The 72,089-nt window shown below is 48.5% G+C and overlaps 1 protein-coding gene and 2 pseudogenes across 1 annotated transcript; 2 read left to right on the forward strand and 1 right to left on the reverse strand.

Moving 5' to 3' along the window:
* Positions 1-23,012: 23,012 nt before the first annotated feature.
* LOC149343613 (uncharacterized) lies at positions 23,013-23,426 on the forward strand. The gene has a single exon (XM_089547034.1). It carries the CDS (start codon positions 23,013-23,015, stop codon positions 23,424-23,426), a length of 414 nt encoding a protein of 137 aa, XP_089403160.1.
* A 6,947-nt stretch (positions 23,427-30,373) lies between these two features.
* Positions 30,374-32,293, reverse strand: LOC149343614 (uncharacterized; annotated as a pseudogene).
* A 213-nt stretch (positions 32,294-32,506) lies between these two features.
* Positions 32,507-34,978, forward strand: LOC149343615 (uncharacterized; annotated as a pseudogene).
* The last annotated feature ends 37,111 nt before the right edge of the window (positions 34,979-72,089 follow it).

The raw sequence follows: 72,089 nt of genomic DNA on the forward strand, positions 1-72,089 counted from the left end.
TTGTACTTGCCATTTTTACATGGAACATGGCGTCCTTTATTTCTTGTTTTGTTATTATTAAGCGGCCTGTATAATCCCAAGCGGAATTGAGCTCATATCGTTTTGTTTCATTGGGGCAGCGCATTGCCGTCAAAGTCTCCTGTGCTGCGTTAATCTGCGCTCTGAGAGGAAGGTCGAGGTTCTGATGGTCTCTGCTGATGACTTTTGTTCCTATTATGAGAAGTCGGCCAAGAGCCAGTGATTTTCTTTTTTTTTTTTTTTTTTGGGGGGGGGGGGGGGGGGACACTGTAGCGCGAGCGGTGGCGTATGCATTTCACTTGAGCTCCGCAGCTTTCTTGGCATAACCCCTGACAGCGCGATTCTGGCGTACTGTCATGGATATCTCTGGATTCCTAACGCCGGTAGAATCCTAAAGAGATACTATTTCAAAGTACGTACAACGAATTTAATCATCTACGCTTGATTTTCCCCGCGACTACGCCGTATGCTCTACTAAGCCTACCGCGTCGCGCCATGGACCTTGGAGCTGCGCTGCCAGCTGCTTCGAACACCGAACAAGTCCGCGCGCTGCCAACCACCATGAAGGTCACCGTTGAGGGCGTACAGCTTAAACCCGATGATTTTTCAACCTGTGGATGACTTAATAAGGTGAATAAGCTCCTGGAAGCTGGAATAGCGAGCGAAGGGGGCACCCGTACCCGAAGTTCCCTGCTATCAGGGTGGAACGGCAGTGCTCCAAACAACCCCCGAGGCTCCGTCCGATCGTAGAAAGGCCTGCGCATGCGCTCTTACGCCACGCCAACGTGGGCGCCAACTCTATAGGAGCTCGGTAGCTCCCAAGCGGCTCCGCCTGCCTGGCAACACGCTCAAGTTCATCGTCTACCCCGGAGGGGGATTACTACTCTCCAAGACATGTACGTTTCAACGGTGTGCACCGCAATCAAGTTCACCCGCGACTCCATTCGCTATGAACACCTTATCCAAGCCAGCCACCTGCAGGACACTTTCGCTAGCCATGCGCCAGCCATCGTACGCGCTGAGCGCGTCCTATGTTTTAAAGAGCTCGTCATCGACAAACAGTCTTTCCAAACATCAGAGTACTGCCCACCAGACGACAGTTCAGGAAGAGGAGTAATCATAGGGGTTGATCTCTGCCTTAATCGAGCAATTATTTAAGCAGAACTCCAGGACAACCGAAATCCTCTCATCGAGGATTTCAGGAGAATCGGCAACACCAGTGCCATGCTGATCACCTTCGCCCAACTCCAGGTACCTGAGTGGATCTATTTTTGCACTGTTGTAACCTCTTCAAAAAAATAAGAAGTAATATACCACTGCACCGAACTCGGCCACCGAACCGATGTATGCACGAGCACAGTGTCCATAAGCCGAGGCTGTGGGCTTCCCAACCCGCCCAACAATCACTCCTGTGCGCCGTACTGGCGTCTCTAAGAGAAAGAACAACTCACAGGCGACAGCCGATGCAAAGAAGTATTTCGTACTCCCTGCGTCGTCATGCGCCGTCGGTGGGAAAATCTCAAATGAAGCTGGTATGCAACAAGAATGAGGACCCTCACGCCGAGTGACTTTACAACACGTCAGCCACTGGGACCGTCAGCGTTCTGGCAGCAGTCAACGCAGTTCTAGGGACCGATCGGATTCCTTCCCACCCCTCAGGTCCAAACCCCTCTCTGACGCTCTCCAGAACGCGGCGAGGCGCGCCTGCAATCGTCCCGCAGCGGCAGCCGCCTGCTACTCTAGGACAGCCCCAAGGCCCGGCACCGCAAAGAACTCCACCGTCGCAACCCCAGGCGGTGAGTATGCTAGGAGGGACTCCTTTACGCGCTCGAACAAGCCATTACAGACCTCACAGTCCCGTATTTCGCCTTCACCGAACCCGGGGTCGCAGCTACCTGTTGTAATACCCTAAGTGACAACGTACACGACCGGCCAAAGTGGTCAACTGGGACCATTTCCTAGCCACGCGCAGAGCAAGGCTCTTCAGAAGCTATCACAGACGTGGCGACTTGGTTAGCCCACATCCTCAAACAAGTTGCCGATGTCGCTGCTGAAGTAGCTGCAGAGGCCTCCGTGCCAAACTGCGACAGATATTCTGCCCAACTGTGGGATTGGAAGCGCAGGCTGGACGCCCTGATGCAAACTCGCAAGTGGGAACGGGGTCTTCGGTGATGGCTCGCCCGACTCCAGACTAACGTCGAGAGGTATGGCATAGAGCTTACACGCCAGAACTTACACAATGTATGTGACCATATGAATAAGATGTGTGACAGCAAAATCACCTGGCAACTACTCCGTCACCTCCTCGACCCGGAGGGGGGGCCAAGTGTCAATCTCGCCAGCAGCTCCAGTGTATCTTCTACCAATTTTTCGGCTCCTCAGACTCCCTAGAACAAGAGCTAGTAGACACCTATATCCGCCCGGGACCAGTGGAATCGCTCCCTTTTTATCAGGAGGAGGGAAATGTCCAATTAGATGCTCCTCTCACCTTACCAAAGGTACGAGCCGAGCTCAATCGCCTCAAGTAAAACAGCTGCAGGGCCAGACCGAGTATCTAACAGTATGCTTCGGGGCCTCCACGACGCCTGGGTTCGTGTACTCATAGACTTTCTGCAAGGATGCTGGGAGCGGAGAGTCATCCCGCAAGGGTGCAAATCTGCCAGCCTCGTTCTTATCCCCGAGCTGGGCAAACCACCCGCTCTCGGTAGCCTCTGGCCCAGTTCTCTCACGTCTTGGGTGGGTAAAATATTGGAACCTGTAACACAGACCTGTCTTTGATGCCTAGAAAAACGCCACCTACTACCAGACAAGATATTTAGTTGTCGACTGTACCTTCCGGCCCCGGGTATGCTCTTTCTCAAGCACCGGGCTCGGACACGCAACACTGTCAGCAATAAATTCATAGTAGGTATATACGTCACCAAGGCCTTTGATAACGTACAGCACGAAGCCATTCTGTAGAACCTCCAGACCCTAGAGATAGGACAACGAACGTATGCATACATGCGCGACTTTATCATGAAGCGCACGGTGTAACTATACACCGGTTGCGGAGACGCTTCCTCCATTCCTCCCGGAAGCCTGAGTATGCCATAAGGTTCGGTGCTTTCACCACTGCTGCTCAGTATTGCGCTACTTCGCCTACCCGAGCTCTTTGCAGATATCTCTAACCTCCACCACAGTCTCTAAGCCGATGACCTCACTCTGTGGATGACACAAGGCACTGACGGTCAGATCGAGGAGACTCTGTAGACAGCCATCGATAATGCTGGTTCCTACCTGACCTCGGTCGGCCTTTCCTGCTGAAGCATCAAGCCCGAATTCATCATTTCCCCGACACGTGGGTCGACGCACCAAACCAGCTACGGCATCCTTCTTTCTGCAAGTACAGGGTACCGCCATACCCCGTGCCGATCGAATCCGCATCCGGGGCCTTCATATACAAGATAATGGAGGAAAGACCTCTACTCTCCACCCAAAAGATCAATCTGTAATCCAGATGAGCCGCACGCTCAAGAGAGTCAAAAGGGCATGCGCGAATCCAACCTTTTGCGCCTTGTACATGCTTTCGTTTGTACACGCACTACCTACGTCGCCCCTTACCTTCGCCCCACGCCAGCAGATCGTGAGCAACCTGATGTATTACTACGCAAGGCATACAAGACGGCATCTTGTCTGCCCACGTCCACTTCCACCACCAAACTGATTGCTCTTGGGATTTTTGAAACACAATAGACGAGCTCATTGAAGCGACGCTAACTGCCATGTATGAGCGCCTCTCGCTGACACATGCGGGCCTCGAAGTGCTTCGCCAGGTCGGGATCCTACTTATATGAACCTCACTCCTGAATAGAGACTCAGTATTCGTGTACCGCCACTTCAAAAATGCATACATCCGGATCATCATACACAGTTGGTGTGGCGGACTGCTAGAAACGAGCAACTGCGTCACTGTCTTAAGCATGCTATTTTAGGTATTACGGTTTGCAAGACACAGTGAAGAAAGCTGCACTTACCTTCGGTAAGATTAAATGCGATTCCTTTATGAAGCGCTGTGAACTCGAGTAACCTCGTGCATGTGGCATCAGAAGATTCCTGCGAGAAAAAGTACACTGGTACACACGCTGTCTGACGCAGCACTGCGGTGCACGCACAAAGCCAAGCAGCTGCTCTAAGGGCCTCTATTTCCATTCCGGTTCGCGTGAGAAATAGTGTGGCCGAGTCGGTGCCGGAAAACTTACTATTCTTGTGAACGCGACCAATGTTTGTTTTGGTTTCCTTTGTTGGGTTTAACATCCGAAAGCAACTAAGGCTATGAGAGACGCCGTAGTGAAGGGCTCTGGAAATTTCCAACACCAGGGGTTGTTTAACGTGCACTGACATCGCAAATGCGAAAAAGCGCTCCTAGCAGAGAGGAGAGGAGGGCAAAGGAAAAGTGAAAAGAAAGACAAATAAACATTGAATTGGTCCTTGGGGAAAGGAAATGTCGTAGTAATTGTCCGACATCTCGGTGGACACCTGAACTGCGCCGTTAAGGGAAGGGAGGAAGGTGGTATTGAAAGAAGAAAGAGAGAAAGTGCCGTAGCGAAGGGCTCCGTAATAAGTTCGACCACCAGGGGACTTTTAACAAGCACTGACATCTCACAGCACACGGGGGCCTTTGTGTTTCGCCTGCACCGAAACGCGGCCGCCGGGGTCGCGTTGGAACCCGGGAACTGTGGGCTCAGTAGCCGGGCTCCCTAACCACTCAGCCACCGCGGCGGGTGTTAGGAAAGCGTTGATTGTTGTTTTTGTTAACATTGTTCGCGGAAGAAATTAAATCGACCAATTGCTTCAGGCGTGAATTAAAATTAAAAAATACGTGGAAAAAAATTTGCCTCTAGTTAACTCGGCTAAACCTAGTTAGTTGGTTTGGTTTGGTTTATGGGGTTTAACGTCCCAAAGCGACTAAGGCTATGAGAGACGCCGTAGTGGAGGGCTCCGGAAATTTCGACCACCTGGGGTTCTTTAACGTGCACTGACATCGCACAGTAAACGGGCCTCTAGAATTTCTCCTCCAAAGAAATTCCAGCCGCCGCGGCCGGGATCGAACCCGCGTCTTTCGGGTCAGCAGCCGAGCACCATAGCCACTGAGCCACCGCGGCGGCTCCTAGTTATTTGGACTAGGACGGTTTTAACAACTGTAACTTACACGTTCATCATTAAATTCTTCATGAACGCTGCAGTAAATAATCCTGAGATACGTTTCTAAGACATCTGTGCTTTCACTAGACGCGTGCCATGTGTTGGACCATCGGTGTACCTAGCGTGTTTGGTTTTCAGTGGGTGCAGCATAACGGCGCTACGAATACGCTTTGCTCGAAGGAAATTCATCGGAAACTTACTTCTATACTCGCTTAATTGGTATATTCCTAATTTACAGGCTCATAATTAAATCATTCATGCACGCCTCAGTACATACCTCTAAGACATGTTTTGTGCATTCACTAGACGCGCCTTCATTCACTTCTAAGGCTCGAACATTGGTGGAGACAGCGCCGCAGCCTCAGTTGGCACACGGTGCGCGACGATAGATCTGGGATGTTGCGAAATAACAAAAAAAAACTGTTCACCAGCTGCGTTAAGTAAAGGTGCCTTACTCCCAGGCCCCCATCTTTTACCCGCCGGAGCAGGTTCGTTCTGCTGCAACGTTCCCATTTGGAACCCCATAAGAAGATCGCAAAAATCTTTTGTAGCTCTGAATGTTTACCCGAGAGAAATTACATGCCTGCATTACATTACCAGAGAGCGCTGATAAAAAAAGGGCTGCAAACTGTAGCTCTGGCGGAAATTAAGAGGGTCGTACCTTTCTATTTCTCAGCTCTGTTACGTATGTCTTTAATTTGCTCTATCGAATACTGCTCGCTTTCGCGATAAGCATCGAATGGAACCCCCAAATACTTGCCCAGGGCCGCCGCCCACGGTACATTAGCGAAATGGTCCCGGTGGGGATGGCCGCCATCGATGCCAGAGTCAAATACTCTTTGACCAGTTAACCCCTCTACAGGTGACTGCTGAAATATCGTACACAACTGACAACCTCGCTTATGATCCAATGATTGAAAACTTTTATCCACAGAACAGTTTTCGGGTCGGATTTTCGGTTACTACAAAAAGATATTTGGAAATATTAGGTTTCTTTCTGCACGTTGTTCCAGTCGTTATTTTTACAAAACTAAACGAAAAAAGCTGCACCGTTATCTTTGTGATATTCTTTTCCCTGAGACCATGTACAGGATATTGCACAGTGGAGTGCCGGGCAGTGATGTTTTAAAGAGGGGAAAGAAAATGCAGGTGCCGCCAGCAGTAAAGACCTTTTTATGAAAAATTACACACCGGGATGCTACTAGTCAAATAGTTTTTCGAGGAAAGGGATTTCTTTTCATCGCTGGGGAAGGAACTGCTTATTTTGTCAACATACAGAGACAATAGACGATCTGTTTTTCATTGCTGGGAAGGAGTTGATTTTCGGAATGTTCTACAAATGACAATAAAGAAAGAGCAAGCAGTTCACGCGCAGGGAATTCGTTATTTGAGCACTGACAATGAGGATGCGATAGCGTTTGATTTCATAATTGTCTTGATCCTCCGCTGTATACAGCGCTCGGGAATGGCAGGATATCATGGTGACAAAGACTCCAGACCTCCTAGGATTTTTTTCAAGAGTATGGATTTCTTTGTCGCTATGCAAAAATCGGGCGCGGAACCTCCTGAGTGGCTCTCAAAAGAAGAGCTGCTTGTGGCGTTGCGTGAATTTTAATTGGACGAAGCCAGTCTTTGATTAGTTAATTGTGAAGGTACAGTGTGTGCATTGCGTATTAAATGCATATGATGTGCTTCATCTTATTGTGATCGCGGTTTTGGTGCAATTTTTGTCAAAGTCAGGCAATAAGAAAAAGAACAAAAAAGAAACAGTCGTGGTGAAGTAGAAGCGTCCCCTCCTCGCATGCCCCGGGGGCATGGGATCGATTCCTACCTACAACGCAATTTTCTTCGTGTTTATGTTTAATTGAGGCCACTACAAAATTTTATCTGCGCCATAACATGACCTTCAAGGTTTGTACGCGTGGAGTGGAGGTCTCGCTCCAAAAAGAGAAGCCGCGCGCTAGAACCTGTCTCACCTCGTCCGCACAGCGTGTGTAATGCCCTACCAACTAGCCTACAAAGCGGTTTTCTCGCGTTTTATTAACGAGTTAGCGTTAGAATACTCTGTGCAAGCGCAAATAGCGACCGCAGTATCCAGTGGAAAGGTTACGAATAAACGTAGTATACTTGTACACCCGAGCTCCCTTCACTTATAAGGGACATGTCGGTCAGGCTAATGGCACTGGTAATATCAGTTGGTTGCTTTATGAGAAACGCCGTAGTGGAGGGCTCCGGAAATGTCGACCACCTGGGGTTCTTTAACGTGCACTGACATCGCACAGTACACGGGCCTCTAGAATTTCCCCTCCACAGAAATTCAACCGCCGCGGCCGGAATCGAACACGCGTCTTTCGGGTCAGCAGCCGAGCACCATAACACTTGAGCCACCGCGGCGGCGCATTGGTAAGTTCGTAGTAAGTGGACTTCTTTCAATACCACCATCACAAAAATCAAGCCCCACAAAAGTTGCGTTATTTTCTTCTAAAGTCTACATCTTCAACGCAGAACCTATCGCGGTGCTTTTCAGGAACTCCAGAGCGGTTGATTATATACTCGTCTAGACCATTGCTGCCGACAGTCTGCTTTAGGGAGAGAACAAGCTCTCATCCATTCATAATTCAAACCTTTACGATAGCTGGGGCTTGATCGGGGAGAGCTCGCACTTCGCGTGCATTTTATTCGTCAGAGCACTGCACTGTAATGTTTGCGTCAACAAAGTCATCGTTCGCGACATCCGGATTGCTGGGCGTCAGTGACTGCCGACTTGTTTTCTATTACCGAAATGTGCAGCCACAGTGTCTCGTGGCATCTTACATGCATGGCCGTAACCCTAAAGATGCGTGAAATATAAATATTAATGAAATAAGGCAACGTCATCACGTTTCCTCGCGGCTGACACTTCTACCACGGACCTTACTCCACTCGGCACTTGCGGCTTAAAAGAATTTGACTGTTAAGCTACAGCTGAAATAACATAAATCACAAGTACCTGCACCGCCAGCAAGAACGCAGGAGTAAACTGTGGCGCACGCAAGGCGCGCAGAACAACATTGTAAGAAGATAGCACGGAAGTCTTAAACAACATTTAGGACATCTATTGCGCCCGTATCACACCAACCATAAAGTTACTAACGGTGCATAACGGTAGGAGTGAAGTTATGGTTGCATTTTTTGCGGCTAAACTTTACAGGGCCTATCGGAACAGCACCTATAAAAGGAACAGTAGGATGCGCCTTCTAGCTGAACGTACTACGATTGGCATACATACATGCTTCGTCGCGCAGTCTAACACAGTGGCGAACGCAGCGGCGTTCGAATTAAGTGGCAATATATAAAGAATGAAAGCAAAGAGAATGCAGGGGAGCTTCTTTGATTACAACTTGTCTCGACCTCAAGAGCTTGAGGGTTGACTAGCAGCTCGTCGTCGTGATACCTATCCAATTGCCTTGAAACATTTGTCGCGTCCTATCTGTTACCGCCGCTGTGACTACAGGCGAAAGCGTCAAACAAAGGTGAATTACCAAAGTTTCTGAACTCCAATGTGATGTAACCAGAAAAGCGTGAAAGCTGGGACAGCTACAGATTAGTCTCAGCGACGGGTTGTGTTATAGAAGGCAATTAAAGTAATAGTGTTGCGATCGACGTGATTTTATCCCTGATTTAAGAGCCACGCAACGTGGTCATGACATGTAACCTCAGGAACACTTAGTAGACGAGAGGAACTGAACGCAAACAAAACCATTTGTCCCGGAAATTAGGTAGGCCTTCAGCTCGCACATTTCCTACCAGATGGTGCCATTGTATTCTGTATCACCCTGTATGCCCTGAAGCCATCCTCTGAAAAAAGGTGGCGTCAAGATTTCAAATGCGAGAATAACCCAGAGACTGTGCTTGGCTTGCTCTTGGGAATATGCTCCACACAACGGCATTTCGCAAGCGCTTTGCAAGTTGTTCAACCCAAGTGACTCTCCCCATTCTCTCATCCCAGCAGCACTCTCTGTGTTGCTGTTCTCCTATAAAAAGGGAATTTGCCTTAGAAATATACCACGTGAAAGCGTTAATTAGTCAGCATTAGTCTCTTCTAGTCAGCAAAGAATTAAATCGATCAGACGAGGTTACCTGGCGGCGCCGCGATTTTTCATTCACTTTCGTATAATTTTCTCTCTATCAGCGCCGTGTTCTTAAAAATAATGTAGGCGATTTTGGGGCGAAACGCTCTCAACCTGATGACACGTCTTTTTGAGTTTCTGTTTTAAAAAGCTCAATATTATGATGCTATGTCGCTTAGCGCTACTAAAAATTAATTTTAGATAGCAAATGTAGCAAGGCATGTTTTCAAGATGTGTGTATTTAATGCAATGTAAAGAGGGGCCTTCCGTAAACTACTATTTCCTAAAAAAACCTCGTATTCTTGTCGAGGTGATTGGCTAGCAGCCCAAATGCTAAGAAATTTAAAGAAAAACACAATTGTGCGCCGATCATGGTTTTGCAAGTCGTTACAACCTGCAGTGTGACACCGAGGGCCGCGGCATAGGCGGTCGAGCAATGCTCCTTCGGCTCGATCAGGGTTCGGAGCAGGTGCCAGGCGACGACCTTGCGCATGGCGGGCCGCTTGTTCGGGCGCTGTACTGCTTCCACCACCAGCATGGCATGGGCGATGGTCATCATGTTCACGGATGCGTCGACTACGAAGCGGGCATTCTTGCGGAGGGCCGCCAACCACACGTCTGCAAAATGGCAATTGTGGTTTCTAGACGGCAGAAACATTTCTTTTGCTGCATCCGCTTTGGGTAAAAGACACAATAATGCAAGGCAGCTCGTCAATCTTCAAGCCGTTGTTGTGTGTGTAAAGCGCAAGTCAAATATTGTAACTCCAGATTTCAGGGAATGCCACAGCTATGTTGCTGAATGCAACATCCTGAATGCGACGGTGACACTGGACATTACTTAATTTTATGGCTTCCCACAGCCGGTTCAGCACATGAATTAAGAAATATGAGTGGCGGATGCAGAGTGTCGCCCTGCTTTGCTGACTCTGAAGCAAGCCGGATGTTTCGAAAGTATCTACTGGTTGGTTTATGGTTGGTTTATGGGGTTTAACGTCCCAAAGCGACTTAGGCTATGAGAGACGCCGTAGTGGAGGGTTCCGGAAATTTCGACCACCTGGGGTTCTTTAACGTGCACTGACATCGCACAGTGCAGGAGCCTCTAGAATTTCTCCTCCAAAGAAATTCAACCGCCGCGGCCGGGATCGAACCCGCGTCTTTCGGGTCAGCAGCCGAGTACCATAACCACTGAGCCACCGCGGCGGCTCTCGAAAGTATCTGCTGTCTTCTGTACTTTTCTGACGGGCATCGGTTAACAGAGGAAATTCGACTTCGACGTACACGCATCGCTTTACAATTCACAGATTGAGACCCGTTTACCTTGTGCGGCACACAGACGAAATGCGGTTTATATTGGAGCACAGCGCATTCATGCAATGAACCAGTTCAAAAGTGTTAAATTGGCTTAACCCCAATGCAGCATTGGCCACAAAACAGAGGATCAGCTAATTTTAAAACAGAATACTATTGGCGTAGGTCGTAGCGTCTAATGTACAGGAGTATGCTCCCGTGGCTCTCATGACAACACTACGGGCACCTGTGAAAGTAACGTCTATTAACTTTTTAATTTTTTTGTCCATTAACTGATGGCCAGTGGCGCCATAATTGGATCAACGTGCAACATTAGGAACCCAACCAGACGATTTATGAACGGGATCCATTGCGAAGGCTTCGTTTACGAAAACGTATTGATTTACTTTCGTCAGAGTTAGTTCACGAAACAACCTTTGTAACCGCAGCCATTGTTTCAAGTAACAGCTGGCAATGCGTTAAGGACGGCGCCTTCAAGTACGCCAAAAAAAACGCGTTGCAGAAGTGAGCGCATTTTTTAAAAAGCTCAGTAATCGAGTGTAGAAAACAAGCGCTGTCTTTCGGACAGTAATCAAGCTGCTTGGTTTGCTTCTGTATATTGTAGTGGATGATTTATCTCGACACTCAAGCTCTAAAACTCCGAAAGTTAAGCAGAGCTGTTGTCCTTACCTTTCAACACCTTTTAATCTTCATTACTGCTGTAAAGGAAACACAATACGCGGACACCGCAATATTGCCGCCAGGCGTCCCCGGGCGGCGCCTAGAGGACGAAGAAGTGACAGACTCGCGTGCTCTTGGAGCTGAGACTCTGCTTCTCTGCTTGCGGCCTGTGCCTAGCCCTTCTGTTTGCAGTTCTATTTGTGACATTTGTGGTTTAGTGCACTGCGTAAATCGCCCTGGAATATGTCGCACATCCCTCCTAACATCGAGGACCCCAGACCTCCCCCTGTCGACACGCCAGTGCATCGGGTCAGTAGCTGAAATCTAGGACTGTCCCATGAGCATGGGCTATTGGAGATTACCTGGTCGCCTGACCGGCTGACTCCTCAGGCCATTTGACTCTGCCTCGGCGCCTACCCCTGGACCAGTCATGCAAGGCGCCGCGTACTACACCGTCCAGAACCCACAGCTACCTAAGTCATTTCACGGGACTCAGCTGGAGGACGTGGAAGACTGGCTCCTCCAGTTTGAACGTGTCGCCACATTTAACCAGCGGGATGACGCCGCCAAGCTGAGGAACGTTTTCTTCAGCTTGGAGGACGGTGCTCGTACGAGGTACGAGAACCGTGAGCACACTCTTTTATCATGGCATGAGTTCCGACGTCAACTTCTCGCCGCGTACATTAGCGCTGATCGCCGGGAGTTAGCTGAACGCGCCCTGCAGTCCCGCATGCAAATGCCGAAAGAAACTGTTACGATGCACGTCGAAGACATGACGCGTCTCTTCCGAAGGGCTGACTCAGCCATGTCGGAAGCCAAAAAGCTGCGCCACCTAATGCGTGGTGTTAAAGAACAGCTTTTCGCCGGCCTCATGCGCAGCCCCCCCCCGACGTTCATAATGAGCTGCCTGGTGCTCCGCGACTGTTCTCGTGGCCTGATTTTGGGCATAGATTTTCTCCGTGAGAATGGTGCCATTATCGACCTGCGGAACGTTACGTTTTCTACAGCGAAAGCCGACGACACCTCCAACGTTCGTCAACGCAGCTCCACCCTTCGTATTTCCACTGAGTGTTTTGAGCCCGCCGCGCGCCAGGGTTCTTGCAAACGTTGAATGCGATGATAGGCTACGTGATGGACCTGCAGTCGCCGAGCGCAACCTTTCCTTGCTACTGACACACGGCATTTCCTCGGCCCGAAGCCTTGTCCACCTCCATAACGGTCGGTCGCCCCATACGACATGATGCTCGCCCCATACGACAGCAGCTGTAACGCATTTTTCGAAGGAACGCGACGCCATCCAAACGCAGGTAAAGGAGATGCTTACAGACGGCATTATTCAGCCATCTAAGAGTCCGCAGTCGCCGCCTGTTGTTCTGGTAAAGAAGGAGGATGGGAAATACTGGTTGTGGGGCTAGCTGGTGCATGTTTCCAGAAAATGGTTGTAGCGCCGAAACAGACAACACACAGAAAGCTAGACGGGACAGGCGCAACTTCCGACTTTTTTCACTGCAGGCTTTACAGTGATGGGGCAGGTGTGAGCCTGTGCCATTTTTTAAATCCCGATTGTGCTCTGCTAATCGGTCGTTAATACAGCGGCCAGTTTGGCCGATGTACTTCTTTGCGCACGTCAGAAGAATCTGGTAGACGACTCCTACAGCAAATTTAACAAACGGAGCTGCATATCTTTTCTTACATTCGATTTTCTTTGCCTTGTTGGGATCACTTTTAACGCACAGGGCAGCCAGTTTCTTGGGGGCGGAAAAAACCACAGGTACCTTGTGTTTTGTTGCCACATGCTTCAAATTGTGTGCCACCTTATCGGTGTACGGGATGACAACCGGTCACTTTTGGTTTTGGTGACCTCATGTTCATTGCCTTCTTTACTACATTCTTTCTTTAGTTTACTCAACAAAGTTTCTGCTGCTGTAATTACAATCGACGTTGGAAAGCCTCCTTGTTCCAACTTCCGAACCTGGGTTTGGAAGCTTTCGCTCGCTTATGGCAACATGATTTCTTCAGCGATGCTTCCAGGGACATCTGGGCAATGGTGCGCTTTACAGTCTTTGAATGGGCGGAATCATAGGGAATTCATTTCGTGCGCGAGGGCAATACATCCAGCAAAAGCTTTCGTCTTTAAAGGTTATGTTAATGTCTAAAAACTGCAACCTATTGCCTTGGACAAGCTCATGGGTGAAGTCCAAACCTTTTCCAAGTAATTTAAAAGCAGATAAAACTTCTTCCCATGTTTGTGACTAAAAAGAGGGAAGCTGTTTTTTTTAAATAATTAAAAAATCTTCAACATATCTAAAAGTTTTCAGCATTTTGGCTTCGTCAAGAGTAACTACCAATCAACTGTCCGGCTCCGCTAGAAACATGTTACACAGCACAGGAGCGACGCAGGAGCCAATACAAATTCCCCTTTTTTTAAACAAACAGCTGGTCTGCAAATGAAACCACAGTGCAAGACAGGTAAAACTCTACCATTGCCATGAAATTCTCAACAGAAACACGTGCAGCATTTTGGAAGAAAAACCGCACCATTCTTTTCAATGCATGACTGTACAGCAGCTAACAACTCAGACTGAGTGACCGTTTGACCGCTGATGTGACCGTTTGTTCGCTTGCTTACATCCTCCCGTTCGCTCAAAGTGCGCCCACGTTTTTGCTTTCTTTTTTTTTGGGGGGGGGGGGGGGGGGAATTGTGCTGGCAGGTGTCTCCGGGCGGCGCCTACACGACGAAGAGGTGAGGACTCGCGTGCTCGCGGAGCTGGGACTCTGCTTCTCTCCTTACGGCCTGTGCCTAGCCCTTCTGTTTCCGGTTCTATTTGTGACAATAGGAAGGAAACCATGCAGCCTGGTTACTATTGGCAAAAACTGCACAATTACAGCGCACCAATGTGACTAATTTATTTCACCAACGTCGCCAAATAAACCTCCATTATGTTTGGTGGATGTTCGGTTTGCCGTCCCCGTACGCCCTGGAACCGCGCAGCCGCACGCTACCGACCCCCAGTATGGCCGAAGACGCCATCCATCAAGCCGCGCAGGTTGGCCCGGCAGCCCTATCTTCCAGTTGCCTCCGCTAGCGAGACGTCGCCCTCTTCAGCGGGACTGGCAACCACAAAGCAGAAGACCAACTTACAACCTACGAGCGAGTGAGCACGTATAGCAAGTGGGACGACGCTGCAAAATTGAACAACGTCATCTTCTGTTTAACCGGTGTTGCGAACCTGTGGTATTGCAACCACGAAGGCGACCTCTCCACGTGGGCCACATTCAAGAAGACTCCGTCAGAAGTATTCCGTCGTCCTGCTGTCCGAAAGCTGCGTGCCGAGCAACGCTTGCGCTAAGATAGGCATTAGCCCAGCCGCTTTGCGATCGCTCCGAGCGAGACCTTGCTCAGCCTTACCGACGGCGGAGCACCACTGCTTCACCGCTGCTTCCGTCAGAAGCCCTACTTTTATTTGCGTTTCTTTTCTTGAGAACAGCGGGCAGCGCAAAATACAGCGAGTCTAACCGACGGGATCTCGTGCAGCGCGGCGGCTATTCGTCGTTTTCAGTCATCTTACTAGGCGGCATCAGGCGCTGCCGTCATAGTCCACCAGTTGCCAGCGGAACGAAGAGGAGCCACCCTGGCGACCTATGGCGAGGCCAAGAGGAGGGCGTCGTAGTAGGTTTTCAAACGGCTGACGCGGACAGTTTCTTTGGCGCTATGGCGCAAGCCTGACGAGGGATAAGTGGCTCTACGATGTAATTGACAGGCGTCGCTTGCTGGACACCGCGATAAGGCCCGTGCTGGTCTGTGCGAAATTTTGATGCCAATCCCGGTGATGTGACTGGAACCCAAACCCAAACTAGTGATCCAGCCGGGAAAACCTGTTACCTCTGATTTTTATCGTGTCGTGGTGATCCTTTTTGGTGGCCTGCGATTGCGAGGCACAAGAATGCGCCAACTGACGGCATTCCTGTGCATGTTTTCCAACGTCTGGTTGGGGCGTCCACTCGGAGGTGTCAGGAGTATAAGTTAAGACGCTGTCCATCGTCGACGGCGGCTCCCATTCATACAACAGGAAGGAAGGGGTAAAGTCGGTGTTTGACTGCGTGGTGGTGCTGTACGCGTATCTCACGAAAGGAAGGACGGCGCACCAGCTGAGTGATCTGCTGCGACGTACATCGTGAGCACGTCTCCGAGAGTACGGTTGAAGCGCTCGGTCAGCCCGTTAGTCCGATGTACAATACGACATTCGGTAAGCGGAGCTTCTACGACGTGGGAATGGAAGACGCGGCTTCTATCAGCAGCTCATGCGGCGCGTCGTGGCGAAGAACAAAATGATTCAGCAAGAACACACGAACTTCGCGGGCAGTAACGGAAGAAAGGACGGCTGTCTCGGCATATTGAGTGCGGTAGTCGACTCCGACGATAATCCAACGGTTCCCAGAGATTGTACAGGGAAGCGGGCCGTAAAATTCAACGCCAACACGGTCAAAAGGTCGTTCAGGGGAAGGGAGTGGTTGTAAGGCGCCGGTAACACGGAGAGCGGATCTCTCCGGAGGTGTCGGGCGACGGAAGATCGCATGTTTTTTTGAACACAGGCGTACATGCCGCGGCAATAGTAACGCTGAGAAATCCTTTGAATCTTTTCACCACATTAGTATGCACACACTGAGGGTAGTCGTGGTAAGAGGCGCAAATTTCAGATCGTAAGTGGCATGGAATCGCGAGAAGCCACCGGTGACCATCAGGAATGTAGTTGCGAATGTAGAAGAGGCAGTCCCGGAGGGCAAAGTGCGGTGCTTGACGGCGTAAAGTTCGAGAAGGCGCAACGTTATGAGATGTAGACACGGCGCGTGTGAGGGTGAGGGACGCAAGCCACGGGTCTTTTCGCTGCTCCGCAGGTATATCAGCGATGGTAAGAGACGAGGGTACGGGATCTGCCAGGAAGGAGCTGACAGCTTCGCTGGGAAGGGCGGTTTGGTGAGCATGGGACTCGCATATGTAATTACGTATTCTTCAAAATCATCTTTTTGCTGAGCCAGGACATCTGCGAGACCAACGCCAATCACATCTCTATGCACCTCGGTTGGGGCTGTTGGATCACAGTGTCGGAGTACTGGCGGCGAAGTCAGAAAATGGCGCAGGGTGGTGAACGCTTCATCGCACTTAGTCGAACAGCCAGACAGGTTACTGTTTCCTCCAAGTACTTTCGTCAGAGGCGCACACATCGACGTGAAATTGCATACGAGGCCCCGGAAATAGGAACACAGACCTATGAAGCTTTGAAGTTCCTTGAGCGATACCGGTTCAGGAAACTGCACCTCTGGCGGGCTCAGGGAGAACGTCTTCCTTGGAGACGATGAGCACCAAGATGGTCACATTCCGGGCTATCCAGTGGCACTTCTTGAGACTCAGCTGCAGGCCAGCGTCAGTCAGGCATGTATAAACCAGCTGTAAGCGTGCGAAGTGGGTAGCGAGATTGACGGAAAAGACAACAATGTCATCCAAGTATCCGAGACAGGTCTGCCACTTCAACTTCCGCAAGATGATATACATCATCCTTTCAAATGTGGTGGGCGCTTTGCACACACCGAAAGGCATCATGTTGAACTCGTAGAGCCCGTAGGGGGTTAGAGATGCTGTCTTCTCTCTGTAGGGGGCAGCCATCGGTACTTGCGAGTAGTCGCAACGTAGGTCAAGGGACGACAAGTACTTAGCGCCTTAGAGGCAATCAAGGGCTTCGACGATGCGGGGAAGGGGGTATTTGTCCTTGTGGGTAATTCTGTTTGTTGAGGTGGCGGGAATCAACACAAAATTGGAGTGAACCGTCTTCTTTACAAGAACCACAGGCGAACACCAAGGGCTGTGAGACGGACGGACGCCACCAGGTTGGAGCATATCCTTGACTTGTTCACTGATCGCGCAGCGCTCCGCCGCTGACATACGATATGGCCGCTGTAAAAAAGGCGGGTGAGCACCAGTCTCAATGCGATGAGCGACGGTGAAGTACGGCCTAGTTGAATATGGGCGACGTCTGAAGCGGAGCGAAACGTGCGTAAAGGGCTGAGAGCTGCGCCCGATGGGCGAAAGGAAGAGCGTCTTCGATGGAGACCCGGAAGAAGGCGTCGGGCAGCGGATCAGGTGCCGAATCGAAATGAAATGTTTGGATGGAGGAACTGTCGGAGGCCTCGGGAGCATTCAGGTCAGGTGGGCAGGGTGAATTGAACCAGGAGAATGACCACGCAAGCAAGTACGGGGACGGATTGTAGATGAGCATCTTCGTGAGGGCTCAGTAAACATCGAGCACAGAGGATGGCTGGGGGAGGTGTTTGCGTGGACGAAGGAAGATGTCACAAAGTCGAGCCCGCCTTGTACGTATTTTACTTTTGCAGCAGAGGTAGGCAAGGTGCGTGTGTTTTTCAGAAACATGTCGCAGTGCGGTGGCCACGATATCCCCTCCCGCGTGGACAGCTGACCACTCGCGACGCTGTAGGGTCAAGGCTAATCCGCTCCCTCCTAGGATTATCGCCGGGTGTCGAGCGCTTGCACGTTGTGGGAACAGGGAGGTGTCGGTTGAATGCCCCGGCACCCTTTCCGACCTTCGCAAGTTACCATCGCTCCTCGTTAGGACCGTGGCTTTCTCTCGGTTTCCTTCTCAGTTTCGTCGTGTCCCTTCCCCCTCCCCCTGTTTACAACCTGCAAGTCGTTGACGCGCTGTTCGTTGAGTTTTTGTTTGTTTGGCTGCCACGAGAACACGGCGGCGGGAAAACCACGAGCCGGGAAGTTAGCTTGGAGATTTCGGTGCATGCGGACGTGTGTGATGTCTTCCAGGGAAGTGGTCGGCAAGCGAGCCTAAGCAAGTGAGCCGACGGTCCCTGCGACCGGACCTTGCCACCTCGCAGCTAATCCACATTTTTGCCCATTCGCTTGACTTTTTTCTTTGTCATGTTGCTGCTTCTGGTCCTAAGCTTTTTTACAGTATTCCTTTGTTCTTGTGTTGTTCTTGTATAGTCTCGTCCTGGTGTTTTCCTCTTCATGTTAATAGTTTGAGTCCTCATTTTGTCCTTGTTATTTGCGTTGCGCCTATATATTGACGCTAATTTGCTTGGGTTTGTTTTGAAACCTATTTTAGTTCTTTGCCCAATTAAAGGTGTTTGTTAAGGAACTTGTCTACGCCTCATGCTTCAAGTCAACGGCGATCAGGCGTGGCCCATATCGCCGGTCAGCAGTGGAATCTCATCTGTTGCACGCGGGGTGGAGAGGTTTGTCGCACCTCTCCCTCTAAGCTTACTGGGAGTGCAGTGGTGAACAGGTTTGTGCGATCAATTATAATTTCGGCGCCAACCAACCATCAAGAAGCCCACAATATCATGACAGAAAAAGACGGCGGAAATAAAACGGTGATGGTGGGCGTGGCATGACACGAGAGGGGCACAAGCGCTGTAGCCTCCGGTGCGACGTCGACGTCTTCATTGACACTGAGCTTCTGCCGATACACGAAATGAGGGTCGTCGGCCAGTTTATTACAGAATGGAGAAAATCGACCTCAGCGTGCCGAGATGAGAGCGGCGGGCCAGATGTCCGGGGAAACCACGCGAAAAGCATAAAGGGCGATTGTACAGTGCGCCCAGGGTAGTAATGTGGTGAAGAGGAAGTATGAAGGGAATGTGCCGGTGGAATCGGTGCGGGGCGGACGACACCCTCACTGAGTAGAAGCGCCAGTGGCCGATGCCGTGCAGCCACTGCGGCGTACGTCAAGGGCGCCATCATAGGAGTGGATTGGTGATAATGTAGCGCGGCTCCGGCGTACGTCAAAGGAGGAACGGAAGGGTCTTCTGGGTGGGGAGGAAAAGCTTCGGCGACTTTCTCTCGAATGACGCGCGGCAGCGAAGGCAGAATAGGAGAGGCAACTTCAGGACTGGGGAGGAGGAGAGAGAGCTGGCGTGCATCTTTCTCCCAAAAACCTGCTTGAACTGGGGCAGCAGTGGCGGCTGTTCCGTGTCGGAAGCCGCCAGAGGCTCCGGGTGTGAGAGTGGAGAGCGAGTGAAGACATGACACTTGCGCAGTTCGTCGTAGCTCTGGCATTCAGCAATGATGTCGAAAACAGCTGCTGGATTTTCGGCCAGATGCATCTGGAACGCGCCGTCGTCAGTGCCATTCAGAATGGGGTCGATGTTGACGCGCACGTGCATCGAAGCATCAACAAGCTTGCACAGGTCCACAACATCTTCGGTATAAATAGAGAAATTCTCTCCAGGCAGCTGTGCCCGAGCACGCAGGTGTTGTTCAGTGCGCAGCTTGCGCATCGCATGCCGGCCGATGTCAGCCTCGTGGTTCCGGAACCATAGATGGCAACGTCCGTAAAATAGAAGAAAATGTTGTTTAGTTTGAGAGCATCACCCCATTGGTTATGGGTACTGACACGCTCGTATGAGGCCAAGCAGTCCTCGACGTCATGGTCTACGGTAGAGCTGAATACAGCAGGATCTCGTTGGCGCAAAGCTCCCGCGCAGACGACGGTCGGCGGCGTGCGGCAGGACTAGGGCCAGACTCCTCAGGCATGGTGGCGATGGGGAGCGTACCGCTTCGAAGCTCCAGGGCGTCAGCAAATCCGCACCTCCACCAAGTGAAAGGAGGCCTGTGCACAAATAAAACCGGGGACTGAATTCACCGCGGGCGACGCAAAACACAGCCAGTCCAATCGAAGTGATCTCGTGCAGCGTGGCGGCGCTTCCCCCTCCATCTTCCTAAGCAGCGTAAGGCGCAGCTGCCTTGGTTCGCTACAAGACACACACACACGCACGCACACGCACGCACACGCACACACACACGCACACACACGCACGCACACGCACGCACGCACGCGCGCACGCGCGCACGCACGCACGCGCGCACACACACAAGATAAAGTCACCAGAAATTTAAAAACATAACAGGATTTTATTCACGACGTTTCAGCTGGCAGACCAGCGTTTCTCGAATGTTCTACAGCATTCCATAGACGCAGCTTTTAAAGCACGAGCGAGGTACAGGAATAGCGCAAAGCACTAGTGCACACAATACGGGGAAAGGGGGGGGGGGGGTGAAAATGACGAGAAAGGAAAAAGAGAATCGTTTATAACTTGACAAGACGATCCCCTGAAACGGATGCAGGTGTTCGGAAGCAGCACCCGACAAAAAAAAACACAAAAGGAGGGAAGAGAACTTCTTTCCCCTCGGCTTTCTTGGAAATACAGGGGAGTGACCCTCGAGGTGCCGCTCAGTACCCGCATTTTGCTGACAAGTAAGCAGCGCTTCGCCCCTGCGCAACGAGGAGGCAACATTTCATGAGTAGAAGGGTTGAAATGCGGGCCAGTTGGTACATTGTAAACGGAGAGTGTAACTTCATGAGTAACTTGTAGGGATGGGGGTGAGCACGAATGCCAAGGAGACATCTAAAAAAAAATAAAGAAAGTACACTGTTGCACAAGGCCTTGAAAAACGCCTCTCAGCGAAAGCTGTTCACAGCATGACATAATACTATATAGAACAGGAAAAAATCACAGGAGCAATCCCTACACACATACACAAGAAAGGAAAAAAAGAGGAAAAAAAAGAGACAAGGCTAACAACAAATTCAACACTAGACAGAAACTGCAGAGAGTAACAACTGCAATTTACCTTAAAGAAATGGAACTGCAGGACTATTCAGGTTTAAAGAAATGTAATGGTCCACTGCTCGTGAGCACGTGGCAGAGCAGCGTGGCAGTTCATCAATGTATGAAGAGAAGAGGAACATAACAGCAGAAAACGAAAACGAATAGGGGGCAAAAAATGCGTGACAATACAATACAATGCACGACGATACAATATAAAAAGGGGGAAAACAACACTAACAGTAAATGCGTGACAGTACGAGTGCATGAAAACAAGAAGTAACAACCTCGGAAGGAATGCTTGCTATGCCTTCTACCGCCCGTACTTTCAGGCTCTGCTCCCAACATGTCGGGAATTATTTGCTATTCTATTAAGGGTAAAAGCAAGATAGCCGGCCTACTGTTTCGTTGATACAGCTTGATACTGTGGTATATTTGTGAATCAGGCATGATTCGCAGCTCTCGCGGCCATGATATGCTTTGAACCCCGATGGGAGTACAATACCTTTAAAATTTTCGAATGAATTCCCAAGGTTGTGTATGTGTTTTGAAAGTGAGAGATGCGAATTCTGAACGGTGCAACTGTTTGTCCCACCTACTGAGCTTTACAGGTGCAACATTCCAGGAGGTAGACAACATTAGTGCTGTCGCATGAGAAGTTACCTTTTATCTGAAATGAGAAGGATGGCGCTGTTCGTTTGGCAGCATTAGTTATTTCCATCATCAGACAGAATTTACAGCTAGGTTTACTGCATGGCGCATATCCTCTGAAGCTACAGTTGCCGATTGTAGATGATCTTATCATATCACGGGTGGTCCTTCACGCCCATAAAGAACGCGTGGGGAGCAGTGATGACTCGTTCCCTCCTTTCCCCTTGTAGGAGGATGTTCTGGTATGTGTTAAGAATAGCATTAACATTGGGGATTGATGCCGAATGTGTAAGGACGAGATTGACTTGAGTGTCCGGGCGTTGCTGCTTTTTGCGGTTTATGAGTCAGTTTGCACCGATCATGCTTTGAATCTTTGCTGACAATCACCGATGGCTTGCAAGGGGTGTTTCGGTTGTGTTAGGTGTGACTGGAGTTGCTCGCAGTTAAATTCAGTTAAATTCTTTAGAGCACATCCTGTGGAAACGTGGGGATTATTGTAAGCGATGGTGTGACATTATTCATCACTGGAGGGCGTCACCTCCTCGGTAAATAAAAAGGCACGCATGACTGGGCCAGTCAGTGCGTGGCATGCCCTCGACTGGCGTGTTGTTCTTCGCTCCTGGCCGGGAAATTTTCCCGGCCCGGCTTATCACAACTGGCGACGAGCGATAAACCACGGTCACGTCTGCGCTATCCGCCCCCCTGTATCGGCCATGTCTGTTGTCGGGAAGGTGGAACCGTTCGACGCGGGTACGTCGGATTGGACCGAGTATCGCGAACGGGTGGAATTGTTCTTCTGAGCGAACGACATCGCTGAGACCAAGAAAACTGCTGTTTCTGACGTATTGTGGATCAGAAACGTACTCGCTGCTGCGGAGCCTGCTAGCTCCTACGAAGCTTGCCGACACCACCTTGACTGCAATTTTCGACGCTCTGAACAAGCACTACTCGCCAAAGGTATCGGAGGTTGTGGCCAGTTTCAAGTTTTTTTGTCGACACCGTCGGGACGGAGAGTCAGCGACTTCATCGCATGATTAAAGAAGCTTGCCGATGACTGCAAGTTCGCATCGTTTCGTGAGCGGATGCTGCGGGACCATATCGTGAGCGGGATCAACGACGTTTCAATGCTGACTCGGCTGCTGGATACGGCAGATGTGGAGGTTAAGACCGCAAAGAATATCGTCATTGCCATGGAGGCTGCACGGAAAGATTCCCGTGTATTATGCACTCAGCTACCCCACGCGACGCCAGTGCAATCCGAGGAGTCTGCGAATGTTGTGAAAACCAAGCAGCAGGCAAGTGTATCTTGTTTCCGCTGTGGGGGGAATCATCGGCCACCCCTATGCCGTCACGTGAGCAGCGTTTACTTCAAGTGTGAGCAGAGAGGACATCTGGCCAGAGTATGCCGGTCAAGCACGTCACAGACTGCTTCAAGCGGCCGGGACAGAGCCAATGCATGTGGAAGTTTCCATCAATGGAGTGACTTTGAACATGGAGCTTGATACCGGCGCCAGCGTGTCAACCATCAGCGAGAGGATGTTTACGCAGCTGTTTCCCTCGGCAATACTGGAGACATCGGAGGTTCAGCTTCGAGGATTCTTCGGTGACACGAAGCCGGTGGTAGGCAAGTTTGTGGCAACCGTGAAGCTCGGCGAGGGCGAATGTGTGCCGCCTTTGTCCGTCGTGAACGGCCCGTGCCCAACGTTGTTCGGAAGAAGTTGGATTAAAGAATTTCAGCTCGGAATTGGCAAGCCAGAAACAGTCAATGCGGTGACGTCCATGGAAGTGGTGAGTCAATTCCATGAAGTATTCTCGGAGGAACTGGACACCCTTAACGGCGTGACCGCCCAGATTACCGTGCAATAGGGTGCTAAGCCAAGATTTTTTAAGCCGCGGGTCGTCCCATTCGCGCTGCGAGACAGAGTTGTCGAGGAGTTGCAGAGGATGGAGCGTGAGGGAGTCATCCGCCCTGTAAAGACGTCCGAATGGGCCGCGCCCATCGTTCCCGTGGTAAAGCGGAATAGCCGCGTTCGCCTGTGCGGCGACTTCAAGATGACAGTCAACCCCGTGACGGTGCTGAAGTCGTACCCAATCCCTCGCATCGAGGAGCTGTTTGCAAGGCTAACGGGGGGCGCTAAGTTTGCAAAGCTCGACCTGAGAGATGCGTACCAGCAGGTTAAGCTGCACGAAGACTCAAGAATTTGTCACCATTAACACCCCGAAGGGCTTCTACCAATTCGCCCGACATCCGTTTGGGGTGTCGTCAGCCCGGGCTTTATTTCAACGTGAGATGGAGAACCTCCTGCACAATCTTGACCATGTCACGGTATACTTTGACGATATACTGGTGACCGGCACCAACGAAAGCGACCATTGTGCTAATGTGTGCCGAGTCATGGAACGACTGAGGAAAGCTGGGCTGCGGCTGAAGCTTTCTAAATGCGAGTTCCTGCTACCTAGGGCGGAATATCTGGGGCACGTCATCAGTGCAGCCGGTCTCCAACCGAACCCAACCAAGACTGAAACCGTGCTGGCAGCGCCAGTGCCTCGGAATCTGAAGGAGCTACAGAGCTACTTGGGCCTGATCAACTTTTATAGACGGTTCATGCCAAACCTCTGTAGTGTGTTGCACCCCCTGAACCGCTTGTTAGGGGCAGGGGCCCTGTGGTGCTGGACGTCTGAGGAGGAGCAAGCTTTCCGGAAAAGCAAAGAGCTGCTTACGTCCGCTAGAGTTTTAGCACATTTTGACCCTGCAAAGCCGACTGGGCTGATCACAGATGCCTCACCTTACGGGTTCGGGGCAGTCTTGGCACAGCGCGAGACGTCGGGGGAGGAGCTTCCCATTTCCTTTGCGTCTTGAAGTTTGGCGGCTGCAGGAAGAAACTACAGCCAGTTGGACAAGGAAGCGTTAGCGCTCGTGTTTGGGGTCAGAAAGTTCAGACAGTACTTGTGGGGTCGACCGTTCGAAGCCTTCACTGACCACAAGCCACTGCTAGGTTTGCTCGCAGCAGACAGACCTGTCCCAGAATCCTGCTCTCCCAGGGGGCTACGATGGGCCGTGCTGTTGTCTGGGTACCGCTATACACTAAGCTACAGGTCTGGTAGCCACATAGCACATGCAGACGGACTGAGTCGCCTGCCACTTCCCACAACAGAGTTTCCCGTGGACTGCCCTGCTGACGTCTTCATGCTGGCGGGAGTATACCCGCGAACACAGTCATCAGCTGCTGTTGCTGACGCAACTGCCCGGGATCCAGTGGTTTCGCGAGTGAGGAAAGCCTTGTGGACTGGCCGCCAGCTGGACATGGGATCTGAGGGGAAACCCTATGAAACACGTTTCTCTGATATGAGTGCGCATGGGAACTGCGTGCTCTGGGGCAAAGTGTGTTGGTACCTGCGTCACTCCAGGGCGACGTCTTGAGGCTGCTTCACGAGGGCCATCCAGGGATATCCAAGATGAAAGCTACAGCGCGGAGCCACGTATGGTGTCCTGCAATGGATGACGATATCGTTGCTGCCGTCTAGGGGTGTCCCACGTGCCAGGAGTAGCAACGAGCGTCACGGCCAATACCCGTCATGCTCTGGCCGTTCCCGGACAGACCCTGGTCAAGGCTTCATGTGGACTATGCTGGACCATACCGGAACACTAATTTTGTTATTGCAGTGGATGCATTTTCTAAATGGATTGAGGTGTTCTCAGTTTCTTCGCTATTTGCAAAAGCCAACATTGTGTTTGAGAGGCATGTTCGCGAACCAGAGGTTGCCCGACATGGTGGTGTCCAACAATGGTCCAGCGTCGGGCCGGGAACATTTCCCGGCCAAGAGCGAAGAACAACACGCCAGTCGAGGGCATGCCACGCAATGACAGGCCCAGTCATGCGTGCCTTTTTATTTACTGATGCGGTGGCGCCCTCCAGTGATCAATAACGTCACATCCCTCCCATCCTAAGTTGAAAAAAACAATCAAACAATTATAAGGTGGTTACGTGTAACAATAGCAGCACTTGAGTTATGGGCAGTAGCGCTGTACAGGACGACGAACCCTGGTGCCCCGTCGGGGAGGCGTGGTGGCAGATGTTTGACGAGGGGACGCTGTACCTTCTGAAGCCCTTGGTTGCCTTGGTTCCTCAGTTGAGCCCCTGGAGAAGAGATTTCAGAACTCTGATCTGACAAGTCAGGTGCCCCAACCTGCGCGCCGGCTTGGATACGTCAGGACGGGGCCCAGGGACGTCAGGGTCCGTGACTGTGCTGGACGGTTGGTTATGCTCAGCCTGGGGTAGCGGGTTTGCCTGCCGGAGATGATCATGATGCCGCGTACAATGTCGTCCGTGTGCCAGTTGAAGGTCCGATGAAAACGCTCCCTGAGCTGTGACTACAGCTGGCACCCAAGCAGGCCCTGGCCGAAAGTTTCTGGCAAATACCTGATCCCCAGACAGTCCCTGAATCCGAGGTTTCGTTCGCTGGTGGCTTCTGATTTTCTGCTTGAGCTGTTTTTGCTGTACGGTGGTCCTTAGATCCGGTCGGAGCAGGTCCATTGCAGCCTTCATTTTTCGTCCCAGCAGTAGCTCTACGGGGCTGCACCCTGTGACTTCATGTGGTGTCGATCGATAAGTTAGCAAGAAGCGATAAGTCAGAAGTCAGCAATTTGTGCCCGAAGGTCCCCAGGACCAGCCTTCTGCAACTTGCGCTTTACGGTCTGAACGGCACGTTCTGCAGCGCCATTAGACGCTGGATGGTACGGCGGTACCAGCATCCGTCTCACCCCATTCTTCTTCAAGAATGTTGCATACTCGTCACTAATAAACGCTGGACCATTGTCGGACACCACAGATGGATTTTTTATAATGTGGGGTGTGCCTTTTCTGGAAGTGTAAGTACTGGTGTCGGTCTGTGGGTTTTTTGTAAACTGTTCTCTCAACTTTGGTTTCCGTGATGGTAGCTTCGGCATCAAGAAAATTTATTCTCGAGGCTTAATGTGAAGAGGAAAATGAGATGTTACTGTGAGCGCTGGTGTAGTCGGATATAAATTTTGGTCAGTTTTTCCTCACCCTGTGCCGAGACCATAAATATGTAATCGATAAATCTTCCGTAAAATATTGGTTTATATGGAGGTTCAAGTTTCATATCATAATGAAGTCAAGTTTCATATCATAATGATCATGGCATAAAACGCAAGAAGTGCTTTGCCTGCCATGTTACAGAAATGTTTACCTAAACAGGCCCTACAGGCATGGTGGGGGAGTAATGCAGTTGATATCAGAATAAGTGCCATGTGTAGTTCTTCCCGACTTCACAGCTATAACTCTAGATTACGAGACACTGACACTCATACGCAAACAATCAATACTTGCCGTTATATATCGGCCGCCTGATGAGTGCACTGATAAACTTTTGCCTACTTAACAAGCTCCTGAATTTTGTGTATTTGAATGAGCTGCACATTATCATCGGCGGCAACTGCAACATCAGCATGATTCAGACTACTTTACATTCGCAAAATGTGTGTTTACTTCTGGACAGATTTCCTTGTTCAAACGTGATAACAGAACCCACATGCATCAACTGTCACTATGAGAATCTTCTCGACATATTCATCACAAATAACCCTTGCGACTGCATCAAAGCTGGCGTTATAACAGCAGCTGTGGGTAATTATTTGCCTATTTTTATGCTTTTCAAGCCCCGTGAGCTATGTAAAGATTTTGGAAAGCCTTGTGAATCATATATAGTTCAAGATATCAATAAAAAAACGATTGAACATTTTTGAACTTTAGTTGAGGATATCGTTTTTACATCTGTGTTTGAGTGCACTACTTCTGATATTGCCTATGACGCCTTGTTGAGTGTGTTTAAACGTGCCTAAAAAGATATTTTTAGGTGCAAACCTAACAAAAAGCGTCAAAAATATCGTAAACGTTGGCTCACTTGAGAACGCATCAGAATGATTAGTAAAAAAAAAATACTACGTATTTTCTGAAAACAGAAGACCCCTATTATTTCTTAAGCAAACAAGGGAAGGGTAATGAGGGGCTCGTTATAAATATGACAGAAGCCAACAGCCACAGAAACCAAGGGGCACAGAAGATTTTTTTTTTTAATTAATTTTATTTATTTTGTGGTGTTGATCAATTTATAATATTACTGAATATGTTATCGCTTAAAGACAATTGATTAGAAAAGCAGAAGAAAAAACAACCACATGCCGCCGGTGGGATCCGAACCCACGACCTCCGAATTACGCGACCTCCGAATTACACGTAATTCGGAGGTCGTGGGTTCGGATCCCACCGGCGGCATGTGGTTGTTTTTTCTTCTGCTTTTCTAATCAATTGTCTTTAAGCGATAACATATTCAGTAATATTATAAATTGATCAACACCACAAAATAAATAAAATTAATTAAAAAAAATCTTCTGTGCCCCTTGGTTTCTGTGGCTGTTGGCTTCTGTCCTATTATTTCTTGGCATTTAAGAAATACAGAAACAATGTAACAAAGGTTTTACACAATTCTAAACACACTTATTTGAAAATATTTTTGGTCGCGTTTTTCTTCAACGAGTTTTTCTTCAACCAGTGGACGTCAGTAAACTATCACCCATAGGTGACATCACATTTAGCAAACTGTTAGAATGGGGCAAAGTTTATTCATTGGAAATAAATACGAGAAAAACCAAGGCAACCTCGACCTGCGCAAAATATTCTGGATTACAGCATTAGTTTAAAAAGTAGGCAGTGAAAAAAATAGATACTGTGCCAGAGGGGAAAACATTAGGTGTAGTGCTTAACGAACATTTAAATTGGAATGCACATGTAGCACACGTGCTTCACAACTTGGTGAAGGCTTGTGGCATTCTGTGTAGACTTCGTTATTCTGTTCCACCTAGGATTGAACTAAAAATATAATGCTTTGTTCACTCCACATACAAATTACTGTAGCCTTGTTTGGGCAACGACTTGAAAGGTGAACATACAGCGTCTGCATTTACTGAAACAAAGCAATCCGTCCCATTGGAGGCCTACATTATGGTGGCCGCACAGGAAACCTGTTTTCAAGATTTATTATACTCCCTGCCCTACATATGTAGAGTTCAACGTCAGTATGAAGTATAAAAACTCGCTGACAAAATAAAATACGTGCTTTCTCTTGCTGTACCATCTCATAGAATTTCTAGAAGTTCCTTAGAGCATGAGACAAAAATACTCTAGTCCGCTTTTCGCGTACAAATAATGGTTTCAGTAGATTAGAACATCGCTTGCCAGTATTATTTAACTGATTGGAAGCCATTCACACAGTCATAAAAACAACGTCAACAAACGCACTCGCTAAATACTTTTGAAAATTCACAGTATGAATTATTAGCTTAGAGATGGGCATTCCATAATTTGAAAAAAATCTACAAATGGATTTCTTTCTTTCTAGTTTTATTTGTGAAGTATGTGCATGCTGCACACACTTTCGGTATATTGTGTATACATTTTTTATATGTATGTGTGCACTGAGTGCGTACAATGCTTTAGTGTGTATGTGTAGAAGTATGATTTGCCTATATTTTTGAACTGTAGTGGGGCAATTTAAGCAGAAAATAATGTGAATATTTATGATCTATCAATAGGAGTTAATTTAGGTTAATGAGTCTTCATATTATGTAAAAGCATTGCTTGCCTTTACGTATCACTCTATGATTTCTAACCTCTTTATGATTGTAGCTCTACGCTGCCATCAAAGGGAGCAAGGCCCTCAGTCAAGCAGCTCACATAGCAGCTTGTATTCCTTGTCCGCGCATTTTTTTCTGTATTGGGAGAAAAGCGAAATAAAAAGAATGTGAATGTGAATTTGAAAAAAAAGCTATTGAAGAATTCCGTCTCAAGCACAACCATGAAAATATTAGCGTAATTTGATCCAATATTTGTTCCAATTGACGTTCTACTTATTTGCACTCAAGGGAGCGAGTAAGGATTGATTAGGAACTTGTCATTCTTGCTGAGGTCCTATATTGTACAATGTTGTGCTGCCACCACCTTTCTCTGAGAGGCGTTTTGCAAGGCCTTGTGCAATACTGTATTTCCTTTCTTTTTTTCTGAGAGGTCTCGTTGGCATTCCTGCTCACCCCCATCCCTTCTACTTAGGCAAAGCCGAAAGTTGGGCAAATTGGATAACGTTCATGATGTAAAAATAGCGCACAAGGAACACAGGGGACGGATAGGAAACGACGCAGACAAGCGCTACCTGCGCTATCTACTACTTTTGAAATGTCGCCTCCTCGTTGCGCACGGGTCAAGCTCTTCACGCTTGTCACGAAAATGGGGTAATGAGTGGCACATCAAGGGCCACTCCCCTGTCTATCTAAGAAAGCCGCAGGGTGGTGGGGAAAGGAGTTTTCCTTCCCCTTTTTATTTTCCTGCCGTTCGCTCCTTCTGAATACCTGCCTCCACGTTAGGGGATCGCTTTTTTGAACTTCTCACCGATTCTCTTTTTCCTTTCTCGTCTTTTTCATTCTCCTCACCCCCCACCCCCATTGTTCGCACTGGCGCTTTGCGCTAATCCTGTATCTCGCGTGTGCTTTACAAGCCCCGTGTTTCGAACGAGGTGGAACACTTGAAAATGCTGGTCCTCGAGCCGGAACATCGTGAATTAAATCCTGTTATGTGTTCCAATTTCTGCCGCGAAATCACATACACCTATATATATATATATATATATATATATATATATATATATATATATATATATATATTGTAAAGACTGACACAGAGACGCGCTGAGCTGAGCGTCCGCTCGATTGCCTAGCCTTCTTTAATCCCACTTCCTCGTCTTCCTCCGCCTGCTTCATTCATCACGACTTCCGTCTTTGCTGTCTCGGCATCACACTCGGCCACGACTGCGGACGCCCTGTTGATTGTAGGCCGCGTCGCACCCAGACCTCGTTGTCGTACACGCGGCCACTCGTCTCGCTCCGCTTTAGCAGCCGCTCCTTCATGGTCTCGTCCTTCACTTCGACGTAGAGCAGGTTGGTGCACTTGCACACCTCAGCCTCGAAGCGGTCACCCTGCTCGGTGTTCCTGGGGTAACCGTCAATCAGGAACCTTTGGCTGTCGCCACGCTCTTCCTCATTGCTCCTTTCAGCAGCTGCAAGACCGTGACCAGTGGGACGAGCTCACCCTTCGTCATGATCTCGTTCATCTCCTTGCCCAGGTCGCTGCCGGACTGCACCTCCGCCCGCTGCAGGTCACTGGAAGAGATGTGCGTGAAGCCGTAGTTGGCCGCTATCTACTCGCATTGGGTACCCTTGCCGCAGCCGGGGCCGCCGAAGACAAACACGACGGGGAGCTTGAGTTTTAGAGGCCCGTCCATTGGCGTCGAAGTAGGGGGAGGAGCAGGGGAGCAGGCCTGGCTGGAGGCGGAACTTCCTCAGCCTTCTCATCTGGTTCTTTTCTCCTCCACTTTCTTTTCTTCTTCTTTCTCTTCTTTCTTCTCTTCCTTTTTTTCCTCTTGGCCTTTCTGATCATGAACAGGCCGTCCATATCATCGGCATCCCTGACATAGGCGCCGCGAAGTCGTCCGCTGGTGGATCGGCGTGGAGGGCCGCGGCAGACCAGGACAGTACCCGGACAGTTGCAGGCTCTCGACCGTGTCCCAGCGAGGTCGTCATGCAAGGTGGTGTGTTCGAAGCTGCGTCGACGCATCAAGGGCGACGCCGGTGGTGGACTATCTTCTCGATTCTCATCTAGCTGCCTGCCCTGATGCAGCCTCTCTCTAACGGGAGGGGACGTGGGAGCATCCAATCCTCGTTCGATTTGGAACATTAGGAGGCGCGATACTGATGGCCCGCTGCCGACCCCGGAACCCGGAGAAGGCGGCAGCCGCGAGCGGCCTACTGGTAGCCTGCGTCCGGAGCGGGACCCGGAGGTTGCTGGCTGCCGAGCAGGTGGCACTGGAGGGGTCCGCTTTCCGCTGAGGGCCTCGTAACCCTCGTCGATGCGGTCCTCTTCGCGGAAGTCCACGCTGGAAACAGGCTGGCGCCGGATTTTGTTGTCTGGGAAAATTGGCTCCTGAAACTGACGTCCCGGCAGCAGGGGACGCGGTTGTCCTGGAGTGGCCGTCATCCGTTGAGGCGGCAACCCAGGCGACCGCACTCCAGGCGGCATGCTACCCAGGCTATTACTGTTCGGACTTGAGCATCCGATGACGCTGCTGATAGCCACTGAGCCCGGAGCCGCCGTCACCGAGCTGGCGAAGCACGGGTGCCGTGGCGAAGGTGGCGTCATGAACCCAGCACTGCCTGCAGGAGGCGGCTGCGCCGCGGGCCGACCGAAGCGGTGTCCATCATGCGTCGATGCCGGAATGTTGGGATGCCTCATCGGTCCATGAGACGGTTCCCGAGACATCAGCGGGGACGGTGGCACTGCTGAGACGGAGCCCGCGCTCCCGATGGAATTGGGAGGAGCGCTGGTTGCATTTTGGCCGGGAACTGCCGACACCTCGGCGAGCGAGGCGGTCATCTGAGAGCGGTGCACCACGGAGGACGCGTATCCGCTCGTCGGCTGCGGTGGCGGACTGACGATTGTGTTGGAGCCGACCCGCAGGAGCTCGGATGCTTCCACCGCGGCAATGGGCGCCTCAGAGCCCAACGCCTGCTGCGGCCACGTGCGGCCCCTGCAGGCCTGAAGAAGGCGTACCTTATCTTGATTGTAAAGGGCGATGTCTTCGTCTGTAGCCTGGCGCCGCGCTCTCATCGTCGTGAGTTTGGCGTCGTGCGCAGTGGGCAGGGGTGTAAACGCGGCAAGAAGTGCAGAGGTCCAGGCCGGCCAAGTGGTGTAGCGGCGGCCTTCGTACTGGTGCCAGGCGCGGGCGGCACCGCGGAGATGGTCTTAGGAAGTGCGAATAAAAGAAAGGCTAGGCAATCGAGCGGACGCTCAGCTCAGCGCGTCTCTGTGTCAGTCTTTACAATGGCGCAGTCGACCAACGTCGAGCCCGGCCCGGACCTCCACGACCCGTCGCTCCTCCTTCGAAGCGGCCGGGCAGTCCCACGGCCGGTTCCCTCGGCGCCTGGAACCCCTCTTCCGCCCGAGAACGGCGTCCATGCCTCCTCGGCGGATTCGGCCTTGGCCCTTCTTCCCGAAGCCCTCTCCATCATCCGGGAGTTATCTGCTTCTTTGACTGCAGCGCTTGGCCGCGCATCACTGTCCTCTGGATACCCAGTAACCCCGGTACAAATTCCGGAGTACCGTGGATTTTCTGACGACGCCGAAGCGTGGATTCAAGTGGTCGGCGCTGCCGCCCGGCGTTTCGCCTTGTCTCCAGCCACCACGCTCGCCGTCGCGGAAGACCATCTCCGCGGTGCCGCCCGCGCCTGGCACCAGTACGAAGGCCGCCGCTACACCACTTGGCCGGCCTGGACCTCTGCACTTCTTGCCGCGTTTACACCCCTGGCCACTGCGCACGACGCCAAACTCACGACGATGAAAGTGCGGCGCCAGACTCCAGACGAAGACATCGCCCTTTACAATCAAGATAAGGTACGCATTCTTCAGGCCTGCAGGGGCCGCACGTGGCCGCAGCAGGCGTTGGGCTCTGAGGCGCCCATTGCCGCGGTGGAAGCATCCGAGCTTTTGCGGGTCGGCTCCAACACAATCGTCAGTCCGCCACCGCAGTCACCGCAGCCGACGAGCGGATACGCGTCCTCCGTGGTGCACCGCTCTCAGATGACCGCCTCGCTCGCCGAGGTGTCGGCAGTTCCCGGCCAAAATGCAACCAGCGCTCCTCCCAATTCCATCGGGAGCGCGGGCTCCGTCTCAGCAGTGCCACCGTCCCCGCTGATGTCTCGGCAACCGTCTCATGGACCGATGAGGCATCCCGACATTCCGGCATCGACGCATGATGGACACCGCTTCGGACGGCCCGCGGCGCAGCCGCCTCCTGCAGGCAGTGCTGGGTTCATGACGCCACCTTCGCCACGGCACCCGTGCTTCGCCAGCTCGGTGACGGCGGCTCCGGGCTCAGTGGCTATCAGCAGCGTCATCGGAAGCTCAAGTCCGAGCAGTAATAGCCTGGGTAGCATGCCGCCTGGAGTGCGGTCGCCTGGGTTGCCGCCTCAACGGATGACGGCCACTCCAGGACAACCGCGTCCCCTGCTGCTGGGACGTCAGTTTCAGGAGCCAATTTTCCCAGACAACAAAATCTGGCGCCAGCCTGTTTCCAGCGTGGACTTCCGCGAAGAGGACCGCATCGACGAGGGTTACCAGGCCCTCAGCGGAAAGCGGACCCCTCCAGTGCCACCTTCTCGGCAGCCAGCAACTGCCGGGTCCCCCTCCGGACGCAGGCTACCAGTAGGCCGTTCGCGGCTGCCGCCTTCTCCGGGTACAGGGTCGGCAGCGGGCTATCAGTATCGCGCCTCCGAATGTTCCAAATCGAACGAGGATTGGATGCTCCCACGTCCCCTCCCGTTAGAGAGAGGCTGCAGCAGGGCAGGCAGCTTGATGAGAATCGAGAAGATAGCCCACCACCGGCGTCGCCCTTGAAGCGTCGACGCAGCTTCGAACACACCACCTTGCATGGCGACCTCGCAGGGACACGTTCGAGAGCCTGCAACTGTCCGGGTACTGTCCTGGTCTGCCGCGGCCCTCCACGCCGATCCACCAGCGGACGACTTCGCGGCGCCTATGTCAGGGATGCCGACGATGATATGGACGGCCTGTTCATGATCAGAAAGGCCAAGAGGAAAAGAAGGAAGAGAAGAAGGAGGAGAAGAAAGAAGAGAAAGAAGAAAAGAAAGTGGAGGAGAAAAGAACCAGATGAGAAGGCTGAGGAAGCTCCGCCTCCAGCCAGGCCTGCTCCCCTGCTCCTTCCCCTACTTCAACACCAATGGACGGGCCTCCAAAACTCAACGTCCCCGTCGTGTTTGTCTTCGGCGGCCCCGGCTCCGGCAAAGGTACCCAATGCGAGAAGATAGCGGCCAACTACGGCTTCACGCACATCTCTTCCGGTGACATGCTGCGGGCGGAGGTGCAGTCCGGCAGCGACCTGGGCAAGGAGATGAACGAAATCATGACGAAGGGTGAGCTCGTCCCACTGGTCACGGTCTTGCAGCTGCTGAAAGGAGCAATGAGGAAGAGCGTGGCGACAGCCAAAGGTTCCTGATTGACGGTTGCCCCAGGAACGCCGAGCACGGTGACCGCTTCGAGGCTGAGGTGTGCAAGTGCACCAACCTGCTCTACGTCGAAGTGAAGGACGAGACCATGAAGGAGCGGCTGCTGAAGCGGGGCGAGACGAGTGGCCGCGTGTACGACAACGAGGTCTGGGTGCGACGCGGCCTACAATCAACAGGGCGTCCGCAGTCGTGGCCGAGTGTGATGCCGAGACAGCAAAGACGAAGTCGTGATGAAAGAAGCAGGCGGAGGAAGACGAGGAAGGGGGATTAAAAGAGAGGCTAGGCAATCGAGCGGACGCTCAGCTCAGCGCGTCTCGGTGTCAGTCATTACAATATATATATATATATATATATATATATATATATATATATATATATATATATATATATATATATATATGCACGCATAACAGCAAAATTAACCACGACACGTGTGCCCGTTGCCATATGCGGCCTTCGGGCGCCTGTAGCTACTCGAAGGTGATCTAAAATTTGGACCTACACTCTTTTGGCCTCTTTTGCCATCTGCTTTAGAAAGTACCTTGCACGTATGCACACTTGACTGCGTTTTTGTTGTTTAATTTGATTGCAAAATCAGAGGTAGTCGTCTAGAAATTGTTATTATTTTGATATTTGTTGGAATTTTCCCCACTGCGCTTACGACGCGGCATGGCTTCAGTTTATTGGAGACTCAGAGGGGCGTGATCGGTCCGCATCGTCAGGACCTGTCGCGATCCCTTTCACATTGCTCCTTCCTGTACATGCTCTCTGGGCGCTTCTTTTTTATGCGTGTTCTTGGCGTCTTGCCTTTTTGTGTTTGAGGCGAGATAGCTGTACACTGCTTTTATCCCTCGATTACTCATTCGCGCTTTATATCGCTACGTAAATTGGTTTAATTGCGGTACATAAAACGTAGATTACATATTTTTTGGAGCGTATATGTACAGTGCCTTTTCATTACTTTACGATTTTACACGACGATTTTACACACCATAATGTTGCTTACCTTGAGAGGACCATCCGAATTGTTTTTGGTACAAATCTGGTGAAAAGCTGGTTTGTAAACTTCATATGCGAAGGAGGTAAGGGCTGCTGCAGCGGCCTTGCGTCACTTGGTCAGCAAACACGACAGATAAGAACTTGAATGAAGCTTTCTGCCGACTCATATTATATAGTTATAGGTCAATTAGCAGCGCGTGCAGTTTGAACAACTAGAGGAAGAAAATTTAGACTTGCCTTCTGATTGGCCGCTCCAGTTGGCGACTTCCTTAAGGTTCCATATTGAGTAAACACCTTTTTTCATATCGATTCCATAATCCCCTGGATCCCTCCCCGCTTCGTACGCTTCGTGAACTGAAAGAGCAAATTAATTCGTGACTGCTGTGAGCAGGAAACGCGAACGGCACCTGAGCATAACTGTAAATAATTCCATTTAACAAACTTTATCTGTTACGAAAATTCGAAAGATTTTGTTTTTACCATCCATATGTAATTTGCTCTGCGTACCACAATGAAACGTGTGATCGAAAAATGACTGCTCAGTGTTCAAGAAGAGTACAAAATTACGCGCTTTCCCACTGGAATTAATAAAAGTAAAAAAACACAAGGTATAAGCATTCCCTACATATGCATGAAAACGTCGCCAGCGACAAACAGTTATGCTTCGGTGCATAGGCAACAAAATTTGATAGATCGGTCGGGAGGCCGCGTGTAGCGCTTTATTTTTGCTGCAATACGGGCAAACTACCGGTGGGCATACGGATATGCTGCACTGTCATCGCATTTTTTTTTATACCACACACCAGAAGCTGCGAAGGTCGGCTCGAAAAGGGAGCTAATACTGTTCGAAGCTCTTCTAGAGGGAGATCTGTTTATGGGGCACCTTCCGCAACTAACGACGCAAAACCCCGTTCCAGTGAGGCTGGAAGATATGAGGAATGTTGAATTCGCTATGAAAATGCGCAAGAGTCTCCTAGCAGGGAGCGGAGTAGAAAGAGGACCAAAGCTGGCAAGGACGGTCAGTTTGTGTACCCTTCATTTTAGCAAAGATGGGTTTCTCAAATGTCGAGCAAAGCGGCAGAAATCTATGAAACACGCATATGCACACAGCTCTCGCTGACTATAGCGCATTGCAACATAAATGTTAACCTTTTCACGTCAGTTCATTTTTTTTTATAGCCGGACATGTTCGCCCCTTGTTAGAAAATAAAGAAAAAGCTGACCTAAAATCGCAGAGAAACCAACGTGTCGTTCTCGGCACGTTGATTTCTCTGAACCAAGAAAAATTTATTTCATCACATATTTTTTACAGCAGGTATTTGGATGTAGGCCCAATGCTGAATTTAAAAAACGGGTTCTTTGACGTATAAATGTCCTTTTGGCACAGTACTACCAGTGTTCATGGGCCTCAGAAAACGAAAGTATCCCGTTAACTTGCAAGCTCTTTTAAGAATTCAGTTTTAGTGGTTATATTAGGGTTCGGTGCGCGGTTACAATTAGATAATTCTAGCTGAGCATTAATGAAGGCTATATCAGGTTATAAAATACGAAAAATGCAGTAACCCTTCATATTGCCGTTCATCAAAGTTCTGCCATCTCCCACACTGTGATCAGCCACAGTGGCTCAGTTACTTTGGCGCTCGGCTGCTGGCGACAACGCCAGCTGCCGCAGCTGCATTTCAGCGAAGGCGGAATGAAAAACGCCCGTGTGCTGTGCTACGCAAGGGAGCGTTAAAAGAATCCCAGCTGTTCTCAATTAATCCTGATGCCTCCACTACTCCGCCTTTTATAGCCAAAATTCCGCTTTGGGAAGTTAATTCCTAGTGCCACTATTCGAACATCGTGCGGCTTCGGTGCACGCAGAGCAACGCGTAGCAGTTCTGCCGCTTTGTGCCACACATGCTAGGAGGAGGAATAAACTGTATTAGGCTTTTCTGTCGTCATTAGCCCACTTTCATAAATTGTGTTCACAGACAATTTAACGTTGAACAGTGCTCGTGGCCAGAATTTCAGGGCGTACATTAGTGGCCGCCTTCCATGAAACACCAGGCATATATGAGCCTCATATCAACGTGTAGGCGTCTGCACGTTCAACTGTCGACGCGAGCACGAGGCAACTCACTTTCTTTATCGGCCGCTATCAAGTCGTCCACGAGCTGACTTTGCTCCTGCGGCCCAAGAGTAGCAATGAAACCGCCAAGGCATGCTGTGTAGTACGGTTTCCACTTAGCTTCTTCTATACTCTCCCACTTCTCCAGGTAATCGAACACGATCCCATCGATGATTACCTGCAAACGAAAGCAAACACTTTCGTTACAAGCGGCGAGATGAGAGGGGTCATTTTTCTTCAAATTAAGGTTGAAGTTACATTTTAGGACCGTTCTGAAAATTTTCGAATTGCTTGCCTGCCTCTGTCTCCTCTCCTTCTTCCCTTCTCACAAACAAGAAAATAGAGTAGTCTAACATTGTCGTGTGAAATACAAAATGCCAGTGTAAATATTCCGCTGAATCAAACACGCAAATCAGTCAAGCAAATATGTGTACTATCTCCTAAAACTAGAAGAAGCAGTAGCTGTGGCGCGACTACCGTAGTGCTTGACGGTAGAATATAGTGAAAAGAAATACAATGAACACACTGCTCCTTGTTGTGTTCAACTTGGAACACGACGTACCGCACCCGCCGCTGATGTTGAGGGTTGCACTAGTTAGAATTCTCAAATATAGCCTACAGTTTACATAAATGCAGTCGAAAGTGGAAGGTTGGACAAACGGCGCCGTAGATCAGTTGGTAGAGAACCGTACGCGAAATGCGGAGGTCGGGGATTAGTGACTCATCGGCGGCATGTTGCTGGCTGTATTTCCCTGTACCGTAATCCATTCATTTCAGGCGGAAAAAATGACGACGTCTAATTAGCCCTTGACGACCTCCCCCGAAAAATATGTTCCCCTAAGAGTTTTTCGTTTTCTTTAGTGACTTCTGACTTCCTTCATTTGCAAATACTTCCCTATCATACAACGTACACGTCTCCCAGTCGGCGAGCTTCGTGCCTATACACTCCGCTTGGTACGAAAGTCAGAACCATGCTACCTAAGACATACCATGGGAACTGGGCAATCAAATTTCCGCAGTTTATTTTTTTACTCCTGAGGCGTAGTTTCCGAAAGGAAAACAGAGTAGTCATACAATCGGCTTGCCCTGTTACGTAAACCGCAGCTTCCCGAAAGTAGCGCTATGTTTTAGAATGAACAACAAGAGGTACAAAACGGTCCCCTAGCGAAACAGGGGCTGTGACTAGCCTTGAAAGCATATAGGTGTCGATCGCCGTACGAATGTGCTTAAGACTGTAGCGCCCTCCTTTGGCTGCGCATTAGGGCATAGCCAAAGCGTGCCCGCAGGAGAAAATAAAGACGGCGCTGGGCTGTGACACATGAAGCCACGCAAAGCAGTGCTATTCTCGCCGAGATCCGAGTCAGCTGCTCGTGCGTTCGCTCCTTAGGCATAAGCCTACAAGACCAAGCCAAGAGTTCACCAAACACTTCGCTTCAGCTTAACCAAGACTTCCAACCATCTCCACTCTCTGCAATAACAACTGCTATAGAAATGATTCTTTCCTGAACGTTCAAGGTGCCAGGTGTTTTCCAAGGTGGCAGGAGGCATTCAACCACCGCCTTCCAAAAAGAGCTGCGACGATGACGTAATTGCGATATCCGTAATGAAGGGTTGTGTTTGTTTACACAGACCTGCCTTGACACAGGTTTTTAAGGTGTCTTTAAGCAAGAAAAAGTCCCAATATTGCTATAATCTGTCGATGGTAGTACCTGAGCACAAAAAAAGGTAAGAAGGTAAATGTCAGGAACTGTCAGGAAAGGTAAATGTCAGGAAAGAGAATTTTCGAACGTGTGTTGCACATCAGTGTTCTTTTCTATCTCAAATATTAAACTAACATGGAATCAAGATGTTTTATTTTTTTTCGAGGGCGTTGAGCCGAGACAAAGCTTGCTATGTACTGCGTTGGCCAAGAACACAGCAAACAGGACAAGTCGATGAAACATGTAACATAAGCAAAGCTTCCAACCTTGAGTCATGATATCTTCATGTGCAAAATACGACGACATAGATTTCCACCATCTCCCTCAGAATTCCTTTAAATTTACCTTCGCGACAGCGTAAATATTGTCACGGACAGTGAACGCCTCTTATCTGCACACCCTGCTGAAACTAGTGTACCGCAAGGGTCTAATTTATGGCGTCTGCTTTTCAATCTCTTCGTTAATGATACTGTGGACTGCATGAGATACTCTGACATACTACTTTCATGACATGCACATTTCTTGGTTTTGTGGACGCTTACATCCAGGTCTTGTGATCAGCTGAATTGCAGCCCGAAAGGCTGCATTTTGAGCTCAGCAGCCAAGAACCTCCACATGAGTGAATGGGATAGCCGACAGCCTCTCCGCGATCGAAAGGCATACGTAATATTCTGCTCTGGAGCACCTCGATACTCGACCATTAACAAAGGATAGGACCTTCGGACTGTGGCCACAGCAGTCGACGTCCTTGAAGGACTACAAGACCATTGGTGAGAGTGACTGGCTTGAAAGACAAACTGTGACTGTGCTTCTCGGCTTTTCTCCCGTTCCCTTTTTAATCCCCCATCTGCCTTCCCCTGTGCAGGGTGGCCAACCGGAAAGCCCTCTGGTTAATATCCCTGCGTTCCCTCTTCCTCTTTATCCCTCTCTCTCTCTCTCTCTCTCTCTGTGGACGCCACAACACACCTATTGCAGAAAATGTGGATTGATGATGAGAATGGTGCGCACGAAACGCGTCAGTGCTCAGCTGTAACAAAACAGTAGCCATTTCCTTCACTAATAGGAGGAAACCAGCGTTGTATAGCTACAATGTAGGTGCATTACGGAAGCCAACAGTCACAGAAATCAAGGAACATAGAGCATGTGTTCTTTTTTCGATTCTTAAATGGAATAGGAAAAGGTTAATTATTATTTTTATTTTGTTTTATGTGAACTGTTAACAAACCAAAAGAAAAAATGGCTGTGGCTTAACTTCGTTTATCCCGGTAATTGCGAAAGCAATATCCGTAGCTACGCCATCGTTCAGCTGGTAGTGTAGCTGGTGGTGGTGCTTGTGGTAGACTTGTGGCGATGCATCGGTTATCCAATCCAATCCAATCCAATGCAATCCAATCTAATCTAATCGTGCGCTGCGTACGCGAAGAGTGGTTAGACCCGGCGTAGTATTGCTTTCGCAATAAAAGGGGTTAGTTAAACTCGAAAGGGTAAACACAGCTATCCCGACACACAACCGGCGGTTGGTCACAGAGGATTTGCACCGGGAGCCTGGTCTCAGTTGCCATGGCGGCTGATGCCTCCGAAGACCGAGGTTGCGTCGCCCTTGTTGCAGCCGGAAGGAGTCAGGCGGAGGCGGCGCCGCGGCGCTGGTGAACTGGGGTGAGATCCCTATTGGTCGGTAGCCTACGCGGGCCTGGAAGCGTACATAGCTCCTCCAGCAGATTTGTAACGAATATTGCGCTCCACGCAATCGGTGTCAGAAGAACTGCTCCAGGCTGCCGAGCGGACGCAAGCAAGATGGCGGAGCAATTCTACTTCCTCCACTTCTGAGCTGTATAAACATGTGCATAGTGTGTAACCTCATTTGCGCCCTATTCATGAATGTTTTATGTATCACACTGCACCACTCTTCAGGGACAACTACTGTTTGTAGGCACTTAAAATAATTAATAAATAAACTAAGGGCTCACATCTCTTAGTGCGTCTACCAACGCATATAACTCCATCTTCACTGCGTATTTGAATTTGCAGTGATATGGGACCACGCCACCACAACTACTTCTGCCAAATTGAAGACTTTCACATAGGTAGTCGGGTTATCTGTAAGAAATATAGTCGTGCATCAATAGCCCACTTCTTGAAATAAAGAGGGTTACCTCCAGTCCGTAAGGGCAACTAAGTTATTTGCAGTTTAAAGCTGTTCTCAAAGATAATGAAAGATGAATGCGATGATCTGCGATCCCAAAATCTTTTACCGACTGGCATCGGAATACGATTGGGAAGTGTTCTTGGAAAACGTGCCCCCGAAAGACATTTATGATAAGCTTGTTGAGCTATTACAAGAGTTTAAGAAAGCGGCTACTCGCGTGGTTGAAATCAGGCAGCGCAATAAAGAAAACTCATGGATGACCTTAAATATACTATCAGCTATAAAAGAAAAAGATTTGCTCTGGGCCCAGTCGAAAAGAGCACCTGCATCTATCCTGCTACGGTCCAAGTTTAAGGTTGCAAGAAATAAAGTAAACGCAATGATTCGTCAGGCTAAAAGAGTACATTTTCGTAACAAGTTCAAGAATGCAGGCTCTGATACTAGAAAAACGTGGTCTTTGATTAACAATCTACGAGGTGTCAAAAGGCGTGGCAATGATGGCAAAGATTTTGTGTCGTATTTCGGCACTGATGAAGAAAAAATAGCTAATGAATTCAACAGGTTCTTCTCGCAAGTTTCGGGCAGTGCGCAACAGAATCCCTTATTTTGTACTCTGAAGAACAGCACAGTTGAATCTGCACACCTACCTTTGCTAAGTGAGGATGACCTCTGTTCAATTATTTTTGGTCTTAAACGCAATAGATCTGTGGGAATAGATGGCATTTCAGTTGATGATTTGCGAACCTTGTTCGACATACTTAAAGGCGTGTTGCTGTCGCTGTTCAACAGCATTATCTCAAGCGGCATGATCCCGGTGAACATGAAAGCGGCTATAGTTACCCCAATTTACAAAGGTGGTGCACGTAATAGGTATGAGAATTATCGTCCTATTTCAGTCTTGCCCTGTTTGACTCAAATATTAGAAAAACATCTGCTGTTTACAATGACAAGTTTTTTAGATAAGCACAAAATCCTGTCACCGTGTCAATATGGTTTTGTACAAGGTAAAGGGACGGAAATGCTTTTGGAGGATTTTTTTGACATGTTAAATCGATCTTTTGAACGTAACCAAGTGGTGTGTGCACTGTTTCTGGATGTCAGCAAGGCTTTTGACAGCGTGTGTCACAGTGTGTTATTGTGTAAACTGTCCAAGTTAGGCTTCCGTGGAGCGTTTCTTTCGCTTTTGGAAAATTTTTTACTGCAGAGAACGCAATATATCTCCATTGGCCGGGCAAAGAGCGCTTCTTTGTTAATTAAAGCTGGCGTCCCGCAAGGTTCTATAATTAGTCCCCTGTTATTTAACGTCTACGTGAATGACCTTTCAAACTTTGTTCCTGTAGGCCTGTACCAGTACGCTGACGATACTGTACTTGTAACCCAGTCACCGAACTACTCTGACTCAATTTCTTCTCTTCAAGCTGCAGCAATAATTTCTATGGACTGGTTCTCAAACAACCTAATTAAAGTTAACAGCTCTAAGACTCAGCTTATATGCTTTCACAGCCCGATGAAGAAGGTAGATTTAAACCATCACCTTTTCTTGCACGGATCTGATTGTTCCCAATGTCAATGTATACCCTTGAGCTATACAAATACAGTGAAATACCTAGGATTATACTTTGACAGTGCTCTTTCATGGAATGATCACTTGTCCCACGTTTGTAAAAAGCTCCGAACCGTCTCCTGTGTGCTTTACAACATCAGGTACTACATGCCGCTTTCAATACGCAAAGTTATCGTAAACGCCCTTGGTTATAGCATACTGCGCTATGACATAACGATTTATGGTCACTGTGCAGTTCGCTGGAAGTGCAGGATTAATTCTCTCCTACGATCTTTATTAAAAAATATCGGCTATGATTTAGGCCTTCCCTCCAATTCTGATCTCTTTAAGGTATTTTCTCTACCTGATTTTGATCGCCTTTTGATGGAAACGATCGTCCTAAAACATTTTTGGCTTAGTGACTATAAGATTCCGTATGTTCCCACACGGTCTCTTCGACCGAAGGAACCTTTTTGTATTCCCCGACGGTCTACAAGATATGGAAGGCGTTTAAGAGATTATTACGTTCCCTTTCACTTTAACAGGTTACCTCCAAGTGTTCGCCGGGCAAAAACTAAATACAAAATAAAAAAGATGCTGCGATACATTAATTAGAGGGTTTACGACATCATGCATGTGCTTTACCACCTGTGAAGTAAATCTCGTGATGTCATTGGTTACTGCTGTATTTATTGCACTGATCTGAGGTATTGTTATGCCACTTTGGTTTTTCTTCCTTGCGATTTAATCTGATGAGGATTTTTTTTTTCCTTCATGTAACATGAGTCTTGTGTCTATTGTGTTCTCACCGTCATACTAATTTGATGTCCGTTATTTTGAATGTGTTTTTTTTTGCCTGTGTGTATGTCTGCGCGGTTCCGCTGCCTGTCGGGCTCTGCCGCTCAAGCCCTATGAGGCTTTGGCAGGCCGGATATCTGTACATTTTTTTAAATATTTGGCGCAATAAAGAATTATTATTATTATTATTATTATTATAAATATGTATGCACCTCAGCGATATATCGTAATCGTTTGGTTAAACATAAGACAAAAGTATAAATTGACAGGAACTACTGCCCCTAATATTCTTTTCCTAAAACAAGGTTTAAAAGGTGTCTCAAATTAAGTCACACCTGCCAAGTAAGTTTAAATGGCTTTGGCAAGGTCAACAGGTCAAAGGTGTTTGCAGCAGCATTATTTGATATAGTGCGAAATAAAAAAATTGACCGTGGGCTCGGCGATGTCTGCGCTCGTTGAAGAACCCCAGGTGGCCTAACTTAATCCGGAGCGAACAACTACAGTGTCCTTAATAGCCCATGTATTGATTTTGCAATTTTTGCTTATAATTTCGAGCTATATTGTTATGTGATTTATATTTTTCACATGCTGTTTTTATTCTTTGCGGTTTTTCCTTATCAATTTACTAAACAGTAGTAAAAATTTCGGAGATTAAAGACTGAAAAAGAGACCAATGCATGGCTGTCTGATTTCAACAAAGGCTGGCCAATGTGCTGTCATTTGTAGCACACTACTGATCGTCATGTAAAAGAGAAAGGAAAACAACAAAACAGGCGAGTTTCTTGAAAATCACCGCCGGAGCGCCACTCGTAGTCAAACAACATTGAGCCCGATATCTATGGCAAAGGTGCAAGCTCTGCGGCACACTGCACACCAATGTGAGACTCATGAGATCCTAGTGACGAACACGTTAATTCAGGACAAGGTCGTGGCTTCAACACATACCGCAGCACCCTAATGTGTATTTCATCATCACCTATTAACTTTAAAGGGCACCTGTCGGGCATTATATAAAGAGAGGGCGCGTAAAAAATTTGAACAAATGAAAGTTAAATACCACAATATCAGGAAATTTTAATAATGCTTTACACAACGCTATTTTATTTATTTCTACTTCAGAAGCCCGCGAGGAGGAATTGCAAGAGGAGCAAGAATAACGAAAGCAAATAAATATATAAAGCAGCCAAAAATTTAAGGGGTCGCTTAAGCTCCGCTGAAGGGTATGATGCGTTAGCGTAATTAGTTAATTTATATATCCCAGTATCCACAAGGTCATTCTCTACTTTGCATTTATAGATGCCTGGGAGTTCTCACACTCCTCCTGGAGCAGTGGTGGAGTGGTTAAGTGATCCGTCACTGTCCTGCCAAGGCGGGTGCTCCCAGCGATGGGCCTTGTGCGGCCCGATTGCTCTTCCCAATTTAACTGCCACCCGCCGCGGGGGGGGGGGGGGGGGGGGGGGCAGTTTTCACTCTATCCAGTGAGCAGGTTGTGCTGACGCCGCTAAATGATGGGACCTAGGTGGACCACCGGCCACTATGTTGCTCTTTGGGAACCACTTGCCAGAGTCATGCGCGTGATCTTTCGCTCACGACGCCGGCAACGCCGACGCCGGATTTTCTGCGTAACGGGGCATTCAACCCTATCGCGTTCAGAGATCTAAGTCGAGAAGATGGCTCATGAACATTAATTTAAGTGCTTCATGCTCATTAAGAAGTGCTTCGGGCAGCAGACTCCATTCTTGAATTGGAGGTCGAGAAGAGACCTTAAAACCGTTAATCAAACCATGAAGTCGCTGTTTTTGAAATCTTTGATAGAAAAAAAAAACAGACAGATAATGAGCCAATGGGAGGAGTTAGAAGTGAGCCACCTCGATAGGGGAAATAGACAGTTAGGATATGAAATAAAAAAAAACCAACTTCGCGTCTGAAAGAAAAGCTATTGAAGAAAAGCGCTCTTTCCTGTCACTTCCTCGTTTCGCCTTCGGGCTTCTTCTTTCGCGCTGTTTTCACCAATGTCACTATTGAGGCCAATTGATCATTTCAGTGTGTATATCGCACTGCAGTGTATATCTTAGGTTGATAATCGAAGGCGCGGGCGCGGTTGTCAACAGACTCAATAATTAAGCACGTACAATGAGTACTTCAAATCATAGTGTATTGAAGCTTACTGCGAACAAATGCGAACATGTGCACTCTGCGTTCCGAGGTGCAGGCCCATATCCCAAAACATCAAAACCTGTCAGATCGCGATCCTTGTACTTCTGCGTATATGATAATCAGTAACCCATTTTGATACGTAAAAACAAAGTGAGCCCAACTTGACGAAGACGCGTAATTTACATCGAGGCCAAAGGCTTCTGCACTCACCCAAAATCTCACACCGTCCGACGGCTCGGCTTTTACGAGGAACTCCTCCTCTATCCAGACGAGGGAGTTGAGGCCGAAGTGGAGCGAGAGATTCAGCATTCTGTCCAGTGGATCCTCTTCGGCGTCTTCTTTCATCGTGGCGAGGTCGAGGTTGAATTGTGCCATGAAATGGCGCACCGCGTCTATGCCTTCATCACGGTGCAGCGCATAACTGAGGCAGGCAGCGTGCAAATCAGCGCCGCTTCGACCAGACTGCCCGTGAGCCAACTGGTGTAGGCCACCTCCGTTGCCGGTCATGACGAGGCTGCCATTCTTCCCTCCCTGCATATTGTCACGGACGAATGAAAAAACACACAACATTTTTTTGTCTATGGAAGACCGGCGCGAGGTCTCATTGAGAGTAGAGGACATATAAAAAAAACAGGCAGCTGAAACACTGGATAGATAGAACTATTCTGTGACAGGATTAGTTTTGTGCGCAGCTTCCCTGTAGCATTACCGGCGGGACTAGACTGGTTCTAACCTACAGGTATGTGGGGCTCAAAGTCCAGTAGCGGAACCTCGGCTATACAGAACGCTGTAGTAGACGGCTACAGATTACTTGAGACAGCCTGCTTTACCGTACAGGGAGATCGCTCAGTACAAGGGAGGTTTTTCGCACTTTTCCTCATCGAAATGCAGTCACCGCCATTGAGGGGATTTGACCGCGCGACTTGAGCTAGGCTCAGTCTGGCTCAACAGTCAAAAGCCATAACTATTAAGTCACTTTGCTGGGCAGAATTGCGTGGGGTTAGGCGGAATGCAACAACTCAGTCGAGTTACTAGTATAAGCTCCCTGAAACGTAAACATAGCTTACCCGAGTTCTCTGCCTGAGTTTCTTAACCGAGGGCCGAGTCTTAAGCGAAACCAGCCTCAAGTTTTGTCACCTCTTGGACTCCTTCCGCATTCACATCTTCTCGTTCTTGAACGAAATGAAAGCGCTACGTAAGGAAGCATTCATATAATTCGCTTATTGGCACCGTTCAGGCGTTGAAACAGGAAACCTTTGTGCCGTAGAAAACAAACCCTGAACAATCGCGAAGCCGCTGGCTGGCACGTGCTTCCAAACCACCTCGTGGAGCGTGCTAACTGAATTAATTACAGTGGGGCAGCGGGGAGGGGGTGGGTTTGTCCAGCGGCTCGGGGCTTACCATTATGTTCCGGGACTGATTCACTCTGGGCAACGGGGTGTGGTCGCAGACAAACGTGTTTGTCTCCCAGCACGGGTCCACTTGCTTCTTCATCATGGACAGCAGCCACCTGCCTTGTGTTTGGCACGTAGGCGTCTCGCATTTCGGTGTCCACCGGTACAGGTCCGGCTCCGGCCACTCGGACAAAAATGGCTCCGTGGAGTGCAACACCTGCGTCCGCATCCGCGTCTATAGGTTCTGCCTCGTGCGAGTCTGTTAAAGATGAATCAGCTCTACTTCACGTCACAAAGCAAGGGTACAAGCAGCAGACTTTCACCTCAAGACTCTTTATTGAGGGTAGTTGAAAATTATTATCGTCTATCATGTTTGGTAGCAAGGAAACATACTTTCGAGGCATCTAGACCTGTCACTGAGGATATTCGTCAATAATTTGCCTCCTTTGGGCACGTCTTGCTTTCAACATATATTTAGTTTGTTTTTTTGCGGCGGTAGCTGCCACAGTGTGATTTTAAAAAAGATTATCGGATGTCTACCTTTCTGGTCACGCGAGTTTCAGTAACACCTGGGAGCGCGAATTGCTACCGTTAGCCGAAATAGTTTGTAACTCTGGGTATAGGAGTGAGTGTGGGTCCGCGTTTGGGTCTGCTGCGTTTATGTTCCTTAACGCCACGGGTACGCTGCAGTAATTTGTCTTTCGCAGAAAGCCCTCGAGCAGCCGGGTGTAACAGGTAGTCATCGGGTGCAGGGGTGGGCATAGGCAGGTATGGGTGTATTAGATTATGTGGCCTATGTAATTTATCTTATAAAATAGATAAATTTAATAAGAGCTGAGTCACCTGTGCCCTTCTTTTGCGGTTTTTCAAGGTATTTGGCTTGCACGTGGCATCTATTGTTATCCATTTTTTTTTGTATAAATGTCGTGTACTTTTCCGGAATAAAACAGTTGAAAGTTTGCGCTCCGTCCTGTCTCCCTTTTTTTATTGTGTCGTCTTTGTGTGCGCAAAAAAAGAATTATGGGAATGAACCAACTAGCCCCACAACGCATATTATTGGAATCTTGCTATGGTCGTCAAGTTGGTTTGTCACTGTTCCAGACAGTGTTCGAAGCACTGCAGCATAGAGTGAATGTCTCGGTGGAGCGCTTTTTTATTAGTCGACACTTTAAGCTAATTTTCTAGATCTAGGTCTCATTGGGGGAGAGCACAAAAGAACTATTCCAAGCGCTTTTTGAAAAAAGAATCGAAAATGTTCACCTTTGCTGCAGGCTGCCTTGGTATTGGCTCTGGAACGTCTGCTTCCGCCTCTGTCTCGGGGAAACCAGGCAGCTCTCGGTCGGTGACGATAGCCAGCGGCGGTTGTGATGAGACCTTGGAAAAACAAAAACTCACATATAACGGACATAGGTGGATAACGTAGGGACCTTTGAGCCGAGCTACCCTATGCAGTGCAGCTGAAGACGCTATCGCAGGTTTTTGTAAGAGGAAGATTTATTTGACACTCTTTAGTGTTGGTTTCTTCCTACGCCACCTGTGTGAAATAGATTCTAGTTAATCAGGATCATATTCCTCGATGGTTTTGTCCAGAAGGACCTTAGTAGTGAAATTTGTCTGATACCTGTCCGGAAGACACACCACCTGATTTAATGTCTTAGAAATGTGTGCCTCATCGCCTGTCATCATCGCCTGTCAGTCGCCTGTCATCCCTATGCACCCTGTAAACTTAGGCCTATTGGCGCACTCGTGAATGAAAAAACTAGTGTTGTCCATCCACATCAGGATGATTATCAGGAAATTAAAGGCGCGGTAATTGTCTGATTTCTCGATGGACACCTCAGCAGCAGTGGGGCAATGGAGGACAGTGGGACTGAAAGAATAGACAGAGAGAGAGGTGCCATAGTGGAGACTCCTTAATAATTTCGACCATATGGGGATATTAAAGGCGACTGGCACCGCACAACACATGGTCTTCTTGGCGTTTCGCCTCCATCATTCAGACCTTTGTGTCGTGACGCACCGCATGAGAGCGTAGCTTCCAAAGCACTGCGCGTTGCGTGTCTTTGCGATGACAAACGGCGGCTGCCGGTCACTGCCGTTCATGTGCGTGCGCAGAAAGCCGATAACGCCAAGACTAGCTGCAGTTTCCGCGATCGCGTGGAGCCTAAATTCAGGGCGTGCGCTTTAGACGGTCGCATCTGTTAAAACATTTTGTCGGTATTCTATGTAATCCGAATTTCTCAGTTATTATTTATTCTTATTCTTATTCGTGACCCGCCGCGGTGGCTCAGTGGATTCGGCGCTCGGCTGCTGGCCAGAAAGAAGCAGGGTTCAATCCCGGCCGTGGCGGCCGAATTTCGATGGAGGCGAAATTCTAGAGGGACGTGTACTGTGCGATGTCAGTTCACATTAAAGAACCCCAGGTGGTCGAAATTTCCGGAGCCCTTCACTACGGCATCCCTCATAGCCTTAGTTGCTTTGGGACGTTAAACCCCAATAAACCAAAACCACTTCTTCTTCGTTTTTGCGTTTTTGAATTGGTGGGTTATCTCCGTGGGAAGGCGAAGGGGGTGACACGGAGGCTGAGACGCTCGTCGCACTCCGATCCCGCAAGAAGCAATGGTTTACAGCTGCGGGGCAGTGTTTACAGCGCCCCCTCCTTCGCTGTAATCTAGTTGTGCAGCCGCAGTTGTTCGTTGTACCCGAGACGCAGTGCTATTGCCCTAATGCATATTTTGACAGCAGCACCACCCTCGTTCGTAATATGCGCGCGTCATTTATAACTGCGGCCGTTATAAGTGGGCTACACTGTACCTGCAACGTTTCTTATAACGTTCGAGAATTTCCTTGATGCCCGTTTTCATGCTGTCTTCAGGGGCATTTTTTAGCTACTGGACTAGCAACGGCTAGATAGGGAAGGTGAAATTATTTGCCCACTACCTAATTTTATGGTAAACATTGGACAAAAGACACCTGGCACGGCGATTGCTGCGCACTGAAAAACGCCACCTCTTAAACTCCACTGCGGAGTTCGGTCCTTAAGGACGAGCGCGGTTCTGACTCCATAAGTATAATTATCACATGTTTCCGGTCTTCACACAGCGCGGAAGTGGAATGGTGTAACTTTGTCTCTGCACCAAAAAAATTTGTATTTTATGCAACCGCTACTTTTGTTTTCTGTCCAGCGGTAACCTTTCCTATTCAAACGCTCTCTTTTTAAGACCTCATATCCTGCGTTTTGCTCCAAATCTATAAAAGACTAAATTTTGAGTAGCCAGCTACAAGTTCACAACTGCCAGCCGCGACAATACACTTACATTCAAATTCAACACGAACACCATTGCTTCTTTGTTGGGTCAAATATAGGCACTTCTGACTGCACTGATGCACTCCTTCCTCTTCATTGTAAACATATCAGATTGAACAAGTTGAAAGCGTAAAGCATCGCTGGTAACGCGAGGTTTTGTTTACTGACACGGTTTGCGCGCCTTCGAGCAAAATGGCCTATTTACTCCGACGCAGGTGTCTTAAGAAAAACGTTGAAGAAAATCTGTAACCCTCTCTCCCAAGACCGCATTTTTGGGGGCGTTTGCAGAAGCTGTGTAGGGGGGTCGTTATTACTTACGCACTTTTGAAGGCTACGTATGGCTCATGCTATTGTTCATGGTAGGAAAATACCCCTAATGACACATATACACTCAATCTAATGCAAATACGTAACTTTTCTCAGCTTTCGGCATATTTTTGACTCTTCCATAACATAGAAAATGAGACTTGGGCTTCCATTCATTCATGGGACACCCACGATAATCCGATTAATTTTTTTAACGCGACAGTGTTAAGGTTCTTGATTGATATTGCAGCGAAAAAGCACAAACACACAATGAAGGAACACGGAAACAACACGGACGAACGCTGCACTCACAACTGGTTTACTCCGTAAATATTTCGGGCTTAAAAAAGGCTCACGCATCTGCACACTATACAAAGAAAAAACCATAACAACTATGCGCCAAGGAACACCAGAAAACATCTTATATTGCCTCAAAAATGCTGAATTCCGAAGCGTAGAAAAAAACGAAAGCATTACTAATGCAGCAATCTCCTCTTTTCTTTATGTAAAAGGCCTCCAGGAGTTCACGTGCCGTTACGGTACTTGCTGCTGCCTGGGACTCGAACACCATTGAAATGTGCCGAACATGTCATGCATGGCTGGCAGGACTGAACCAAGTGCACATTTTCTTTGTTCTTTAAATTACTTTGGTGCTCCCCTAGCCGGTCGTTAATACATCGCCCCGTTTGACCGATGTACACTTTTCCACATGAAAGTGACAGCTCGTGTACTACCCCAGAAGCGCATTGCACATAGCGCGTGTCATCCTTTTTGCCACACCCGCTTCTTCTTGTTTCGCTTCCGGAAATAGGAGGGCATAGCCGAAAAAACGAGCGGCCCCCCCATACCTCTCCGCAACCTTTTTCATGTTATGTGGCACCTTGTGTAGGTAGGGGGCAACTTCCGGTCGCAGGTTCCTGTTCCTCTCCTTCGTCTTGGTGTTCGCTGTGTGTGCCTTCACTTTTTCAGGCAAGCTTCTGCAACAAAAGTCACGAGCGACAAGGAGTAGCACGCTGAATAAATTCTAGCCAATTGGTTTTCAAAGCTACACTGAATTTCATGGACGCTCCTACCTACACAAGGTGTCGCAGAACATGAAGAAGGCTGCGAACAGGTGTGGGGTGCCGCACGTTTCTTCGGCTCCGCTGAAGCTTTCAAGGCTGTGCCCTCGTATTCCCGGAAGCGAAACAAGAAGCGGGTGTGGTAAAAAGCACACCACGCCCTATCTGCAATACGCTTTTCGGGTGGCATACCAGCTGCCACGTTCATGTGGAAAAGTGTACATTGTTCAAACGGGACGATGTACTAACGACCGGCTACGGGAGCACCAAAGAAATTTAAAGAACAAAGAGAATGTGCACTTGGTTAAGCACTGCCCGTCATGCATGTCATGTTCGCCATGTTTGGATAGTGTTCCAATCCTAGGCACCAGCAAGTATCAAACGGCATGTGAACTCCTGGAGGCCTTTCACATAAAGAAAAGAGCAGATTGCTGCATTGGTGATGCTGCCGTTTTTTTTTTCCACGCTTCGGATATCAACCTTTGTGAGGCAGTATGATAAGATGTTTTCTGGTGTTCTTTGGCTCGTGGTTGTTATGTTTTTTTGTTTCTGTAGTGCGCAGATGCGTGAGCCTTTTTTAAGCTCTAAATCTTTAAGCTGTAAACCAGTTGTGAGTGCAGCGTTCGTCCGTGTTTTTTGCGTGATCCTTCTCTATGTGTTAGTGATTTTTTACTGCGATATGAATCAAGAATGTTACCAACTTGCCCCAAAACGTGTTTTACCCAGTGTTAAGGTTCCCGTTGTGCAGAAAATCCGGCGTCATCGGTGCTGTCGGTTTCGGCGCTGTAAGCGAATAATTCCCGGAGAAGCAGCCTATGTCACGTGACCTTCTGGCGTCATCACAGCCTGCCCGCCGAATTGTGAGTGAACTGACCACCGTGGCAGGTGGCAGTTAAATTAATGATAGGTCGCGAGAAGCTGCCCGGGACGAGCAACCTGAGTCGCTCAAGCCCCCGATGGCAGCATCTGCCATCGCAGGGCCGTCGCTTAACCGCTTCACCACTGCGCCAGGAATGAATTGCAGACTCCCACGCATCTATGGATACATGGTCGAGCCACTAGCCGCTGTATTGGTGAAAAGATATTATTTAAAACTGGTAATCATTTTCCTCGACATTGGGTTCTAACTGGTGATCTAAAGGGCAAAAAACGGACTCCTTGATGGCCATTTTGAAATGTATAATGATGCACCCTAGCCTCAGCGACGCGTTAGAAAAACTCACCCCGTCATCGGAGCATGTTTGAGAAAGGCCGCTACGGGAATTACTGTGTTTATTTTTTTTCATCGAGCATCTAGGTGTTCTTTTTGCAGAGAGTAGTCTACGTGTTATTGAAACGAGGCGTCCTTTCCAAAAAAACAGGCCGGCTTCAATTTGTCAACATCAACACTTTCAGAACGGGAAGGTTCGCCACAACATAAACACACAATGTCCGAAATAGTCACTCAGCCCGTACGCTATTAGCAAGCAAAGCCTAAAATAATAAGAGCTTGATGCTTGTGGCACTCTGGTCGCTTTTTTTTAGCATGCTTCGGTTTCACAACATAGATGGGCTTTTCGATTTCTCCTTTCCTTGCTTCAAAATTCGCGGCGTAAATGATGGGTTATAGTTATTGCGCTCAAATTCCGGTACATAACCAGTAATTAAGAAAGAGATCTAAGAGTACGGCCTTATTGGATCATATTCAATCAACAACAGGCAAATAGCAATAAGCACTCATTATCGCGTTGCACGTAGAGTGATCGGCGTTTTGCCAGTCACATTACAGGTAATATTGAATTGGCATGATGCACTAAGCCTATTACCAACACCGATACTTACTGCCTCGGTCGACGCTGGTCGCACCCTCATCGGCTTTAAATAAACGAAGTCTTAAAGTACCGTGTGCGTCTTTCGCTGCATTCAACACAGCGACCGGACACGACACTATTTATTTCATTTATTTCAGTTAGTTCTTCACACACGTTCTCCTGTGCCCAACACTGCCGCGGCCATGCAAGACCTCCCTGCCTTTGTTTGTAAACTGTGAGGACATTTTATTTAGCATCATAGAGACCATTCCAAACGCACTGGAGCCTTGCATCAGGACGTCCTTAATCTACGTACCGCCCGGTACAGTGATGCGAATAACACGTCTGGTTTGTACTACTGTACTGGCGTCTGGATTGTGAAATTTACTTTTCCAACTTGTCCTCATATCAAGTGCTCAGCATAATAAAATAGCAAGCGCTAAAAGACTCAGTCATCAGTTGACGAATACAGTTCCTCTCAAGTTACAACGACCTATCAACCAATTTTTGTGCGGGGTCCCTAGCTTTGCCTGGTAGGATTGTTTTCGTGTAGAAGTTGGGTTTAACTCAATTTTAAGCCATCTGTTCGCCCTGCAAGGATCAGGCAAAATCGACATTTATTCGCGAACGAATGGCCTCATATATAATGTGCATAAAAAATGATTCCATACTCTTTGCGTATATTGGCTAACTAGATTTCACCTAAAATGGTTCCTTTGTTAAGACAGACAAGAGCGCGTCTCGTGTATCAGTGGCCGTTCACAGTTTGCTTTTCCACAATGCAAGTAAAGGGAGTTTTGAGACGATTAGTTTCATTGCTGGTGGTTCGCATGTAGTAAGAAAAACTCCACGCTGAAGGCGATGAAACTGACCACTTTTTAGGGCTGGAAGGGGTGGTATAGTCCCGTATGAAGAAGTAATGGATCACAGCGGCAAAAGCCCCAAATGATCCTTCACATGTTGTGACATGTTCGTGCCGAAGCATGGACCGCACTTTTGTTGCGTCATCTTTCGTGCCACAAGTTCCATCGCGCTGAAGCGAAAAAGGAAGCTTCTGGTTCAATTCCGATTTTTTGGATTGAAGCGATAGCTTTCTGGGCTAACAGCTGCGTCACAGAATCTCAACATGTGGACAGAACTTTCTTGCAGTTGTGTGAGCCACTGGGAATACCAGCAGGGCGGCCAGGACTTTAAATGCTGGCGGACGTCACAGACCAGACCTAACCTGCCGGCAGAATTAGAAAGTTCTACATGGCTCGTTGATTGTATTGTCATGCAAAACGGACACGATGCTTTGTACAGTTCAGGATAAAGCTGGAATGTTATGGCCCGGGAATGGCTGCAAATTGTACTTGCAAGCTTTAGTGGTAAGCCGTGAGGCGCCGTTGAAAAACGGGCATGTGAAGCTAACGCAAGAATAGTTTTAGTTCGCCTTAAAATGTGCTGACATAATTACAAAGCAAGTTATAAGATAAAATTGATTATTTTAATAAATAAAACTGGCGCTAAATCTGGTATAAATGATCCTTCCACTTGGCATTATATAGACGCTCAAAAGGCTATGTAAACCGGCAGACCAGGCGGTGGACAAAATTAGGAGTTGGGAATTATCCTGACGTTAACGGGTGCGCTCTGCAATAATACCCTTACCCTTTTCGTGTAGACTATGTAGTACGATGTCACGAGGCAACAAAGGACCGCCGACAGGAGGAACAGCGCAGCGCTCTTCAGCAGCGGATTGTACGCGCAGGCCCCGCTGTGGGCACCGCTGCTGCCCTCGGTGCCTCCAAGACCGTTGTTTGTTCCTGGACTGGCGATGGGCGCTGCGTGGTCCTCGTCCCTGCGGGCTTCCCTCGTCTCGAGGCCTAGTGGTGGGGTCGCTGTGAGCCTGTCCGTCATTGCTCTGCAAGCAGTCGCGGTACGGCGTTGGCGTATTTGTGGCGCAATAAATGACAATTTGTAATGTATTACTATGACTGTGTGCACTATGCTCTGAGGCAGCACCTTGGGACAATTTTTTTTTCGTATTTCTCATAGGTCACCCTGCCCTTGATAACAAAGGCAGAGACTGACGTCACGGGTGGCAGGTAGCTCTAATAACGGGAAAATAAATTGGCTCATAAATCATTATAGATACGCTCCTGTCCCCTTATCGACAGTACGAACCTTCAAAATCAGGTGCTCAGTGAGAATGCCTAGAGAAAAACAGCCTCGGGGGTTCTTTTCTCCGGGCTTCTCATGCGACATTGGGGTGCTTCTACATTTGGTGTGGTATGGTATAGTATCGTACGTTATGGTATGGTATGGCATGTTATGGTATGGCATGATAACGCACGCTGAGTGTGAGGTGGTGGGGTATGTAGCGTTAATCGTCCCGAACCTGCACGTGGGCTGTGTGAGATGGCAGAGTTTAGGGTTCCCTAACATTACGCTATCAAATGGTTTTTTCCCCGCGTGGTAAATGCGATAAAAACGAGGTGCAGTTGAGCCCACTTATAGCGGCTGCAGTTATAACGAACTCTTGCTTATTACGAACGAGGACGATGCTAAAGTCGAAATATGTATTAGGGCAGTGCCACTGCTTCTTAGACAATGAAGAAGAGTGGCCGCAAAACTCGCTTATAGCGAACGAGAAGGGGCCACATACTCCGCACGCAGTCGAAAACCTCGGCTTTCCTGTGGCGGGGTGACTCAAGATCATCTCAGAGTCCTTGTCGCAAAAGTGCGCGCGAGCGCGCACGCACGCACGCACGCACGCACACACAGGCAGACAGACAGAGAGACAAACACAGGCATGCAGACACAGACAGACACTCTCACACACAGAAACAGCTCATTTTGGAATGAATATGGTGGCTTGAAAAAGTAGTAATAAAGGCGGGACGTAAAGAATGCAGAGGCTACCAGAAGCACGCTTGCACAGGTATGCACAACAAGCTCGCGCTATCGCCCTTCTGTACACGGGTATGGACGGCAGCGTCTGATGGCTGGGGGTAGCGATCTGCGAGTCTCGCATGTTGAGGTACTTTGCAAGCCAGCTCTTGTACACTACAGTCCAAAACAAAGGCTTAAATGAGAAGCGAGTTTTGTTGCTTTGATGAGTGTGCCACTAAGCACTTGAAAGGAATCATAGAGACTGTTGGCCGCGTGGTTTTTTTCATTTAGAGCAGCGCATGAAGAGAAAACAAAAAGGGAATGTTCTGCTAGTGCTCGACAACCGTGTGGAGTACCCCATGCTTCGTTCAGTGACTGCGTTGACGGGGCCCTTCTGGCAACAAATATGAAGCGTAAGACCAGCCACTCAACACTGGCATCATTCACGCTCTCCTGGTAAGCTATCGGCGACGCATCACAGTGTTTGCTTGCAGTAACTGAGAGGCCAGATTTTTGCATCCAGTCTAGGATCTCTTTGTTCGCCACCGTGAATATGATTGAGGCTGCATTAACGGAACTAACTGCGGAGTGCATCCAGAATACTTTTAGTGGGGTACAGATTTATGGGCCTGTGAACGTCTGAGGACGCTCTCGAACATCCACGAGCTGAGACGCACTCGCATTTGCGGCAATATGTAATTCCTGCAAAGCTGGCAGGACATTAAGTCGTTTAGGATGACCTTGCTTTAGTGATAATGATGCCGACACCGCAGGGGCGTCACAGTACACGAAGCATGGGTGCTCCACGAATGCCAAGAATATCATGAAGATGTTGACAAGCACGCCCATCTACTACCAGCTGCCATGAATACTTCAACCGTGATTAGTTGCAACTCATCCCCAACAACTGCTAACAGCAGGTATCTCGGAGAGGAGCACATGTCCGCGCAGGTGAGATTGGAAATCGCCGTGATAGGGTATTTATTGAAGAAGCTGGCGCGGATACGGAGTTTCTTTAAGGAATAAACACCCCTTGTGTCTGGCTTTATGTTTTTTACGTGTAATAGGACAGGTCCGCTTGCTAAGAAGCACTGATGCAACGAACTCAATGTGCGCGACCGTCAGGTTCATTATAAGTGGCCGCAACTGTTTTATCCTCTGGTTCTGCGCAAGCTTATTCAGGCGACTCCACTGTGTTTAAGACTCAATTTTTTTTCGAACTTAAACTGTGCGCAAAAGTACGGCCCTTAATATGACACGGAAGCAAAGCAGGATACTCTTGAGGTTGCTTTCACAGCATCACAGCCTTTATCAATTAGCTATAAATAGAGGGGAGGCCTGCAAGGTATTTCTACGCAATAGTGTTCCGTGGCTCAGCGGCACCTTGCTTTAAACTGCGTTGGCTGCCTGCAGTGGCGAGTGAATAACTACGGCGTAATCTCCACATCTATAAATAAATCCGCGAAATTAGCACCCTCGACAGGACATATGCTGTATGTATGTTGAAATAAGTTGTATGTATGCTGTATGTATATATGCTGTATGTAAGCTGGACATATGCTGTATGTATGCGGCACATATGCTGATTTCTGCGGGTATGACTTGGTGCGGAAGAACTCCTCCGCAACACAATTACCATCTGAAAGAGCTGTTTTAAAGAGCACACGGCTATCCGAGGGTAAACGCTGGCCTCGTTTCCTAGGGTTATCGAATAAAAGCCCTCCCTACCGCGCATCATTTGGCCCTGCTCCCTGGCTAAGGAGCAATATTTTGGTTCACAGCATGTGAATATTCCAAGCAATGCAACAGGTGTAGCATAAGTGGCGTCCACGCTTGCCGGCGGTTATAGCCGGCCGCATTCTTTAATGGGCACGAAGTAGCTCTGATCAAAAGGGATGGGTCTTTACTAGATCGGGCCATCTACTTCTAGCAGTAGTACTAAAGCCCTTTATCTCAGAGCAGAAATCACCTCCTCAAAACGAGCTTCGCATGTCATGCCAGTCCGAGCTGATCTTATTGAGTAAAAGCCAGCAAGGTGTGCCAGGAGAACAGTGGGGGTGAGGAAGGGGGTTAGAAAGGAGATTTAACAGCGACAGGACAGTGGAAGAACGAATGGCAAGATCCGCATAGAGTTCAGGGCAGCTGGGGCACGATGGATCAGAGAGAAAACGGTACAAATACAATTTTGCTAGTTTAATGTTTGTATTAGTCGGAATTTTACGAACAGTATGATCCTGGGAAAAGAGAACGGGGCGTGGGGCAGAGAGAAAGGCGAGCACTTGCCCGAATTCTAGGTAGCACTGCGATATGGCTTCCCCGATCAGAAGGTCCTCGTCACATAGTGATAGACTAGATCAGCTGATGGCTAGAGTGGATCAATTGTCTCGAGGGCGAGCTGATTGCACAGCTCATTTCCAGTAATCGCTGAATGCCCAGGCATCCACATTCAGATGAGTCTACGAGATTTTAGATCCAAAAGTGCCATGTATAGGTCAGACCACAAATCGGGGCTATGGGCAGTTTTTGAAAATCACGTAGGGCGGTTTGGGAGTATGAGTACGCGGTGTACTATTCGGTCGGGGGAAGCTCAGCGAATTCCTTGGCAGCATGCGCAGTCGAAAGGATCTCCAAGGTAGTACGTAGTACTGTCTGTTTGTTTTGGTATTAAATAAAGTTTGTCTATCTCTGGTTCCAAAAGCTTAGGTGGCTTTCACGCAGGTTTTCTGTTGCGTTTTTATGGGCGCTTAAAGAAGCTGTGTTCTAGTACAGAAACGCCAGCAAGCGTTAAAGAAGCAAATATTTACGTGTGACCCTTGACAAAACCTAACTGCTTCTCATAACATACATTGCAATTCTGGAAGCACAAATACGTTACTTAAACCAATATTCCTATTGTTTTTGCCATCACGGCTAAACAACGATGCCTATACAGCACCGCCAGTGAAAACGGCATCCATTACAAGGAATTTGGGACGAGTCCATCTAGTTTCTATGGTTACCACCTCGTTGGGCATTGCTTTGAATGTTAGAAAATAGCCCGTTGACATCATTCGTGACGTAAAAAAATAGAATAGCCGAGTCGCCGCAGAAAAGAATAGAATAGGCGGCTAGCTGTCGCGGCACTGGTTGGGCACTGTCCCGAATGGCTGGTAATGGTTTAGAAATGCGAGGAAGGGAGATCAAATGGTTCATTAAAAAAATGCTGCATTATTCCTGCTTGTAACGACTGAGTGCGGTTTTGGAGACACGGGCAAGGGAAGCAGGAATGGCAGCCATGCCGTATAAAGCGTCGTGCGTACTTACTCGGGATCAAAGGCAGTTCTGGTAGAGGACATATCTCGACTGCTGGCCATTGCGACTGCTCTTCTTTCTCTAGGACACGCCCTGGCTCTCGCGCCCGCAAGCCGCGCCATCTTCGTTTTCCTCGCCTTTCACATCGGCACCTTTGACCTTGGCGTATCGCTCCTTTATGTATCCCTCGCACCAAATGGACACTGCAACACTTACTTTAGGCAACGTAACTTGCATAGTTAAGGTGATCAATTAACAATGCAAAAATGCTGCTGTTCAGAAAGTTCTGTGAGAACACAATGAAATGCCAACGTTAAAGCGTCGCAGTGCCTTCGGCCAGTGCCTTACACGAGTGTCTTAAGCTCGATGCGCATTATGGTCGGTGCGTACGACCTGCTGGCGCAGTGAGAATTGACAAGCGTCCTGAGCAGAGAATAAATACGATCACCTCTAACGCACTGCCTAAAACAATAGGCCAAAGCATACCTGAACCACTCGTCTCTGAAACATATACTCATCATTGAAGTGTGTAAAATATAGCAGACGGTTTTGATCGCTAAGCACAGAATATCATACATTTGCACTAGTGGCGCTCAGCACTTAAGGTCCTTAAGTGCTAAAGGCATCTGACCTAGATGCCTTACTCGGAAGGCATTTACCATAAGACTTTATTCATAAAGGCCTTTGATCTAAAGGAATTTCACCTAAAGGCATTTGCAATAAAAGTCTTTACACTGACAGTATTTACATTGAAGGCCTTCACCCAGGCGTGCCCTTCTCCTTGCTATCGTGCGAATCCAGCTACGAAACCGGATGCCAGCTTAGATTCTGGCACTCTCAGGACACACGCACTTTCAGTGTCCGCTCAGTCCACAACATTCATCGCAAACTTATTCACGTGCCCCCATCACTATCGAAGGCATCGAGACTAAGACCATCTATTTTTTTATTGATCACGCCACCTTCATCCACACTTGGATGGCGGGTAATAAGAGCGCGGACCTGTGTCCCTCCGCTCTTTCCTGTGGCGACAATATTATTTCCTAGTAATAAAAATAAATTGCGAAACCAACAAATACGGGCTCTTGTAATTTCCTTTCGGAGAAAACGCGAACCCCTACCCGCCTTCTAACGACGTTTGCATGACGTGCTGAGTCCCATAATTTCGCCCTCGTTCTGGTCCCCGTTACCCTCAAAAGCCCGGTCATACAACGTGCCTTAACTGCTACGGCCACCTCACTAACAAGCACTCGTACTGGTACCGCCTTGCCATCCAGCCAATTCAATCATCCCTTCATACTTTCTCCAAATTCCACACCTTTAGTTATAACTGTTCTGAAGATTCTCTTGCGTCAGAACTAACTCCAGGTTTTACCTGTAGGAACAAAGGCTCCTTGAGTGTACTTCTACCTTGTTCCCATAGGCGAGCCGTGATCTGAGGGCCCAAAAATAAATGTTTTCCCCTTCTGTCAGCAGATATTTCGGCACTGTCGAATGGGCTTTGAAGTTGTAACTCATCATCTTTGTCTGAAGTTTTGTCAAGAGAGAAAGAGAGATAAAATTTTATTTGTAGTTAAAGTGTTGGACGGCTCAGATGGGTGGCTGCTAATTAGTTCAGGACGCGCGTCTCTTGCCTGAGCTCTGGACCCGTCGGACGATCTGACATTGGCCCTCCAAACCACTGTTGGCTAGGGTAGCCTCGCGCTCATCGTATTTCTGTGTTGTAAAAGGTGGGATGGTTTTCGCACTCAACTCTACGAAATGAGGAATAGCGTGGGTGCAACGCCGCAGCAGTGCGAGGGGATGCATCTGGTATCTTGAAGGGTTATTGAACCTATAAAAGAACAAGTTAGGCAAGACATAATTGAAACAGCGCGAGGTGCAAGGCCTAAGAAGAGAGCAGAGGAAACGAGGAAACGAACAACACTGTGCCGAACTAACACCTGATACTTATTTGGCACGCTCTTTACGCTCTTCTTAAGCCGTGGGCCTCGCTCTGTTTCAATTTTATCATGCATAACCAACTCTCCCATAAGTTCGTGCTTTCAAGCTAGGCAAGGTGTTTGTCTGTATTCGCCTCCAGAATGTGGCTTCTTCTATGCTGCATTTTATGTGGGCAGGAGTTTATTCCTACGGTTCAGTTTTAGGATTTCATGACGACCACCATAATTTGGTGGTAGAGGTCTGAGGTACGGGTAAGGGTCCACTCTTCTTTTTTTAGCTCGCGCTCTAGATCCTTTGCCACCTTATTGCTTTCAAGCCCAGCATGGTCCACGTAATGGTGTGGAAGTGGTGTGCACTGAGTAAGGGGCCGGATTGTATGAGGAGGGCTGTTGTCGCTTTTGGAACCCTCCATGTTGTATAATACTGACAGGTTCGCTTCGAATCGGTTATTATAAGTAAAGTTAATCATGATGCTGACATATATCGGACTTAAGGAAGCTCGATTGCTTCTTTTCATGTCGAACGCATAATTCGAGGACAGCAGTTAGGTACCCAAATGCACTATTGCCGGTGGTGTTCCATACTGCTCTTTCAAGTTGGTTAGTTTTCCTTATTTAAACTATTGAACTCTGTGACCACGTTTTTTTTTTCAATGATTGGACTACCTGTGGATGCTAGCCTGATTTCCCGCCAAGTAACCCATCCAACTGAGAGTTCTTTATTTCTGAATAATCATAAGAACGTGCCTCCATGGTGCAATGAACATGTAATGAAATCCAATACGAAAAAGTTAAAATCATACGAATTATAAAAAAACGTGTGCACACAGTTTATTGTATCATCACACACTGCTGAAATTAACCATATCCGTAAACAAACAATTAATAGAATTCGCAAAGCTGCATCGGGAGTGAATGCTGCCACGTGCGCGTGAAAAGTGATTCTTAAATACAGTGTCCGTTCTTCAACTACATGGCGCATCGTTTTTGGGGTGCTATTAGTCTGCAACAAATGCATACTTGCCACAAATGTCGTCCCGTGGAGAACACAATTCCAAATTTCTAATTTCTCCTGCTCAGCCGCAACACTCGAGGGATGATAAATAAGTTGTCTAAGTCAGTATGTTCTATCAGTGTTACAAAACTAAGGTCCTCAGCGGGTTGACACACGCCTGTACATGCTATACAGGAAGCACCGTATATACTGTCGTAATACACACCTATTTAATTCAAGTCCCTTTTACCTGCACCAGGCAGTAACACTGGCCCGCCCCACTGCGGTGGCTCATTGGTTGTGGCGCTCAGCTCCCGACCTGAAAGACGGCGCTTCGATCCCGGCCGCGGCGGTCGAATTTCGGTGGAGGCGAAATTCTAGATGCCCGTGTGCTGTGCGATGCCAATGCTCGTTAAAGAACCCCAGGTGGTCAAAATTTTCGGAGCCCTTCACTATGGCGTCCCGACGACGATATGTGCAACGCACAGCGCCGTAATCGCCAATGTAAATTTCCTTGTTCGAACCCCTAACACCGTGGCCAATCCCCTCATGTGTTCATGTGCCATGTTTTAAGAGGAGGAAGAAGAAGAAGCGCGAGCATGTGTTAGTTTGGTTTGGTTTGGTTTATTGCATTTAACGTCCCGAAGCAACTCAGGCTATGAGGGACGCAGTAGTGAAGGGCTCCGGAAATTTCGACCACGTGGGGTTCTTTAACGTTGCAGTTTAACAGGAGGCGTGATCGGATACCGCGATAGCCAAGTATCCCCGTACAGTGTTTAGTGAAGCTGGTTTTTTCGCCCTGCCGCAGGTTCGAAACTAAATCACGACAACATTTTATTTATGCGTCGGCTGTTGCTGTGCTAGGTCTTGCCAAGGTCACCTCTAATGTCAAGCTTCACTTCACACGAAATCGATGAGCTGGTGAAGTAGTGCTTTCGCACTAAAAATTGCGATGGTTAAGCTTGGGTCCTCACAGTAATAATTATGCTAGAAGGACCGCAGTTCTCAGTTTAGCCGCGATGTCTATCAGGTGCGCGCTGGGGTCCTCACACTTGTCTTGTCGTCGGTCACGCTCTTGCTGCCGATCAGGGCAAAACTCCTATAGTTCAGATTTAGTCTACTTCAGCACTTCTGCTTACTAAGAAAAACTGGTCCTTAAAAACGATTAACTTCTTCACATTTGGCACGGTTGAAGTTTTACAGGTAGTAAAACTGTGCCATTCCTTTCTCCAAAACAATTGAGAAAAACGCAGCCATTTTCAGTGACAAACCTTATCGCCCACAGTAATTTGCTCTTCCTTTGAGAGACGAAGCCGAAGGTGACAACTAGTAAAGCGTTTTTTTTTTATTATTGGCAGTGACACCGCAGTAGTGAGTTCTGCGCCGTGTTTTCAGGCAGAAAACGCACAGCAAGGCGACATGATATGGCTTTTTTTTTTCAAAACTGGTGGGGTTGATCGGCTAACCTTCTGATGAATACATGATATGCCGAGGCCGGTGGCCGGTCATTTTCGGTATGGGGCGCCAAGAAAGGCCAAGGCCGTTTGTGTAAGTTTCGCGCGCTTCCCCCAAAGCGAAGCGCTTTCCTGCGCTACCCGCGTAAGTCCAGTACAGCACCAGTTCTACAAGCGCTGAGTTTGGAATTCCCATCAAGAATAAACACGCAAAAAGAGGTCTGCGGGGAGACATTGATGGTACAAAGCACCCAGCAATTCCATTGCCCTTCCCATCAACTTTCAAGACACTACCTTTACCGTTTCTTTCCGTTACTTACGTGTAGCCGTTATAGATGAGGCAGCGAAGCCCTTTGAGCTAGCTCTCAGAAAGCCGCTGTTCATGTTCGTTTTGTCATGGAAGCTCAAACCAGGCAATGACACGATCCCCAAATATATTCGCCACTAGTTTTTAACGCTCATGTTTTGTGGAACAGGGCTAAACCAGAAATAATTTAAAACCAAAATGGAACCTCAGCGCTCATATGTAGGCGCAGAAATACTTTGGCAGCTCCGCGCCTTCCCCGCATGGAATCTGCGCCAGTCCCCGTGAATGGAGGAAGGCCACCATGCAGGATGCTCCCGGCGAGGAAAAACCGGAATCGTTGCGCTTGCAGCTGAAGGCGCAGTGTATGACGTAGAAGAGCTGCATGGGCGACAACCTGATGTCCGGCAGCACGCGGCGTTCGGCGAACGGCAGACGCTTGAAGGTGTTCTGCGCTATGCGCGTCGCTCTGGGGTGGAACAGGGAGCATGCGTCAGAGGCAAGCTCATGCTTGGGGTCATCAATCGATATCTGCTTTCTTCCTACGCCCTGGAAGGAAAGTAGAGTGGGACATTGCATTATTGTGTGCTACTCTCACACTTATCCCCACTTCTCACATTTAAAGAACTACGACACAGCCTCCAGCTCCTTGCACCCCTTTCTCAACATCTTACTTGCTGTAAGCGCAAACAAATTCTGTTCCATGTGACTCGCACAAACACCACATGCTCAAGCGCTCTGGCAGCCCCCGCTGCCAGGTATTTGATACTTACCCTGACAAGACAACACAACAAACACATTGAACCTGCCCATGTTCCACACGGTCTCTACACTTTACCTCGAACGCAGATTACTACACACACAGGTTCCCTATTCTTGGACAGTGGGGCCGATCCTCCTTTTGCACTCTGCCCAATAGAGTGGTCACTGATAGTTGCCCATATCGTACCCGTGTTGGGCGATTAGGCCTCCGACTCGCCGGGCTTAATATGGCGATCCGAAACAGGGTCGAAAAATAAATGTTTTCCGTTCCTCTGTCCCCAGAAGAGATTCCCTTCAGAGGGTACAATTCGCTTTTTTACTTTTTGACCATGCGTTTGACCGATGTTGTAGTCGATGTTTTGTTTCGTGTGTTGTTGCGAGCGCTGAATAAATCAGACATCGCTGCTGCGGTCTGTAGTGTGCTTAGCTACACACACAGAGAGTTTCAAAGAAAATTTTCGAAAATTTTCAAAAATAGGTTTTATAGGGTGAAATTATGGCTTTTACGGCATGGTATGGCCAGGCCTGGCGGGCACCAGGAAACTGGTGAATCATCTTAACTAGTAGGCTGGTTAACTAACTTCTAAGAATTAACTTTTTTGCTATTAGAGATAGGCGCGTGGTTGCAATTAGAGATCTGTAGCCGGTCATTAGTAATAGCCATAGCAGTTTTTACAATTTCAAAAACGCAGTTACCCTTGGCGCTGTGGTTAGACAACATCTGGCTTTTTCGACTAGTCACGTGCACTGGAGCGGTTTCTTTTCCTGCATGCTTTCAAAAGCGCATGTATTTTCGCACGATGCATCCAAACTTCGTCGAGCCACAGCCCGATGAAACCAAACTAAATCGTACAATGTCAGCGCACATTAAAGAACCTCTGGTGGGCGCAATTTATCCGCAACCCCTCACTACAGCGTCTTTCATAGCATGGGTCGTTTCATGACGGTAAGCGCGACGAAACCAAACTAAACCGTACAATGTCAGCGCACATTAAAGAACCTCTGGTGGCCGCAATTTATCCGCAACCCCTCACTGCAGCGTCTTTCATAGCATGAGTCGTTTCGTGATGGTTAGCCCGACGAAACCAAACTAAGCCGTACAAGTCGCAATTTATCCGCAACCCTCCACTACAGCGTCTTTCGTAGCATGAGTCGTTTCGTGACGGTTAGCCCGACGAAACCATACTAAGCCGTACAATGTCAGTGCACATTAAAGAACCTCTGGTTACCGCAATTGATCCGCAACCCTCCACTACAGCGTCTTTCATAGCATGAGTCGTTTCGTGATGGTTAGCCCGACGAAACCAAACTAAGCCGTACAAGTCGCAATTTATCCGCAACCCTCCACTACAGGGTCTTTCATAGCATGAGTCGTTTCGTGACGGTTAGCCCGACGAAATCGAACTAAGCCGTACAATGTCAGTGCACATTACAGAACCTCTGGTGGCCGCAATTTATCCGCAACCCCTCACTACAGCGTCTTTCATAGCACGAGTCATTTCGTGACGGTTAGCCCGACGAAACCAAACTAAGCCGTACAATGTCAGTGCACATTAAAGAACCTCTGGTGGCCGCAATTTTATCCGCAACCCTCCACAACAGCGTCTCTCATAGCCCGAGTCGTTTCGTGACGGTAAGCCCGACGAAACCAAACTAAACCACACATAATGCGCAATAAGCAGAACAGACAATACGAGAATGGCTGCGTTATTTAATGATGCACTCAATGTGACTAGGAAAAATGAGAAGGGAGTTAAAGATTGAAAATGTGGGAAACAACCAGACATGACATCATCAGAAAGAAATGCTTAGATGTCTTCGAAGCAGTGATACAAAAGGTCACCCTCATGTATGCTGATGTCATCTGAGCTTGTGGTGTCTTCGCCAAGGTTTGCATGCACGGGTTGATGAAAATCAACTAATGCATCAGTAACGTCGTCCAATTCTCTCATTGCTTCTTCTTCAATCATTTCATGGTCCACATACTCTCCCATTTCTCAGCTGTTACTTGCATCCTATTAACCCACACCACGAGTTCGCCATAGTTTATCTTGAAGGTCTTGCTTGCAGACGCAACAAATCTTTTCGCATCACTCCACAATAACTCAATTGTATTAAATTGGAAATGCTACGGTGGCAAGCGCTCGACCTGGTGGCCTGCGGCCGCACCTATATAGTCAAATGTGTTTGTGACCAACTATATCACACCTTCCACCAACTGAATCTATTCAGCTTTGGTCACCTTTCTGAGAAAGCCGTTGCTGGATATTTTCTTCGAGTTACGCATGCGGGAAACTGTCATGTCTTAGCGAGTGGTAATGTGCTATAACTAATACACTGCCTGGACGCAGGCGCGGAAGCAGTTTCTCACTAAACCCTTTTTCGTAATGTGCATATTCCATTTTCTCGTGGTAGTCACTTCTGCTCCTGTTTGCCTGGAACACCTCTCTGGCCCCTTCAACAAACCACTTCGAGTTCCCACAGTGGGTAATGGTAAGCCTTCTCCCTCTGCCGCTGGGGTTCTGAAGGCCTGCAGACGGCGCGGAACGTTTTCATCTACCCACACATGGTTCAAATTGTGACCCGCGTTGACCGGGGTCTCTTCAGTGTAAAAAATGGGCCTTTCTTCCCGTCGAAGTTGTTTGATTTGACGGAGGTTGATTCAGCGCCATTGCGGAATATCAGTTGCCTCAGACAGCAAAGCTTTTTATATTTAAATCCCGCTTTCTTCACCATTCGATGCATGGTCGCTGTGGACACGGACGACGGTCCGTCGTCTCCCTTGAAGTGGCGAGTGAATTTCGCGATGATGGGGACCTCGTGCACGCAAAAGAAACAGTCCACGACTCGTCGCAGCACAACCGAGATCGAAGTATTCGACCTTCGTCCTGTCCCCTGCCGTCAAGCTCAGGTTTCTTCGGCGATGTAACCTTGCCACTTTTCGCGAGCTTAGAGGCTCCTTGGTGCAAAGAGCGCTAAGTGATGTTCGTGAGAGCAGTATCCCTCTTAGCTGTGAAATATATGCTAAGTGACTTGTCGCACTCCTTAGGAATCACTCCAAGCACGTTATGGCCATTTGTTTTGTCTCCTTCGAGTACCAAAGCGCCTTAGTTCTGTAAGTCGCAGAGGATGTAGGGGACGCCGTATTTCCAAACTAAAGAGAACATTTTTTTGTTTGCTTTACCGCCCGCAGTCTGCTGCGGTCCGGTTATGTACTGTTAAATTTTACCGAAACATCATAATACAAAATATAATAATACTCATAATAATACAAAATATTAGTCTGATTCATATATTGCACACTCTATGTTCATTGATTTCCATTCTGAGAAATACAAATAGAACCAGATAATTACTGAAAAAACAATATATCAAACAATTAGGCAAAACTGCATAACATTTTCTTTCCTTCGTGCATACAAAAGCTTACAGTTACTACTAACAACTCCACTTATGCATATCTTGATTCTGCACTATTTTCCGCAGTGCAAGAACATGACCTCTGCACGCATCGTAGCCTTGGCAGTGCTGCAAGGTACTTAGATAAAGTGTAGCCAATGGGAGGGTGACCTTGTCCAACCTGAAGAAAAAAAAAACAAATATTGCCGCGACTGGGTTTCGAACCCGCGGCGGCGCCGACAGATAAGCTTCGCTGTCCACTGCACTAGAGCACCATGCCATCGCCGAAGTTCTTTTTTTGTCTTTATTGCATGGAAGGACTTCCGTAAAAAGGGGGGAAAACTTCAATCAAACTGGTTCGCGTCTCAAGTTACCGGGCTGCTTAATAGGAGCAAGCCATAGCCCTAACTCAACACTGCATCCCCATCAAAACATCAAAATTCAGGGAGGCACACAGATGCATCTAGACACGGCAGCCAGCTTGGAGGTTCTTCGCGTGCAGCATATACACTCCTCACCAAAGCACACTGTTCACGAAACACAGATTTGGACGATCTTGGTGGCTCGGCATGTCTGTCCATCATGCGGCTTTTCCAAAGACTGAATAGTCCCATCAACACAAACAGATCATAAGGCACAACTGAGTTTTTGCCAACAGGCAGAAATCTAATAGTGTATGGTGTAATTTCAATGTCCTTCTTAAGAGTTCGTTGTAGTATGTCCCAAAAGAACATGGCATTACGGCACAGGATGAAGCAATGATCAATTGTCTCAGGCACGTTACACAGACGGCAATTCACATTTCAGGGTAGAAACATCCCCTTGTCATTAAGAAATGTCTTGACAGGCGGCGTCACTGTGTGTAGTTTGAAAAAGAACGTTTTAGCGGCTGCCTGAATGCATATCCGCCTAACATGCTTTAGAACACTGATGTCCAAAGACCCCAGATAAGGCTGCCGATACGATGGTGTAGGGAACAAAGACTCAGTGAGAGCCTGGGTCATGTTTTCTCGAGAGGCTATAGAGGTAACCTAAAGAGAAGCGCACAGTGAGGAAATTGAAAGTGTCAATAACCTCCTTAAAGGGACACTGAGGAGAGCACTATTAATATTTTTTTATAGTAAAATCCGATAGTTCGGCATGTCATGGCTTTGTTGCCACTTGGCCGGCAGCGAAAGATGCATTTATTTCTAAGGAATTTGATTCGAAGTTGAAAAAGTTTTTCCCGCCGCTCTGATTCAAACTTGGGATTCGTCTATGACGACAGAGGACTAAGAGACGTGAAACATGACGTGCACATGACGTAACGCAGACTCCGTGATTTCTGGCTGCCAGCAGTGCGGCCTAGCAGCAGCCGAAAAGAAAGCTACCGCCGGCCGCACGTTGAAGGCATCTATCGGCTATTGCGGCCGTCGCTACAGTCGCTTCGATTACGTTTGCACTGGCGTTTTGCCAGCGTTACGATGGATCTCGTTCTCGAAGTCGTCAACGAAGTTCTCGCAAATAGACACCTTTAGCATACCGTGTACCTTGTTACCGCTAGCGGAATACCGGGAGCCCGCCTACCGCCGGAAAACAGGCGCTGATTTGTCCCGATGCTTCAGGAGCGCGCGTAGCAGCCGGGCACGTGGCGCCATCTGGCGACGTCAAGGAGATTTGCGCATGCATTGGCTGCGCCTCAGTGATGCATGGTTTCTCGGTTCCTGGTGTTGCTAGAACCATTCGTTCTAGCAACACTGTTTTGTTCTATGATCTCATCACGCTTGTACTTGCGAGTTTGGCCTGTGGCGGCGATACCTGTATTTTGGTTCTTGCTCTTTTCTACGTTACAAGAGCTTTGTTGCCAGTATTAGTGGCGTTTTTGTAATCAGGAGCTGGTATTCTGTCGATACAAGCCAACTTCAATTTCTCCTCAGTGTCCCTTTAAGGAATCCCCATAAAGTCCCCTCACGAGCCTGCACAGTCGGTGCGAATAAGTAAGGCAAATGAAAACTAAGCCGCCTAATGAGCACAGCTACCAGAAACGGGTGTTTTGCCGATTTATAAATGAAAAAAAAAACGGGAAACAAGTTGATGCACGAACAGGTGAACAAGGCCCACTCCACCACCCTCTAAGGGAAGGAACAAATTGTAACGCCTCATGGACTCCCACTGAGAGCGCCACACAAATGTTGCAAATATTCTGTGTACTGCTTGCACTTTCCTCCTCGCACAATGCAGGACATGAAGTACATAAGCGAGCTTTGCAAACAAAAATATGTTACAGACCTGTGCCCTCCCAAGCACTGAGAGTTCCGTACCCATCCAAGCCTGTGTTTGCCGCCGTAGAGTTACAATTTATGAATCCCAGTAGGCTGTACTGTTGCGAACTTGGTGCAGCGGAACCCCTAGGTACTGAAGAGGGCTACAGTCCCAGCATATGCCACCGAACTGGCTTGGCCTAGTTCCCCAATGACCCAACCAAAAGCCTTTGGATTTCTCTAAATTAAGAGCCGCGCCTGATACATCGCAGAACTGTTTAGTCAAGTGTGAAGCCTCAAGTACCCTCTTTTTGTCAGAACAAAAAAGGGAGACATCATCAGCGTAGGCTAAAACTTTAACTTCGCATTGAGCCAGAGAAAAACCGCGGATAGCTGCGCTGTTAATTATACTGAGACGGAGGGGTTCCAGATATAGGGCAAACAACAATGGAGACAGTGGACATCCTTGACGAACAGATGCTTCTAGTGGTATTGGTTTCGTTAGCTCCTGATTAACAATGACCCTTGTATAGGAGTTCTTATAGCACAGCCTTATGCCTTTGAGGAAGACGTCACCAATATTTGCATACTCCAAGACCGCGAACAAGAAATCGTGCCGAACTTTATCAAACGCCTTCGCCAAGTCAATTCGAATCAGAGCTACTTGGCCTGTCTTTTCTGATACTGTCTCTAATACTGAACGTGCAATATGGATATGTGTTTAATATACTGCGTCCTCTAATACCACAGACCTGATGCGAACCTATCAGGTCCATAATGACGAGCTGCAGACGACTGGAAAGAACCTTG

This window comes from Amblyomma mixtum, chromosome 5 (genome assembly GCF_055824585.1).
Source record: "Amblyomma mixtum isolate Tamu chromosome 5, ASM5582458v1, whole genome shotgun sequence".
Taxonomy (NCBI): domain Eukaryota; kingdom Metazoa; phylum Arthropoda; class Arachnida; order Ixodida; family Ixodidae; genus Amblyomma; species Amblyomma mixtum.

Coding starts and splice junctions, on each gene's coding strand:
- LOC149343613 (XM_089547034.1), top strand. CDS start 23,013: ATGCATGTGGAAGTTTCCATCAATGGAGTGACTTTGAACATGGAGCTT.